Source organism: Microchirus variegatus (genome assembly GCF_963457635.1).
Source record: "Microchirus variegatus genome assembly, chromosome: 23".
Classification (NCBI taxonomy): Eukaryota; Metazoa; Chordata; class Actinopteri; order Pleuronectiformes; family Soleidae; genus Microchirus; species Microchirus variegatus.
The window spans coordinates 17,185,200-17,257,288 of record NC_139824.1 but is presented as its reverse complement, the minus strand read 5'-3'; the positions used below and the strand labels follow the sequence as shown (position 1 = coordinate 17,257,288).

Genomic DNA, 72,089 nt, shown 5'->3' with positions numbered 1-72,089 from the left:
AAAAAATTTGGTCCAAAATTTGACAAAAACGACATACTATACTATGTCGTCCAAAATCTGACCATTTTTTTGAAAAACGTTTTTTTGGTCCAAAACTTGACAAAAACGTCATACTATACTATGTAGTACGTTATACTATACTAGTACTCCATAATGTGACCATTTTTGGAGAAAAAAATTTTGGTCCAAATTTGACAAAAACGACATACTATACTATGTCGTCCAAAATCTGACCATTTTTTTGAAAAACGTTTTTTTGGTCCAAAACTTGACAAAAACGTCATACTATACGATGTAGTACGTTATACTATACTAGTACTCCATAATGTGACCATTTTTGGAGAAAAAAATTTTGGTCCAAAATTTGACAAAAACGACATACTATACTATGTCGTCCAAAATCTGACCATTTTTTTGAAAACGTTTTTTTGGTCCAAAACTTGACAAAAAACTTCATACTATACTATGAAGTACGTTATACTATACTAGTACTCCATAATGTGACCATTTTTGGAGAAAAAAATTTGGCACAAAATTTGACAAAAACGACATACTATACTATGTCGTCCAAAATCTGACCATTTTTTGAAAAACGTTTTTTGGTCCAAAACTGACAAAAACGTCATACTATACTATGTAGTTCGTTATACTATACTAGTACTCCATAATGTGACCATTTTTGGAGAAAAAAATTTTGGTCCAAAATTTGACAAAAACGACATACTATACTATGTCGTCCAAAATCTGACCATTTTTTTTGAAAAACGTTTTTTTTGGTCCAAAACTTGACAAAAACGTCACTATACTATGTAGTACGTTATACTATACTAGTACTCCATAATGTGACCATTTTTGGAGAAAAATTTTTGGTCCAAAATTTGACAAAAACGACATACTATACTATGTCGTCCAAAATCTGACCATTTTTTGAAAAACGTTTTTTTGGTCCAAAACTTGACAAAAACGTCATACTATACTATGTAGTACGTTATACTATACTAGTACTCCCTAATGTGACCATTTTTGGAGAAAAAAATTTTGGTCCAAAATTTGACAAAAACGACATACTATACTATGTCGTCCAAAATCTGACCATTTTTTTGAAAAACGTTTTTTTGGTCCAAAACTTGACAAAAACGTCATACTATACTATGTAGTACGTTATACTATACTAGTACTCCATAATGTGACCATTTTTGGAGAAAAAAATTTGGTCCAAAATTTGACAAAAACGACATACTATACTATGTCGTCCAAAATCTGACCATTTTTTTGAAAAACGTTTTTTGGTCCAAAACTTGACAAAAACGTCATACTATACTATGTAGTTCGTTATACTATACTAGTACTCCATAATGTGACCATTTTTGGAGAAAAAATTTTGGCACAAAATTTGACAAAAACGACATACTATACTATGTCGTCCAAAATCTGACCATTTTTTTGAAAAACGTTTTTTTGGTCCAAAACTTGACAAAAACGTCATACTATACTATGTAGTACGTTATACTATACTCGTACTCCATAATGTGACCATTTTTGGAGAAAAAAATTTTGGTCCAAAATTTGACAAAAACGACATACTATACTATGTCGTCCAAAATCTGACCATTTTTTGAAAAACGTTTTTTTGGTCCAAAACTTGACAAAAACGTCATACTATACTATGTAGTACGTTATACTATACTAGTACTCCATAATGTGACCATTTTTGGAGAAAAAAATTTTGGCACAAAATTTGACAAAAACGACATACTATACTATGTCGTCCAAAATCTGACCATTTTTTTGAAAACGTTTTTTTGGTCCAAAACTTGACAAAAACGTCATACTATACTATGTAGTACGTTAAACTATACTAGTACTCCATAATGTGACCATTTTTGGAGAAAAAAATTTTGGTCCAAAATTTGACAAAAACGACATACTATACTATGTCGTCCAAAATCTGACCATTTTTTTGAAAAACGTTTTTTTGGTCCAAAACTTGACAAAAACGTCATACTATACTATGTAGTACGTTATACTATACTAGTACTCCATAATGTGACCATTTTTGGAGAAAAAAATTTTGGTCCAAAATTTGACAAAAACGACATACTATACTATGTCGTCCAAAATCTGACCATTTTTTTGAAAAACTTTTTTTGGTCCAAAACTTGACAAAAACGTCATACTATACTATGTAGTACGTTATACTATACTAGTACTCCATAATGTGACCATTTTTGGAGAAAAAAATCTGGTCCAAAATTTGACAAAAACGACATACTATACTATGTCGTCTAAAATCTGACCATTTTTTTGAAAAACGTTTTTTTGGAGAAAAAAATTTGGCACAAAACTTGACAAAAACGTCATACTATACCATGTAGTACGTTATACTATAGTATGTCTCCATAATGTGACCATTTTTGGAGAAAAAAATTTTGGTCCAAAATTTGACAAAAACGACATACTATACTATGTCGTCCAAAATCTGACCATTTTTTTGAAAAACGTTTTTTGGTCCAAAACTTGACAAAAACGTCATACTATACGATGTAGTACGTTATACTATACTAGTACTCCATAATGTGACCATTTTTGGAGAAAAAAATTTTGGTCCAAAATTTGACAAAAACGACATACTATACTATGTCGTCCAAAATCTGACCATTTTTTTGAAAAACGTTTTTTTGGTCCAAAACTTGACAAAAACTTCATACTATACTATGAAGTACGTTATACTATACTAGTACTCCATAATGTGACCATTTTTGGAGAAAAAAAATTTGGCACAAAATTTGACAAAAACGACATACTATACTATGTCGTCCAAAATCTGACCATTTTTTTGAAAAACGTTTTTTGGTCCAAAACTTGACAAAAACGTCATACTATACTATGTAGTTCGTTATACTATACTAGTACTCCATAATGTGACCATTTTTGGAGAAAAAAATTTTGGTCCAAAATTTGACAAAAACGACATACTATACTATGTCGTCCAAAATCTGACCATTTTTTTGAAAAACGTTTTTTTGGTCCAAAACTTGACAAAAACGTCATACTATACTATGTAGTACGTTATACTATACTAGTACTCCCTAATGTGACCATTTTTGGAGAAAAAATTTTTGGTCCAAAATTTGACAAAAACGACATACTATACTATGTCGTCCAAAATCTGACCATTTTTTTGAAAAACGTTTTTTTGGTCCAAAACTTGACAAAAACGTCATACTATACTATGTAGTACGTTATACTATACTAGTACTCCCTAATGTGACCATTTTTGAGAAAAAAACTTTTGGTCCAAAATTTGACAAAAACGACATACTATACTATGTCGTCCAAAATCTGACCATTTTTTGAAAAACGTTTTTTGGTCCAAAACTTGACAAAAACGTCATACTATACTATGTAGTTCGTTATACTATACTAGTACTCCATAATGTGACCATTTTTGGAGAAAAAAATTTGGTCCAAAATTTGACAAAAACGACATACTATACTATGTCGTCCAAAATCTGACCATTTTTTTGAAAAACGTTTTTTTGGTCCAAAACTTGACAAAAACGTCATACTATACTATGTAGTTCGTTATACTATACTAGTACTCCATAATGTGACCATTTTTGGAGAAAAAATTTTTGGCACAAAATTTGACAAAAACGACATACTATACTATGTCGTCCAAAATCTGACCATTTTTTTGAAAAACGTTTTTTTGGTCCAAAACTTGACAAAAACGTCATACTATACTATGTAGTACGTTATACTATACTAGTACTCCATAATGTGACCATTTTTGGAGAAAAAAATGTTGGTCCAAAATTTGACAAAAACGACATACTATACTATGTCGTCCAAAGTCTGACCATTTTTTGAAAAACTTTTTTTGGTCCAAAACTTGACAAAAACGTCATACTATACTATGTAGTACGTTATACTATACTAGTACTCCATAATGTGACCATTTTTGGAGAAAAAAATTTGGTCCAAAATTTGACAAAAACGACATACTATACTATGTCGTCCAAAATCTGACCATTTTTTTGAAAAACGTTTTTTGGTCCAAAACTTGACAAAAACGTCATACTATACTATGTAGTTCGTTATACTATACTAGTACTCCATAATGTGACCATTTTTGGAGAAAAAAATTTTGGCACAAAATTTGACAAAAACGACATACTATACTATGTCGTCCAAAATCTGACCATTTTTTTGAAAAACGTTTTTTTGGTCCAAAACTTGACAAAAACGTCATACTATACTATGTAGTACGTTATACTATACTCGTACTCCATAATGTGACCATTTTTGGAGAAAAAAATTTTGGTCCAAAATTTGACAAAAACGACATACTATACTATGTCGTCCAAAATCTGACCATTTTTTTGAAAAACGTTTTTTTGGTCCAAAACTTGACAAAAACGTCATACTATACTATGTAGTACGTTATACTATACTAGTACTCCATAATGTGACCATTTTTGGAGAAAAAAATTTTGGCACAAAATTTGACAAAAACGACATACTATACTATGTCGTCCAAAATCTGACCATTTTTTGAAAAACGTTTTTTTGGTCCAAAACTTGACAAAAACGTCATACTATACTATGTAGTTCGTTATACTATACTAGTACTCCATAATGTGACCATTTTTGGAGAAAAAAATTTGGTCCAAAATTTGACAAAAACGACATACTATACTATGTCGTCCAAAATCTGACCATTTTTTTGAAAAACGTTTTTTTGGTCCAAAACTTGACAAAAACGTCATACTATACTATGTAGTACGTTATACTATACTAGTACTCCATAATGTGACCATTTTTGGAGAAAAAAATTTTGGTCCAAAATTTGACAAAAACGACATACTATACTATGTCGTCCAAAATCTGACCATTTTTTTGAAAAACGTTTTTTTGGTCCAAAACTTGACAAAAACGTCATACTATACTATGTAGTACGTTATACTATACTAGTACTCCATAATGTGACCATTTTTGGAGAAAAAAATTTTGGTCCAAAATTTGACAAAAACGACATATTATACTATGTCGTCCAAAATCTGACCATTTTTTTGAAAAACTTTTTTTTGGTCCAAAACTTGACAAAAACGTCATACTATACTATGTAGTACGTTATACTATACTAGTACTCCATAATGTGACCATTTTTGGAGAAAAAAATTTGGTCCAAAATTTGACAAAAACGACATACTATACTATGTCGTCTAAAATCTGACCATTTTTTTGAAAAACGTTTTTTTGGAGAAAAAAATTTGGCACAAAACTTGACAAAAACGTCATACTATACCATGTAGTACGTTATACTATAGTATGTCTCCATAATGTGACCATTTTTGGAGAAAAAAATTTTGGTCCAAAATTTGACAAAAACGACATACTATACTATGTCGTCCAAAATCTGACCATTTTTTGAAAAACGTTTTTTGGTCCAAAACTTGACAAAAACGTCATACTATACGATGTAGTACGTTATACTATACTAGTACTCCATAATGTGACCATTTTTGGAGAAAAAAATTTTGGTCCAAAATTTGACAAAAACGACATACTATACTATGTCGTCCAAAATCTGACCATTTTTTTGAAAAACGTTTTTTTGGTCCAAAACTTGACAAAAACGTCATACTATACTATGTAGTACGTTATACTATACTCGTACTCCATAATGTGACCATTTTTGGAGAAAAAAATTTGGCACAAAATTTGACAAAAACGACATACTATACTATGTCGTCCAAAATCTGACCATTTTTTTGAAAAACGTTTTTTGGTCCAAAACTTGACAAAAACGTCATACTATACTATGTAGTTCGTTATACTATACTAGTACTCCATAATGTGACCATTTTTGGAGAAAAAAATTTTGGTCCAAAATTTGACAAAAACGACATACTATACTATGTCGTCCAAAATCTGACCATTTTTTGAAAAACGTTTTTTTGGTCCAAAACTTGACAAAAACGTCATACTATACTATGTAGTACGTTATACTATACTAGTACTCCATAATGTGACCATTTTTGGAGAAAAAAATTTGGTCCAAAATTTGACAAAAACGACATACTATACTATGTCGTCCAAAATCTGACCATTTTTTTGAAAAACGTTTTTTGGTCCAAAACTTGACAAAAACGTCATACTATACTATGTAGTACGTTATACTATACTAGTACTCCATAATGTGACCATTTTTGGAGAAAAAATTTTGGTCCAAAATTTGACAAAAACGACATACTATACTATGTCGTCCAAAATCTGACCATTTTTTTGAAAAACGTTTTTTTGGTCCAAACTTGACAAAAACGTCATACTATACTATGTAGTACGTTATACTATACTAGTACTCCATAATGTGACCATTTTTGGAGAAAAAAATTTTGGTCCAAAATTTGACAAAAACGACATACTATACTATGTCGTCCAAAATCTGACCATTTTTTTGAAAAACTTTTTTTTGGTCCAAAACTTGACAAAAACGTCATACTATACTATGTAGTACGTTATACTATACTAGTACTCCATAATGTGACCATTTTTGGAGAAAAAAATCTGGTCCAAAATTTGACAAAAACGACATACTATACTATGTCGTCTAAAATCTGACCATTTTTTTGAAAAACGTTTTTTTGGAGAAAAAAATTTGGCACAAAACTTGACAAAAACGTCATACTATACCATGTAGTACGTTATACTATAGTATGTCTCCATAATGTGACCATTTTTGGAGAAAAAAATTTTGGTCCAAAATTTGACAAAAACGACATACTATACTATGTCGTCCAAAATCTGACCATTTTTTTGAAAAACGTTTTTTTGGTCCAAAACTTGACAAAAACGTCATACTATACTATGTAGTACGTTATACTATACTAGTACTCCATAATGTGACCATTTTTGGAGAAAAAAATTTTGGTCCAAAATTTGACAAAAACGACATACTATACTATGTCGTCCAAAATCTGACCATTTTTTTGAAAAACGTTTTTTTTGGTCCAAAACTTGACAAAAACGTCATACTATACGATGTAGTACGTTATACTATACTAGTACTCCATAATGTGACCATTTTTGGAGAAAAAAATTTTGGTCCAAAATTTGACAAAAACGACATACTATACTATGTCGTCCAAAATCTGACCATTTTTTTGAAAAACGTTTTTTTGGTCCAAAACTTGACAAAAACTTCATACTATACTATGAAGTACGTTATACTATACTAGTACTCCATAATGTGACCATTTTTGGAGAAAAAAAATTTGGCACAAAATTTGACAAAAACGACATACTATACTATGTCGTCCAAAATCTGACCATTTTTTTGAAAAACGTTTTTTGGTCCAAAACTTGACAAAAACGTCATACTATACTATGTAGTTCGTTATACTATACTAGTACTCCATAATGTGACCATTTTTGGAGAAAAAAATTTTGGTCCAAAATTTGACAAAAACGACATACTATACTATGTCGTCCAAAATCTGACCATTTTTTTGAAAAACGTTTTTTTGGTCCAAAACTTGACAAAAACGTCATACTATACTATGTAGTACGTTATACTATACTAGTACTCCATAATGTGACCATTTTTGGAGAAAAAATTTTTGGTCCAAAATTTGACAAAAACGACATACTATACTATGTCGTCCAAAATCTGACCATTTTTTTGAAAAACGTTTTTTTGGTCCAAAACTTGACAAAAACGTCATACTATACTATGTAGTACGTTATACTATACTAGTACTCCCTAATGTGACCATTTTTGGAGAAAAAAATTTTGGTCCAAAATTTGACAAAAACGACATACTATACTATGTCGTCCAAAATCTGACCATTTTTTTGAAAAACGTTTTTTTGGTCCAAAACTTGACAAAAACGTCATACTATACTATGTAGTACGTTATACTATACTAGTACTCCATAATGTGACCATTTTTGGAGAAAAAAATTTGGTCCAAAATTTGACAAAAACGACATACTATACTATGTCGTCCAAAATCTGACCATTTTTTTGAAAAACGTTTTTTGGTCCAAAACTTGACAAAAACGTCATACTATACTATGTAGTTCGTTATACTATACTAGTACTCCATAATGTGACCATTTTTGGAGAAAAAAATTTTGGCACAAAATTTGACAAAAACGACATACTATACTATGTCGTCCAAAATCTGACCATTTTTTTGAAAAACGTTTTTTTTGGTCCAAAACTTGACAAAAACGTCATACTATACTATGTAGTACGTTATACTATACTCGTACTCCATAATGTGACCATTTTTGGAGAAAAAAATTTTGGTCCAAAATTTGACAAAAACGACATACTATACTATGTCGTCCAAAATCTGACCATTTTTTGAAAAACGTTTTTTTGGTCCAAAACTTGACAAAAACGTCATACTATACTATGTAGTACGTTATACTATACTAGTACTCCATAATGTGACCATTTTTGGAGAAAAAAATTTTGGCACAAAATTTGACAAAAACGACATACTATACTATGTCGTCCAAAATCTGACCATTTTTTTGAAAAACGTTTTTTTGGTCCAAAACTTGACAAAAACGTCATACTATACTATGTAGTTCGTTATACTATACTAGTACTCCATAATGTGACCATTTTTGGAGAAAAAAATTTGGTCCAAAATTTGACAAAAACGACATACTATACTATGTCGTCCAAAATCTGACCATTTTTTTGAAAAACGTTTTTTTTGGTCCAAAACTTGACAAAAACGTCATACTATACTATGTAGTACGTTAAACTATACTAGTACTCCATAATGTGACCATTTTTGGAGAAAAAAATTTTGGTCCAAAATTTGACAAAAACGACATACTATACTATATCGTCCAAAATCTGACCATTTTTTTGAAAAACGTTTTTTTGGTCCAAAACTTGACAAAAACGTCATACTATACTATGTAGTACGTTATACTATACTAGTACTCCATAATGTGACCATTTTTGGAGAAAAAAATTTTGGTCCAAAATTTGACAAAAACGACATACTATACTATGTCGTCCAAAATCTGACCATTTTTTTGAAAAACTTTTTTTTGGTCCAAAACTTGACAAAAACGTCATACTATACTATGTAGTACGTTATACTATACTAGTACTCCATAATGTGACCATTTTTGGAGAAAAAAATCTGGTCCAAAATTTGACAAAAACGACATACTATACTATGTCGTCTAAAATCTGACCATTTTTTTGAAAAACGTTTTTTTGGAGAAAAAAATTTGGCACAAAACTTGACAAAAACGTCATACTATACCATGTAGTACGTTATACTATAGTATGTCTCCATAATGTGACCATTTTTGGAGAAAAAAATTTTGGTCCAAAATTTGACAAAAACGACATACTATACTATGTCGTCCAAAATCTGACCATTTTTTTGAAAAACGTTTTTTGGTCCAAAACTTGACAAAAACGTCATACTATACGATGTAGTACGTTATACTATACTAGTACTCCATAATGTGACCATTTTTGGAGAAAAAAATTTTGGTCCAAAATTTGACAAAAACGACATACTATACTATGTCGTCCAAAATCTGACCATTTTTTTGAAAAACGTTTTTTTGGTCCAAAACTTGACAAAAACGTCATACTATACTATGTAGTACGTTATACTATACTAGTACTCCATAATGTGACCATTTTTGGAGAAAAAATTTTTGGTCCAAAATTTGACAAAAACGACATACTATACTATGTCGTCCAAAATCTGACCATTTTTTTGAAAAACGTTTTTTTGGTCCAAAACTTGACAAAAACGTCATACTATACTATGTAGTACGTTATACTATACTAGTACTCCCTAATGTGACCATTTTTGGAGAAAAAAATTTTGGTCCAAAATTTGACAAAAACGACATACTATACTATGTCGTCCAAAATCTGACCATTTTTTTGAAAAACGTTTTTTTGGTCCAAAACTTGACAAAAACGTCATACTATACTATGTAGTACGTTATACTATACTAGTACTCCATAATGTGACCATTTTTGGAGAAAAAAATTTTGGCACAAAATTTGACAAAAACGACATACTATACTATGTCGTCCAAAATCTGACCATTTTTTTGAAAAACGTTTTTTTGGTCCAAAACTTGACAAAAACGTCATACTATACTATGTAGTTCGTTATACTATACTAGTACTCCATAATGTGACCATTTTTGGAGAAAAAAATTTGGTCCAAAATTTGACAAAAATGACATACTATACTATGTCGTCCAAAATCTGACCATTTTTTTGAAAAACGTTTTTTTGGTCCAAAACTTGACAAAAACGTCATACTATACTATGTAGTATGTTATACTATATTAGTACTCCATAATGTGACCATTTTTGGAGAAAAAAAATTTGGTCCAAAATTTGACAAAAACGACATACTATACTATGTCGTCCAAAATCTGACCATTTTTTTGAAAAACGTTTTTTTGGTCCAAAACTTGACAAAAACGTCATACTATACTATGTAGTACGTTATACTATACTAGTACTCCATAATGTGACCATTTTTGGAGAAAAATTTTTTGGCACAAAATTTGACAAAAACGACATACTATACTATGTCGTCCAAAATCTGACCATTTTTTTGAAAAACGTTTTTTTGGTCCAAAACTTGACAAAAACATCATACTATACTATGTAGTACGTTATACTATACTAGTACTCCATAATGTGACCATTTTTGGAGAAAAAAATTTTGGCACAAAATTTGACAAAAACGACATACTATACTATGTCGTCCAAAATCTGACCATTTTTTTGAAAAACGTTTTTTTGGTCCAAAACTTGACAAAAACGTCATACTATACTATGTAGTACGTTATACTATACTAGTACTCCATAATGTGACCATTTTTGGAGAAAAAAATTTTGGTCCAAAATTTGACAAAAACGACATACTATACTATGTCGTCCAAAATCTGACCATTTTTTTGAAAAACGTTTTTTTGGTCCAAAACTTGACAAAAACGTCATACTATACTATGTAGTACGTTATACTATACTAGTACTCCCTAATGTGACCATTTTTGGAGAAAAAAATTTTGGTCCAAAATTTGACAAAAACGACATACTATACTATGTCGTCCAAAATCTGACCATTTTTTTGAAAAACGTTTTTTTGGTCCAAAACTTGACAAAAACGTCATACTATACTATGTAGTACGTTATACTATACTAGTACTCCATAATGTGACCATTTTTGGAGAAAAAAACTTTTGGTCCAAAATTTGACAAAAACGACATACTATACTATGTCGTCCAAAATCTGACCATTTTTTTGAAAAACGTTTTTTTGGTCCAAAACTTGACAAAAACGTCATACTATACTATGTAGTACGTTATACTATACTAGTACTCCATAATGTGACCATTTTTGGAGAAAAAAATTTTGGCACAAAATTTGACAAAAACGACATACTATACTATGTCGTCCAAAATCTGACCATTTTTTTGAAAAACGTTTTTTTGGTCCAAAACTTGACAAAGACGTCATACTATACTATGTAGTACGTTATACTATACTAGTACTCCATAATGTGACCATTTTTGGAGAAAAAAATTTTGGTCCAAAATTTGACAAAAACGACATACTATACTATGTCGTCCAAAATCTGACCATTTTTTTGAAAAACGTTTTTTTGGTCCAAAACTTGACAAAAACGTCATACTATACTATGTAGTACGTTATACTATACTAGTACTCCATAATGTGACCATTTTTGGAGAAAAAAATTTTGGCACAAAATTTGACAAAAACGACATACTATATATACTATGTCGTCCAAAATCTGACCATTTTTTTGAAAAACGTTTTTTTGGTCCAAAACTTGACAAAAACGTCATACTATACTATGTAGTACGTTATACTATACTAGTACTCCATAATGTGACCATTTTTGGAGAAAAAAACTTTTGGTCCAAAATTTGACAAAAACGACATACTATACTATGTCGTCCAAAATCTGACCATTTTTTTGAAAAACGTTTTTTTGGTCCAAAACTTGACAAAAACGTCATACTATACTATGTAGTACGTTATACTATACTAGTACTCCATAATGTGACCATTTTTGGAGAAAAAAATTTTGGTCCAAAATTGGACAAAAACGACATACTATACTATGTCGTCCAAAATCTGACCATTTTTTTGAAAAACGTTTTTTTGGTCCAAAACTTGACAAAAACGTCATACTATACTATGTCGTCTAAAATCTGACCATTTTTTTGAAAAACGTTTTTTGGAGAAAAAAATTTGGCACAAAACTTGACAAAAACGTCATACTATACCATGTAGTACGTTATACTATAGTATGTCTCCATAATGTGACCATTTTTGGAGAAAAAAATTTTGGTCCAAAATTTGACAAAAACGACATACTATACTATGTCGTCCAAAATCTGACCATTTTTTTGAAAAACGTTTTTTGGTCCAAAACTTGACAAAAACGTCATACTATACGATGTAGTACGTTATACTATACTAGTACTCCATAATGTGACCATTTTTGGAGAAAAAAATTTTGGTCCAAAATTTGACAAAAACGACATACTATACTATGTCGTCCAAAATCTGACCATTTTTTTGAAAAACGTTTTTTTGGTCCAAAACTTGACAAAAACTTCATACTATACTATGAAGTACGTTATACTATACTAGTACTCCATAATGTGACCATTTTTGGAGAAAAAAAATTTGGCACAAAATTTGACAAAAACGACATACTATACTATGTCGTCCAAAATCTGACCATTTTTTTGAAAAACGTTTTTTGGTCCAAAACTTGACAAAAACGTCATACTATACTATGTAGTTCGTTATACTATACTAGTACTCCATAATGTGACCATTTTTGGAGAAAAAAATTTTGGTCCAAAATTTGACAAAAACGACATACTATACTATGTCGTCCAAAATCTGACCATTTTTTCGAAAAACGTTTTTTTGGTCCAAAACTTGACAAAAACGTCATACTATACTATGTCGTCTAAAATCTGACCATTTTTTTGAAAAACGTTTTTTGGAGAAAAAAATTTGGCACAAAACTTGACAAAAACGTCATACTATACCATGTAGTACGTTATACTATAGTATGTCTCCATAATGTGACCATTTTTGGAGAAAAAAATTTTGGTCCAAAATTTGACAAAAACGACATACTATACTATGTCGTCCAAAATCTGACCATTTTTTTGAAAAACGTTTTTTGGTCCAAAACTTGACAAAAACGTCATACTATACGATGTAGTACGTTATACTATACTAGTACTCCATAATGTGACCATTTTTGGAGAAAAAAATTTTGGTCCAAAATTTGACAAAAACGACATACTATACTATGTCGTCCAAAATCTGACCATTTTTTTGAAAAACGTTTTTTTGGTCCAAAACTTGACAAAAACTTCATACTATACTATGAAGTACGTTATACTATACTAGTACTCCATAATGTGACCATTTTTGGAGAAAAAAAATTTGGCACAAAATTTGACAAAAACGACATACTATACTATGTCGTCCAAAATCTGACCATTTTTTTGAAAAACGTTTTTTTGGTCCAAAACTTGACAAAAACGTCATACTATACTATGTAGTACGTTATACTATACTAGTACTCCATAATGTGACCATTTTTGGAGAAAAAATTTTTGGTCCAAAATTTGACAAAAACGACATACTATACTATGTCGTCCAAAATCTGACCATTTTTTTGAAAAACGTTTTTTTGGTCCAAAACTTGACAAAAACGTCATACTATACTATGTAGTACGTTATACTATACTAGTACTCCCTAATGTGACCATTTTTGGAGAAAAAAATTTTGGTCCAAAATTTGACAAAAACGACATACTATACTATGTCGTCCAAAATCTGACCATTTTTTTGAAAAACGTTTTTTTGGTCCAAAACTTGACAAAAACGTCATACTATACTATGTAGTACGTTATACTATACTAGTACTCCATAATGTGACCATTTTTGGAGAAAAAAATTTTGGCACAAAATTTGACAAAAACGACATACTATACTATGTCGTCCAAAATCTGACCATTTTTTTGAAAAACGTTTTTTTGGTCCAAAACTTGACAAAAACGTCATACTATACTATGTAGTTCGTTATACTATACTAGTACTCCATAATGTGACCATTTTTGGAGAAAAAAATTTGGTCCAAAATTTGACAAAAATGACATACTATGTCGTCCAAAATCTGACCATTTTTTTGAAAAACGTTTTTTTGGTCCAAAACTTGACAAAAACGTCATACTATACTATGTAGTATGTTATACTATACTAGTACTCCATAATGTGACCATTTTTGGAGAAAAAAATTTTGGTCCAAAATTTGACAAAAACGACATACTATACTATGTCGTCCAAAATCTGACCATTTTTTTGAAAAACGTTTTTTTGGTCCAAAACTTGACAAAAACGTCATACTATACTATGTAGTACGTTATACTATACTAGTACTCCATAATGTGACCATTTTTGGAGAAAAAATTTTTGGCACAAAATTTGACAAAAACGACATACTATACTATGTCGTCCAAAATCTGACCATTTTTTTGAAAAACGTTTTTTTGCTCCAAAACTTGACAAAAACATCATACTATACTATGTAGTACGTTATACTATACTAGTACTCCATAATGTGACCATTTTTGGAGAAAAAAATTTTGGCACAAAATTTGACAAAAACGACATACTATACTATGTCGTCCAAAATCTGACCATTTTTTTGAAAAACGTTTTTTTGGTCCAAAACTTGACAAAACGTCATACTATACTATGTAGTACGTTATACTATACTAGTACTCCATAATGTGACCATTTTTGGAGAAAAAAATTTTGGTCCAAAATTTGACAAAAACGACATACTATACTATGTCGTCCAAAATCTGACCATTTTTTTGAAAAACGTTTTTTTGGTCCAAAACTTGACAAAAACGTCATACTATACTATGTAGTACGTTATACTATACTAGTACTCCCTAATGTGACCATTTTTGGAGAAAAAAATTTTGGTCCAAAATTTGACAAAAACGACATACTATACTATGTCGTCCAAAATCTGACCATTTTTTTGAAAAACGTTTTTTTGGTCCAAAACTTGACAAAAACGTCATACTATACTATGTAGTACGTTATACTATACTAGTACTCCATAATGTGACCATTTTTGGAGAAAAAAACTTTTGGTCCAAAATTTGACAAAAACGACATACTATACTATGTCGTCCAAAATCTGACCATTTTTTTGAAAAACGTTTTTTTGGTCCAAAACTTGACAAAAACGTCATACTATACTATGTAGTACGTTATACTATACTAGTACTCCATAATGTGACCATTTTTGGAGAAAAAAATTTTGGCACAAAATTTGACAAAAACGACATACTATACTATGTCGTCCAAAATCTGACCATTTTTTTGAAAAACGTTTTTTTGGTCCAAAACTTGACAAAGACGTCATACTATACTATGTAGTACGTTATACTATACTAGTACTCCATAATGTGACCATTTTTGGAGAAAAAAATTTTGGTCCAAAATTTGACAAAAACGACATACTATACTATGTCGTCCAAAATCTGACCATTTTTTTGAAAAACGTTTTTTTGGTCCAAAACTTGACAAAAACGTCATACTATACTATGTAGTACGTTATACTATACTAGTACTCCATAATGTGACCATTTTTGGAGAAAAAAATTTTGGCACAAAATTTGACAAAAACGACATACTATATATACTATGTCGTCCAAAATCTGACCATTTTTTTGAAAAACGTTTTTTTGGTCCAAAACTTGACAAAAACGTCATACTAAACTATGTAGTACGTTATACTACACTAGTACTCCATAATGTGACCATTTTTGGAGAAAAAAACTTTTGGTCCAAAATTTGACAAAAACGACATACTATACTATGTCGTCCAAAATCTGACCATTTTTTTGAAAAACGTTTTTTTGGTCCAAAACTTGACAAAAACGTCATACTATACTATGTAGTACGTTATACTATACTAGTACTCCATAATGTGACCATTTTTGGAGAAAAAAATTTTGGTCCAAAATTGGACAAAAACGACATACTATACTATGTCGTCCAAAATCTGACCATTTTTTTGAAAAACGTTTTTTTGGTCCAAAACTTGACAAAAACGTCATACTATACTATGTAGTTCGTTATACTATACTAGTACTCCATAATGTGACCATTTTTGGAGAAAAAAATTTGGTCCAAAATTTGACAAAAACGACATACTATACTATGTCGTCCAAAATCTGACCATTTTTTTGAAAAACGTTTTTTTGGTCCAAAACTTGACAAAAACGTCATACTATACTATGTAGTTCGTTATACTATACTAGTACTCCATAATGTGACCATTTTTGGAGAAAAAATTTTTGGCACAAAATTTGACAAAAACGACATACTATACTATGTCGTCCAAAATCTGACCATTTTTTTGAAAAACGTTTTTTTGGTCCAAAACTTGACAAAAACGTCATACTATACTATGTAGTACGTTATACTATACTAGTACTCCATAATGTGACCATTTTTGGAGAAAAAAATGTTGGTCCAAAATTTGACAAAAACGACATACTATACTATGTCGTCCAAAGTCTGACCATTTTTTTGAAAAACGTTTTTTTGGTCCAAAACTTGACAAAAACGTCATACTATACTATGTAGTACGTTATACTATACTAGTACTCCATAATGTGACCATTTTTGGAGAAAAAAATTTGGTCCAAAATTTGACAAAAACGACATACTATACTATGTCGTCCAAAATCTGACCATTTTTTTGAAAAACGTTTTTTGGTCCAAAACTTGACAAAAACGTCATACTATACTATGTAGTTCGTTATACTATACTAGTACTCCATAATGTGACCATTTTTGGAGAAAAAAATTTTGGCACAAAATTTGACAAAAACGACATACTATACTATGTCGTCCAAAATCTGACCATTTTTTTGAAAAACGTTTTTTTGGTCCAAAACTTGACAAAAACGTCATACTATACTATGTAGTACGTTATACTATACTCGTACTCCATAATGTGACCATTTTTGGAGAAAAAAATTTTGGTCCAAAATTTGACAAAAACGACATACTATACTATGTCGTCCAAAATCTGACCATTTTTTTGAAAAACGTTTTTTTGGTCCAAAACTTGACAAAAACGTCATACTATACTATGTAGTACGTTATACTATACTAGTACTCCATAATGTGACCATTTTTGGAGAAAAAAATTTTGGCACAAAATTTGACAAAAACGACATACTATACTATGTCGTCCAAAATCTGACCATTTTTTTGAAAAACGTTTTTTTGGTCCAAAACTTGACAAAAACGTCATACTATACTATGTAGTACGTTATACTATACTAGTACTCCATAATGTGACCATTTTTGGAGAAAAAAATTTTGGTCCAAAATTTGACAAAAACGACATACTATACTATGTCGTCCAAAATCTGACCATTTTTTTGAAAAACGTTTTTTTGGTCCAAAACTTGACAAAAACGTCATACTATACTATGTAGTACGTTATACTATACTAGTACTCCATAATGTGACCATTTTTGGAGAAAAAAATTTGGTCCAAAATTTGACAAAAACGACATACTATACTATGTCGTCTAAAATCTGACCATTTTTTTGAAAAACGTTTTTTTGGAGAAAAAAATTTGGCACAAAACTTGACAAAAACGTCATACTATACCATGTAGTACGTTATACTATAGTATGTCTCCATAATGTGACCATTTTTGGAGAAAAAAATTTTGGTCCAAAATTTGACAAAAACGACATACTATACTATGTCGTCCAAAATCTGACCATTTTTTTGAAAAACGTTTTTTGGTCCAAAACTTGACAAAAACATCATACTATACGATGTAGTACGTTATACTATACTAGTACTCCATAATGTGACCATTTTTGGAGAAAAAAATTTGGCACAAAATTTGACAAAAACGACATACTATACTATGTTGCCTTTCTATCATCTCGCACCAGTCTGGCAGTTCTCCTCTGACAATCATAACGACAATGTAGCCATTCAGCAATAATCCCCTCATTTGTGTAACAGTAAATCAAGCGGTGGTTCAGACAAAATAAGACAAAACGAGACAACAAGTAACAGCCAAGAAAATGTTGTAATTTATTAATATCGTCAGAAAGAAGCTCCAAATCAATGGAAACATTTTTGTTTCCTGGTGCATGTCCTTAACAATCACATTCTATGAGGAGGAGAAAAAAAAAAAGAAAAACATTAAAAGCCACAACTTTGTATTTCAGTTACAGACATTTTTCCTTGATGTTTTTGTTTTCAAAGTAAAGAAAAAGGCAAAAGGCAAAGAACCCTCGATTCCTCCCTCCCTTAAAAAACAGACAGCCTTAAAAGTCATGGGCTTTTTTTCTTGTTTGTTTGTTTTTTTTCTCAGTACGACCCACAGTGCTTTAGCAGAAGGATAAGCGCTCATTGGTTAAGGATTACACAGCATGACGATGCAATGTAAAGGTTTTGCTAAAACATTAGATGAGGACAACGATACGGGGGAAATCTGAGCAAGAGGAAAAAAATGAGAATGTAAAAGGAGAACCCTGAACCCTAGAGTCCGAGTCGGACAAACGTCAGCGTTACAGGCGACGACGTTTGGACTCTTTCCTCCCAACTTGTGCATAGATCATGATCCTTTTTAACAACCAACTTTGTTTTTTGTTTTTTTAATTCCTCCACATCAACATCTGAAATGCGTCCCCGATACATGAGGAGATCTCTCGGGACGGGAGAGACCATTCAGAAACAAAACTTCTTTGCACAATGCTCGTGGACGATGAGTCGAAAAAAGCATCGAAAAAAACAACAAATCTTCATCAAAACATTGATCACTGTTTGTTTTTAAATGTAAAGCAATTTCTACATAGATTTCACACGTAAAGCACTGATTCTCAGTCTTATTTGGTAAATATGTCACTTGCTACGGATGGTTTTTCTATATTCTGTTAAACTTAGAACCTTCAGTGCTTTTCTTGGAGTTTAACTGTTTTTCAGTTGCGTTCAGTTTTTTTTTTTTTGTCTTTTTTTTGTCTTTTTCCATACAAACATTAAAATGATGGAGTTGGTATCTGGAACCCTGGCCTTCCTGAGACAAAAATCCACATCTTTTAAGAGTGTGCAAGATGGTGAGCGAAACGGCGTCGCTCACAGAAAACGAGTCAATAACACGGAGATAGAGATCGTCTGTCCACACTGAGGAGAGAGAACGTAAAAACTCAAGTATGACACAACACTGATCAATCCCAGAGTTCTGAAAAGTAGCATAAATCTTCATTTTTGCAAAGATTTTCATGTCCATATTTGATGGAAGATGATTTTTTTTTTTTTTTTTTTTTTTACCTTTTTACACAACATTCCCGTCATAAACTAAATAAAGTGTTTTTCTTCTTCTTCTTCTTGAACTTCAGACAAACGAAACGCTTGTAAACGACGAGTGGCTTTTTTTATTTTTGCAAAAAACGAGAACAGAAAAGTTAGGCACCTCTGAAATGAGTCCTGTAACAAACTCACCTCCCAAACTTTATCCCTTTTCCATTTCCCTCGTCATCGTTAACACGGGAATCACTAACTCCTTCTACATCTATCTATGGCAACAGTTCTTTCTTTGTTTTTTTACTCCATTTTTGTAGTTTTTTTTGTTGTTTTTCTTTTATTATAATTTTTTTTTTTTACTATTTTCTTTTTTTCTATAAGTGGAAACAAAAATGGTGCAATACTCAACAATAATCCTTGTATTTGGATTATTCCACAATAAAAGCCACTATAAGGTAGATAAACTTTTTACAGATAGAATAATAACAATAATAATCATCATAATAAAAACAAATCCATTAAGTCCTTGAGTAAACATGTACACGTGAATTGTCACCATCTCCCCTCCCGTACTTAGACCGGGTTCCGTCTGCGATTGGCTGAGCGAGGGGTCGAAAGACACTCAGTGCAACGTTAGAAGAGAATAATAAACGTCTGCGAGATTCGTTTTTTTGGACAGAAAAACAAACAAAAAACAACAAAAACATAGTGAGCGGAACTGAACATGGACAGCAGGACGTGTGCCCCCGCACGCACACGTTCACACAAACATCCGACTCGACGTCATCTACGATGACTTTTTTTGTAACTTAATGCGATAATATTTTTTTTTTTTTTTTAGTTATCCTCTAAAAGCCCCTCGGGTGTACCTGTCAGATGGAGAGAACAAAAAAAAAAAGGACTTCACATTACGTTATTGGCGCTCCATGATTCAAGTATTTGCGTTCAATATTTTTTTGTTTTGTTTTTGATATGTTTGATTTTTTCATCAACTGGGTAAAAATGTGCATCAAACCAGGTGATTCAGGTTAGAGGGCGGGGGGGGGGGGGCTTTTAGACAACAGGGTCATTTTTAAACAACACAAATACACATATATACAGTACGAGCACTTCAAAAGTACTGCAATATGTCATCGAAAAAACCAGAACGTGCATATCCAGCTCCATATAACGACGATGCAGCTTTCAATCAAATCAAGTATCAGTTTACACCCGACCCCAATTCTCTCCTTTCTATCACTTATTTGCGGGGAAAATACATATTGCTCTTTTTTTTTTTAAACTTTTTTTTTTTTCAGTTGTATTAAAATAAGACGTTACAAAAAAAAACGACGACGACGACAAAAAAAAAAAAATTCAGAGGTTATGATCCAAGAAGTCAGAAATGTTTTTTTTTCAACGACACAGCGTTAACTCACAGTATACACGTATATGTACTGGTATATACATACATTATATACCGTTCTCTGGAACAAGAGCTGTAGAGAGGAGAGCCTCTCGATGCTGGTGCAGCACGGGAAAACCCACGTCACTGTCAGGGTTCTCCAGTTAGTACAGGATGCTGGGAGGTCCTCGGGCTATTGGGTCTGTCTGAGCTTGGATCAAAAGGCAGTTACAGAAACAGGCAATAGTGATTTTTGCTTGTGTGCTGCAGGACTGCGCGTCCTGAAAAGGTAGCCTTTTTCCTGTTTTTTTTTATTCCATTTTTAAACGTTTTTCTTTTAAAAATGCTCCTTAAGACTTTTTGTACCTCTTGAAATGCACCCCCCCCCCCCGCCCGCCCGCCCTCCACCTCTTGCTGATGCAGAGTGAGGGGAGTGAGGCTGATACAGTGAGCCCAAAGCCATCTGGGTCTGTGGAAATGTACAGTTCAGCTGAGTCCTGCTTTGAGCGAGGAACACAAACGTAAAGAAAAACAACAAACAACAAAAAAAAACATGAGATAAATACAGCATCCACAAAAAAAGGCACCCCGGCCACCGAGCGGTCTACGTCCTTTAGATGGTGGTCGTAGAAGCTGATGACCGGAGACGTTTCAGCTATAAGTGCAGAGCTTTAACATATACATCTTTTTTTTTTTTTTTTATCACTTAGATTTTTTTTACGCATTTTTTAAAAGATTTTTATGTCAAACTTCATAAAAATGACGTTAAAATGCAATTTTCATTTTTGGTTTTTAAAAAAATATGTACCCGGGATTACCCATCAGCAACTGTGCACTGTAGCAAACTGGAACCCCCGCACAACTGAGTCGATTTTTTCGGCCTTAGCGTGGCGGGGGTCGTTTCCCCATAAAAGCATAACAAAAAAAAGAATCTCAGTCATTTTTTCAGGGTGAGGATGCTGCTGCCGCCCCACGTGTTTGATCCCTCCTGTCCTCCCCCCCCCCCCCCGACGCTGCCACCTCCGCAAAGGTCATCGAATCTCCTCCGAACAGGGAAACGCGAGCGCAGCGCGACTCGCCCCCAAATCTTTGTTGGCACGCGACATTGGCGTCGTTTTAAAACACATCGTCGCATCGAGGCCACGTTTGCGAGAAAAGGAATCGAATGCGCAGCCTTTTCAATTGAGGATTAAAGACTTTGCTCTCACAGTAGAAAGGGACGGATACGGAGAGCTGCATTCTCATACTTGGTATCATCGACTCCCCTACCCTGAGATCAAGCTGGACACAAAGTGTCTTCAGCGCAGAGAGAAAAAAGGCCGAGCCTTTGACGAAAGTTTGCAGGACTTTCGTAAGAACGGCCGAGCTTTTACGGATACGGCGGCCGCTGCGAAGTGCTGACGGAGAGCGTCAGGGTTTGCTGAAAGGCCCTTTCAAGCCTCTAGTCTTTTTTTGCATAGAAACAGATACGAGGGCCTGTTGGTGCCTGGTTAGTGCCCGTGCTACTGGGTCTGGTTGAGGTGCAGGAGGAGGAGGAGGAGGAGGAGGTTATAGCGTAGCAGCTAGGCAAAGGGAAACGGTGGTGGGGGGGTGGGGACAGCCTGGCGGGGCAGGCGGAGCAGCTTGGAGCGACACACGCACCCACACCCTAGTTTTTTTTACACATCTCAAGATACTAACCTGGAAGTACTACAGAATACTGTCAAACGCTGTAATGATCAGTAAAAAAAAAAAAAACAATAAAAAAATAAGACAATCAATAACTGGTCTGCGAGCGTCGATCCTCGTTTTAGGAATTCGACGGCGCACAGGGTGAACATACAGAGGCACCTCTGACCAAAGTGTTTCTGCATATGAACAGTGAAGGGCTAAGTTCAGCAGCCAGGATTTCTGTAGACCACTGCATGTAATACAACAACAACAACAACAATAACAATAACAACAACAATGAAAATAAAAAAAACACACTGGCAAAAAATTCCAGAAACATGACTAGTACATCTTCCAGCTAATGTGATCTTTGTGTCAAAGAACTCAGAGATGGAGGAGGAGTGGGGGGGGGGGGGTATGACGGCAGGGTTTGAGTGGAGGCGGGGCCCCCCGGTTAGAGACGCCGCCTGTGGGAGAGAGAGCCATGATAGGCCAGTCCTGGGAGGAGCCACTGATCCACCGAACTGAGGGAGGGGGTCAAGTGGAGCAGCCCAAGGAGGAGAACGGTGGGGGGGGGGGTGGGGGGCTGCCGCTCGACACCCAGAGGACCACGACATTACAGAGGCACTCAGTGGACACTCCACCCCCCACCCCCCACTCTGACTCATCGAGTCTGGAGCCTCCAAACGGAACAAGGCGAAACATTTGGAGTAACAGTGATACTTACTTTCTTAAAGTTCAAAGAAGGTGTGTGTTTGTCTGTAAGTGTGTGTGTGTGTGTGTGGGTTGGAGGGGGGGAAATATCACACTGCAGTTTCCCCCCCCCCTCCCCCCCCCCCTTCGCCCAAAAGTCAAAAAGGTACATTTGAGTTTTCTCTTCATCCTGCTACACACACGTGTCCAAGAAACGGGATACAGTACTTTTAACGTCGTTTTGTTGTCGTCCGTGTTTTTTGCCGCTCCTGTCTTTGATTTAGTGGATTGCAGTCGAAGCGGTTTCGCTCTTCGTAAGTGCTTTGATAAAAACCCTTTGAACGTATAAAAGTCTCTTCTGTCGATACAGTACCAAAATGCGAGGGACGCTCGTTAGGGGTCTACTGCATGAAGGAGAAAACACCCCCCGCCTCTTATTTGGTATCGTGCCAGAATACCCAGAAGCCTCCGATCCCACTGTGGAGTCGGTCTCTGTTGGGTGTGGCTGTGGCACGCAGAGAGGAAGTTGTTGCATTATTTGTTCCGTACCCAGTTTCACTCTTTAGTACAGCTTGCCGCATGCATCGTGTTCAAAAGTCGCTTCTTCTTCCTCTTTGCAGAGTTTTCCCAACAGTTTCAGGGTGGTGTGGGGGGGGGGGGGGGGGGACTGGCAGCGAATGGAGGGAATCCAAGTTATGAAAAGTTTTTTTGTTCCAAAGTCTTTTTGCTGAGAAGAGAAACCAGCTCCAACGGACGTCGAGTGTGGACGGAAGAAGAAGAAGAGTCTATGGGGGGGGTATATATTGCACAATGAACCGTCACGCGCGGGTGAAATTGTGTTCGGTTTTTTCTCCCCCCCGATCGTACGGACTTGCCGGGCTTCGTAACAAAAGTTAAAAGGACGTTAGAAAATTCAACAGAAGGAGGATCTGGGCTTTGCAGACGCAGAATGATTGGGTGCCGACGGACACGCAAAGAGTCACGTACGGAAACAAAACCGAACGACGGGTCGACGAATAATCTTCTCTCAGCTTATAGGTTGCGACGGACGTATAAAAATTGCGCTTGGATCTACACCTACGAGGAAAATAACAACAAGGTTTAATTTAACGGCTGAGCAATCCCTTTTGAGAAGACAAATTAAATCATTAAGCTGATGATTGGTAGGTAGGGCCAGTCACATTCTGGGCCAGGCCTTCTAACCGCCCAGTGACGAGAGTTGGTCTCCAATCGCGTCCTGTTACCATTTGCTGGCTCAGAGGTGAAACTGTGCAAGATTTCAGCCATTTCTTCACTTACAAAATCAACTTTTAAAAAATAAAAAGATAAAAGAAAAAGGCGACATGGGAAGGACCTGGGCCAGAGAGCACTTAAGGCTTATATCAGTGCTGAGGAAAACAACGTTAAACATAACGAGTAAAGGTCATTGGCCATGGACATGCTGGGAATGGTCGTTTTTTTTTTTTTTAAAGTCTTATTCTGGGGTGATTTTATTTCATTATTATTATTATTATTATTATTGTTATTATTTGGAGGGAAAGGGAAAGTCTCAGATGGCAGCTTTGATTGCTTCTCTTCTCCTAAACACACTTCACACACACAACGTCATGTATACTTATATGGATAAAAAAAAAAAAAAAACGTAAAAAATACTTGAAAGGTTTTCTTTGTGTTGTTGTGTCTCATTTCAGTTTGTTGTTTTTGACAAAAATACTAAAAACGGAAAGAATTTTTTTTTTTTTTTCCATTTTTAAAAAAAAACGAAGGTAAAACAGAAGGAGCGGAGGCTGAAGTCTGTGTTGTAGGGACCCTCCTTTCCTTCTGAATCACAATTCACAGTTCAAAACAGTTGAAATTGATACTGATTATCGCCACATGATTTGCTTGGGTTTTGCTCCTGTTGTTTTTTTTTTTTGTTTGTTTGTTTTGTATTTTCTTTTCTCCGATTCCACCCACCGATGGCTTACATGAACCCGGCGCTTGTTAGTGTAACGTGGCGTCGTCCTACATGGACTCCCCACTCAGTAGATCTCCAGGCAGCAGGGTGTTGATGGGGGTCGGGCTCCCGATCACGCGGGCGTCCTCTCCGTTGGGCGGTCCCCACAGGCTGGAGTACTGGGGCACGCCGCCCCACAGCAGGTCGCCGCCGCTGGGCTTTCCTCCACCACCTCCGCCGCCGCCGCTGCTGCTGCTGCTCCACTGGCCAAGTGAATGGGAGTGGGAGTGTGCTACCCCTCCCATTCGATTCTGATTGGTTCCTGGGTTGGCCTGCCAACTAGTGGTGTTTGCCCCTAGCGACTGACCTTGTGCAAAGAAGCGGTTCACCTCGTCCTCTCCGGCAAACTCCGCCAGGATAGTGGTGTTTCCAAGCACACACCTAGAATAGGACAGAAGAGGAAATCAATCGTCGTACGGTGGTGAAATAAACCCCCACCCGAGCAAAAAATAAGGAACTGAAACTGTGTGTAAACATGGGCCAGAATACACCTGACAGACGTTTTTGAACTGATTTCACTCTTCTTTTTGAGTTCGAAAACACCCTAGAGCTGAAACGATAATCGGTTTGAAGCTTTTTTACATGATTAAAACCAGATTTCTGATTGTTTCAGCTTCTTAAATGTGAATATTTCCTTTGTTTCTTCGCTCCACATAAACAAAGAAATCATTAAAACTGAATCATTTTGGTTTGTGGACAAAACAAGATCGTCATTTCCAGCTTTGACGAACACTGATCAACGTTTTTTGACATTTTTGACGTTTTCTGAACCAAACGATTAATCGATTAATCGAGGAAATAATCGACAGATTAATCGATTACGAAAGTAATCGTTAGTTGCAGCTCTAAAACACCCCGAGGACAATTCCTGCAGCTGCTCGTGAAAAACGAAAGGTCACTCATTGTTGTATTTTTGCTTCCTGAACAACTACGGCCAACCATGACCTCAACCAAATCTGAGGGAAATCCAACCACCGTTTACAAGAAGAAGCTTAGTTTCCTTTTTACTTTCTTTGCTTGGTGAAAAAAAAAAAAAGAGGAATTCTAAAATCTCAGCTCCCTTTTCTCGAGTCTTACATGTGCAGAGACTTCTGGGCCTTGGCGGCCTCGTCCTTGGAGCTGTAGCGCACCACGGCGTTCCCCTGCGTCAGGTTGAGGTGGAATGTGATCAGGGGGCCGTGCTGCATGCACAGGGTCCGCAGAGTTGAACCGTCAATCTGAAGCACAGAAGAGGATAACGGTTGCGGTTATTGCTCGTGTCGCAGTTTGTTCATCTCGGGGTCTCTGCAGGTTTCAACAAGTCAAATTTAAGACTTTTTAAGACCATAAAGAGTACAATTTAAGACCCATTTCAAATCCATACTGGCAAAAAAGTACAAAAGACATCAAGGAAAATTGGAGCCACAAATTGTTGAACTTGCAATTGGGCTTTGCTGTGTCTCCGCTGCTATGCTAAGCTGTAACACACCGCGGCGCGCGCTTAGCACGCTAGCTAGTGGTGTTGGGTATATTCTAACCGGGCAGCACAGGTGGCCTAACTTTAGTTCCGTGTTCTAGTTATGTTATCGCATCCTCAAAAATAGAAACATTTCAAAGCGAGACCATAAAAGTATTAAGACATTTTAAGGCCTTAAATTCAAATTATTGGATTTAAGACTTTTTAAGACCCCGCGGACTGAACGTCATCTACGTTCAGTCATAATTCATTTCCCTCTTATATCACACTAACGCTTGCTTATCCTACACGTACGTTATTAGATTAATCGACAGATAAACTGATTCATGAGCTGATTTCTATCTTCCACAGTTCCTCATATCTGCTGCTTCTTCTTATGATAATATGAGCAACATACTTGTGGAGTGAGGTTTCTCAGCACCAGCCAGCTGCTGGTCCTCGCGGAGCTGTCGGTGCTCCAGGTGGTCCCCTCTGTAAGCAAAACAAAGACGCGGTTAAAGACCATGCAACTCAGAATATAACATGTTTTATTAGAAGGCTGTTGTCTGTGTGGAACATTTGTTAAAGCGTCAGGAGCTTGAGGTTAGATAGTATGAATGGAAGGCCAAAACAATATTTTCTACTGACACGCGTTTTTTGTTGTTGTTTTTTTGCCTTTTCCTCTTTGATGTGCTTGTCATGTCAGAATAAGGTCACATACACAAAGGTGCTCTCTCTTTTGACAGAGCCGGTAAACCTCAGGATGTCAGTTTAAAACCCAGCCCTGTTTGGTGAACGCTGACAGCTGCATGCTCTGCCACACCTATACATCTAAACATCCGAGAGAATGACATTTTGCACCTTTAGATATTGCGAAAGCACGGTCGCGAACGCCTTCCATTCAAGATCTGCATCAAGTTTACACCTTTGCTGTAAACCGCTTTAGTGCGGCAGGTTCAACAGTTAGTTCTTTCATACTTCTATTGTAAATAAAACATATTTTAACAAGATTCTGTCCATGTAAAGAGAGAAAAAACCCTGAAACCAGAAATGTGGACACTTTATGTTTATTATTATGTTTTAAAATAGGCTCACCAGAGGAGTACGAGCCACTCCAGCCTTGGGCCAGACCCAGCGAGTTGCCGCCCCAAGTGGAGGAGGGCTTGGGGTTGGAGAGGCCTGGTGGGGGTCGAGAGGGAGCGATGGAGCTGCGTGGCCCCTGGGGGACTTTCCACAGCTCATGCGACAGAGAGGCCTGGCTCTGGGAGATTGGACCTTGGGACCATGTGGACTTCATGTCGGACATTTTACCTTTAGAGAGAGAGGAGGATGCGGAGATACGAGAATAGTTAGTCGCAGAATTTAGAGATGGAACTAATTTTCATTATTATGCAGAATTGGACAATGTTGTATTCAGAAATGTCCGTTATGAGCCACTTATATCCTACTGTTAATTTAAATTTACCCTGAACTGCAACAAGTAACATAATGTTCCTATCAATCGAGGATTTATTTGAATTAAATCATAACTGTGCATCCACCTGACACAAATTTAGTTGAAAAAATGGAAAGACGACAGAAACACTTTATATATTTAACAGTCAAAAAAACAAATAACATCACAAAAGCGCTTTGGCAGGAACAAACTAAATGCTCGAGGACTTCCTTTACCGTTTCCTTTAAAGCACATACACTACACATTCTCGGGTTTGAGCGAAAGAGGTACAGATAGCAGGAGGTCACATTTAGGTGAGATTGCTGTCAAACGGCTAAAGGTGTCGACTTGTTGACTGTCGGAGCAAGTTTAGGTGTGAATTTGAGTGTCAGAATCACAGAAAAAAATGAAAGTAACACCAGCGCAAGAAAGTGAATCTAAAGCCCGTGTCAGAGAACCGTTACAGAAAGGAAACAATGAGGTCTTGGTCTTAGTATTAACGTACATCAGATTCATTCATGCAAAACACGGCTTTAGCGAGGGGGTTAGCGGCGGTTTAAAAAAAAATGAGTTTAACGGCCTTACTTCTGTTCATACCTCCAGTCCGGTCCCTCAGAAGGTATCGGTTGACATCGTGGATGTTTGTGTTAATGGTGGGGCCGCTCGGGACACTGCCGGGGGTCATGTTGGGGTCATTCTCAGGGTCGATGTTCTGGAGGCCCTTCCATGGCACGCCTGGGCAGAATTCTGAGGGTAGAAACGAGAGTTAAAACACACAGTCACATCCCCAACCCAGTTTAAACTATTTCTAAAACCAAATAGAGAATAAAAGCAGTCATGACTTAGTTCTTCTTACCTGGGGGCCAATTGATGTTGGTGCCATTGGAGATCTTTTCATTGGGGCTTTTGCCCTGTCCCCAACTGTCTGGCGGTACCAGCGGGCTGGTCGGGGAGTCAGAGCTGGATATCAGATTGTAAGGGCTGTACGAGTCCTCGAGCTGGGGGGGCTTCCCTGGCGGGCCCAGGTTAGAGGCAGCAGATATGGCACCTAGAAGAAGCAAAGAGAAATTAAACTAAATCTAATTCAAAAATACAGTACAGTAAAAAAAAAAAGGCACTTGTGCACAGCTTGCACACGTTATTGATCTGCAACTGACCGTGCTTATTAAGGTTGTTCTCCATGTTTGAGGTGTTGCCAGAGTCCATGGAGTTGGAGTGTGTCCACTGGGACAGGCGGGATTGGGGCTGAGGGGGTTCCTTCAGGGACATGCCCCCAACCTCCATGCAGTTTACATTCATGTTTGGATTCAGTCCAGCTGTGCACACACACACACAGACACACAAAAAAATAAAACACCTCATTTTATTTTATTCATAACACGAGAGGCATAATGTGCAAATATGACACTTTCCCCCCGTCCTGTACTCACAGAGGGTGTAGGCGCTGTATGTGTTGGGCGAAGACGGCGGCTCTTTGGTGTGCAGTGTGTCGACGAGGCCCGGAGCGTGGTGCGGGCCCGTGAACGGGTCCAGGGTTGATTTGCCGGAGCCAGGGCCTCCGGCAGAGGGATGCAGGCCGGAGGAGGAGGAGGACGAGGAGGAGGAGGAGGAGGAGGAGGAATGAGAGGGAAGTTGCTGCTGCTTCATCAGCAGCGCCTGGTACAGCTGACGCTGGTGCTGCTGGATCTGCTGCTGCATGTTGGTGATTGTACGTGCGACCTGGAAGACGAGGAGGAGGAGTGATCGGTTAATATGGTGGCAAATGTATGCTGGATGGCAAAATATGGAGGGAATGAATGGAAATATTGGAGCTTATAAGAAACTAAGAGGAACAAAAAGAGAGAACCAACTCTTTCTCTTTCTCACAAAAGAGAAGAAGTTATTGACTGAGCATATCCTTTGCAAACTATCTACAACGGTCGCAGCATCATGTGAGACTCCCAGTGTCTGTTGGAGCTCACATGCAATCACACACAAAAAGGAATGACCTCGGCGATCGCACTTGTGATGATGATGTTGACGCATTTGCGGTTGACTCACTTGCTGCTCTTGTTGTCTGATGGGCCCGGAAACATTGCGCTGCGCCTGCATCATCTGCTGCTGGATTTGTAAACGCTGGTACGCCTGAGGAACGAAGGGAACAACAAAGGACAGATAAAGATTACGTCATGATCTATTCAACCAAAGTTCTCAGTAAATGGAAATGACGTTTAACTCACAATTTGCAGTTGTTGAAGTTGGTACAACAGGGTCATTTGTTGAGGGTTTATTGGTGAGGTTAAAAGTGCAGGGTTCAGACCTATGTTTTTTGCTGCAAACTGCAAGAGCTGTGCTTGGACCTGGAAGGAAGGTGAGAATGGGGGAGGCAGAAAAGGGGAGACAACAAAGTTTGTCATTGCAAATTGTCACTAGGACTTGTACTAATTGGCCTGTAATGTGATGTAGCGTAATGTGCGTCTACCTGAGGGGAGAGAAACTGAGGCACTTGAGCACGTAGACTAGGCTGGGAGGAGCTGAGAGGTGGCACAGGTGGCTGCGGAGGAGGCTGCTGCATGGCCCGGGTTTGTGCTGCTCCACTGCTGCCAAACATTCCACTGGATAACTGTGACTGGAAGAGGTCATAAAAAGGCACAATGCATCTTCAAAAAATGTAACCACGGCAACAACACACAGCAGCGAACAGAGTAAGGTCAAGAATTGACCGTCCAACTATTAAGTCTGAAGGAATTTGCTGGGGTTCGTTCAAAACACTTTAATCATAAAGCAAAATCAAAAGTCTGAATATGCAAAGGTAGTTTTTACTTGAAAATTTTGTCCACACAGAAACAGCATTTTGGAAAACCTGAAGTGGTATTTTTCGAAAACCTCAAAACACCACCCTTGCATTTTCATGTACAAGCTACTTTGTGAAACTGTGTGATTGCATACATTATAATGTGAAGAACGTCTTCTGTTTTTGGTGTGGCGTAACAGCACCACTTAAAGGCCTGGCCTACGCACTACAGCGTTTCCTGAAATGATGCCGAAACTTGATTTAGTTCCATTCCTGTGTGAACACGGCCTTTCACGTTGTAAATACACCTTATACACAACAACACATACTAAGAGCAGCCATGTAAGATCAAAAAAACTAAATAATGATTTATATTTGGCTCGAAACACTTAGCATGTCGAGGCTTTAACCTCGTTTCTGATCCAGTGTTGCTGGAGGAGACTCTTCAGTGATTTTCAAACAAAACAAAAGCCTGAACACAGTGTCTTTGTTTGGACTTCAAGGACATTAGTAGTGCTGTTTTTCTGGGCCACGACCGCCTCTGGGGCTAATAGTTGATAGAGCACAACTAACCCATTTCAATTAACACTTCAGGCAAGGTCATACACACACATTACACACACGAGTGAGTGATAGAAAAGATTTGGGAGGTGGGCATTAGAAATGACATTTTTGTGTTATTGCCAAATCCTGCAAAGCCAATAGTTTCAGATTTTTTTTTTGCACTGATGCTGTGTTGTGTTGTACCTGTCTGTTGTTCAAGTTTTGCATGGCCAGCCCCTGGTTGCCCTGTCCCAAACCCTGCCCAGGAAGGCTACTGTTGGCCAGGGGGAGCTTCAGGCTGGGGGAAGGCAGAAACGGTGATGGGGGAGCATCGTCTGACAGAATGCCGTCCTGGAACGGAGCAAACGAAAGCGAAACAACTGTTACTTCCACACATTACAAATATAAATACACATATGTCGATGTAAAACACACAAAATAAATAGTTGCTCGTTTTACGTACCTTGTCGAGAAAGGCATTGCGGTCAGAGTGGTCTTTGGAGAGTGCTGAGGGCCGACACATCAAGGGCTTATTCATGCCATTGCTGTAATCAGACATACCCATGCCGCGCTTGTCCAGGTCGGTCTTCTTCTCCAGCAGAGCGCCTGGAAGCAGAAAAGGGGATTTCAAAGGACGCATTGCATGAAACAACATTTTTAAACATGTTTTTAATCAACGCAAACGCTAGATTTAGAGCTAAATCGTGGCGATGAACTTACTCATGGCCTGGTCAAGGTTCATGTTGTTGCTCTTTAAAGCCTCCTCAGCAGGGTCTCTCTGTAACACATGGATAAAAAGCACTTATTACCTATAGACATCTTTATCAACACAGTAGTTGTAAGGTCTCAGCCTTCCTAGGTACAGTGCCTTGAGATAATGTAGGTTAAGAGATGGATTTATTGATTATTTGATGGTGATAGAGATACAGAGAGTGCTATATTCAAGTAAAAATCCTAAATGAACACTTGTCATCTTATGCATGAGTGCATCTTTTTTTAATCATTTCTAAATACATACCGGAAAGCCCATGTCAGTGAGCTGTTTAATGAGACGATTCATGATCCAGGTCTCATCTGGCTTGTTGCCCATCTTCGGCTGGAAAAAAAACCCAATCACAACAGTGATTAAAAAAAAAACCCAAAAACAAATCAACAACAATTCCACACAACAATAGCTGCCAGCGTTTGTATGACTTCAAGTCAGGCGTGGTCTCTGACCTTGCTCGGGGGGCCTTTCTTGGGCCCGTTGCCCCACGAGTTGCATGAGGAGTTGTTCTCCTGGGAGATGGGGCTGTTCCACATGTCTCCATCCTCCGTATCCCATTGGCTGGTCGACATGCTGATCTCCTCTCCTCCATTCCCCCAGCTATCTTGCATAGGTTTGGGGCCTGAAATATTGATAAATAAAAAGGTATTAATTTGACGACCTTTGTAAAGCAGAAGAGCGGAGGACGATTCCTAACCTGACCACTTGGTGTCACTGTTGCCATTTGACATATTTCCCCAACATGTTACTGTACCCCTTTCGAACTAACAGCACAAAAAAAAAAGAACCAAGAACTACCGAGGCGTGGAATTGCTTTAATCCAAGCAACACACTCGCGCTATCACAGAGCTCGACAATTGGCACAAATGGTTCAGGTCTGAAGACAATTCCTGTTTTGTTCCATTAAATGAAGGGTATTAGTGTGTACGCAGCATACTGGGAGTAATCATCAATCGGTCTTTTACAAAGGTTGCTTTAACACTGGACACAAACGTTACCCGGTGCCTACAGTAACTATCATGGTGTACTAGTCTTCAAAATGCCTATATTACTCTATCAACATCAGTTTTTAATCATCAATGGGGGTTTTTACCTGGCTTGCAGGGTGCAGAACCCGGGGGCACGTTGGCTCTACCATAGGGCACAGAAGACTCATGGCCGCCGTCTCCCCAGCTTCCTACTCCCCCTCGGTGTTTGCCCCAGGCAGAGGTACCATTGTCCACAGCTGATGTCGGAGCTGCTGGCTCTCCCCAAGCAGGTTCTGATTTGGGCTGAACACTGGGAAGCTCTCCCCAACCTGGAGAGTAAGAGTTCAAATTTAGAAGACATTTTTAAAGTGACTATGCTTCTATGAGACTTTTTTTTCTTAACAGCTTACTCGTACAGTTTCAGTTCACATGGCAAACACCAGAGGGCAGTGGTCTTATTCACAATAAGGACAGGAAAGTGTTGGGTGCTGATGACTTTTGTCATAAGAAGACTTATCTGAACCGTAACACTGTAACACTTCAAACACTTCACACAGTGATGAGTGAAACTAATCTGCATATTTAATTCAATCGTTTATTCAAATGGTCTCAAAAGTCATTAACACCATTTAATTAAAACATGTTACGAGGAAATAATAGACTTTTTGGAATGCATGGTGCACACTTTCTAAATGATATCAAGCATTTCTGATTTTCTCAACAATTTTCAAACAACCACTATGTTCCATTTTTCATATACAGGTTTTGCAGTAAAAAAAATAAATACATTTTTTTTGTATAGTTTTTCTGCTGTGTTCTGTTTTTGTCACAATTTACACTGATTCACACTACAAAAATAAGTATAATAGCTTACCTGGGTTGGCAAGGGGGGCTCTACCCTGGGGGCCAGCACCTGCATGTAAGCCTGCATTGTTGGGTGATCCATTGTTGTTTCCGTGATGTTGGAGGTGAGTTGGGGGCTGGCTGTGATGGGGATGGTGGTGCACGTTGTGGGTGTGATGGTGATTGTTGTTACCAGGACCAATAGAGTGATTGTTGTTGTTATTGTTGGGCATAATCATTCCGCCGTTCTTACTGGGGGGTGGGCCACTACTGCCTGGGTTATTGTTGGGATTTTTACGATCCCACGTGTTGACAGCCTGACTGTTGCTATTGGGATTGCCCCAGGTGGATGTCCCGTCGTCAATCTCCATCTTCCTGCGGAGGGAGGGAGGGGAGGGCTCTTCCCAGCCAGAGGGCTCCATCCCTTGGTCCTGTTGTTTGGGGGGGACACTGCCCCAGCCAGGGGCGTTCTGTTTTACAGATCCAGGACCACCCCAAGAACCAATGCTGCCACCTCCTCCACTGCCAGTACTGCTGCTGCTGCTGCTTTCCTGGGGCTTGGAAGATCCCCAGCCTCCTTGCACTGGGCCATTGGAACGTGAATTTTCTCCCCAGGTACCATTACTAACAGGAGGGGGAGGTTTACTCCAGCCTCCGCCTGTATTTCCTCCCCTGGGGCTTTCTTTCCATCCACCATTTCCTGCATTGCCTCCTTCTCCTTCCCACATGCTACTAGAGGAACCATTATTCTTGACCTCTCCTTCTCCCCATTCCCCTGTATTGGAACCATTGGAGCCTCCATTACTGCTGCGCCAACCATGGGTGTTTTTAGGGCCTTCTCCCCAGCTAGTGGGCTGGCTTTTCATTGCATCATCATCCCAGCTAGGTGACTTATCCTCAGACCCCCAGGATTGTGTGCCCCCATTTTTAGGACCATTGGTAGGCAACGGTTCTCCCCAGCTACTTGTAGTGCCGTTCGAGGTTTTGCTGTGCGGCTGCTGAGTTTCTCCCCATCCTGATCCAGTCTTGATTGGCTGAGGTGGAGGGGCTCCCCAACCAGTGGATGGTGATTCAACAGTGTCACGTTTTCCCCCAGAGCCGGGCCTCTGGTTGGACCCAGGTCTCTGACTGGACCCAGTGTTAGAGTTGATGGTACCTCCATTGGTAGATGGTTGCATGCCATTAGAGCTGGAGCCTCCCATGGTGTCTGAGCTGCTGTTGCTCTTTCCATCATCAGAACTGGTTTCTTCCATCTCCCATACAGTGTGCTGTCTGATGGGGGTCTGTCCCCAACCAGTGTTGCTCAGCACTCGAGGGTCAAGGTCCTGCCGGGGTAGCACAGGGGTATAATCCATGCTGGATGAGCGGTCTCTGTGGTGAGACTGACTTTCACTGCTGTCCCCACTACCTTCACTTGCAGGGGCTGTTCCAGGCTGCTGGCCCCATGAAGTGGGTTGCTGCTCTTGGCTGGGACCTGAACTACCAGCATCTGCAGAGTCCCAGCCTTTTGATGCATCTCCAGGCCCAGAGGATTTTCCCCAGTCACCCCAGCCACCACCTCCACTACCCCCACCACCACTGCCTTGCCGACCCCAAGCAGAATGGCCTCCAGAAGGAGCCGAGTCCCAGCCTGAGTCCTTGGATGAGTCAGTTGTCTTTGTTTCTCCACCGCCCCATAAAGAGCTGCTTTTTGTGTCCCCATTGAGCTGGGATGATTCAGTGGGCGATTGGCCTCCCCAGCCAGTTATTCCATGGATAGGGCTCATAGGCTCCTGAGCTTGCTTAGTGCGTTTTGGTCCATCAGAGTTAAGGTCAGCACATTCCATACTGAAGGACAAGCTTGTGCTGCTTGAAGGGTGTTGATCATTTTCGTTGGGACTTCTCATACTGCCCCAACCTCCACCACTATTATCTGTACTTCCTAGGCTCCCGTTTCCCATGTTTCCATTGCCATTAATACCTGGTGGGAGAGACGGAGAGCTGGACACTGGGCCAACACCCCCTCCACCACCCTCGTGGCCGAGAACTGGCCAGGCAGATGGGTTGGCATTGGGATTGAGGTTTAAGTTGAAATTGGGAGAGCCCCAGTTATTGGGTGCTCCTCGACCGCCATTCATACCATCTTGTTTCCCATCGGAGCCCCAGCCTCTATTACCAAGTGTGTTGGCTGACGGTCCTGTCATCATGTTATTGTTAACTTTGAGAGAAGGGTAGTGGGCCTGCTGGCCAGTGGCACCTGTGGCCATACTCAGAAAACTACTACTACTACTGGTGGTAGTGACAGTACTGGTGTCTGGGTTGGAGCTAGCTGAGCCCAAGGGGCATTCTGTTTCTTTAGAGTGGCTGAGGTCACTATTGCAGTTGATGGACGGCCAGGCTTCCGTGTCACTTTCGTCGATGATCACTTTGTCCCAACTGTTGGCATTGAACGGGCTGTCAACAGGCAAAGAGGCTCCCCAGTGAGAGGTCTCATACTGGGCACCAGGGCCACTCTGGGAGGATATGTCTAAAAAGGAGAGAGAAAACAATAGAAGATGAGACAAAGGAAGCAGAAAAAACAACACAGGTGATGGTTTGAAAGACACAATTTTAAAAAAACAAGAAATACAGTAACAGATGAAATTGGTAAATAGGGTGGAAATGGGAAATGAGGGGGATATTCAGTTTAGACTTGACAAGATTGTGCAATAAAGCCCAATTAAAGCTGCCATAATTATTAAACTATTTTAACCAAAGGAGTGATTACAATTCCGTCAAAAAATAACACATCTGGGGTCCTAAGCATGCACAAAACTCACACATAGTTGCACATCCATAAAGCCTGTTCTACGTTATGTGACCCACGACCCAATCTAGACAGTAGTACAGCCATTTTGGCATATGCAACATATTTTGCGTATGTTATGTCACAGGATTGTGCATGGCAAAATAATTTAAAATCAACAGTCTCTGTAACTGATTTTACCGACACATGAACAGCAAGCGTCTATCAGGATGACCTCTACAAAAAAAAACAATCTTGGATGGTCTTGCCATCGCTGCTCGCAGCCATATTCCACTACTATTATTATTATTATTATTATTATTACCACCTGCGCCCTCCCCCATCTCTCCTTCTCTGCCCCCACCCATTACCTCACCCATTAATTCCTCTCCCTGGCCACTAACACCCAGCAGTGAGAGGCTCATCCGTCTCTATCGTGGCTGTGCTGACTGGGGCTGTGAAGGGAAGCCCAAGTGGAACGCCGCTCGTTTATTGGAATGAAACCAGGATGGCTTCCCATCCATCTACCCCCCCTACGCTCCGCCAGGCATACTCCCCTCCTTCAACTGCACTGCACTATGAAACCACAGAAGAATTCCTTAAGGCTTGTGTGAATATGCATCTACGTCTACTGGCTTCTCTCTGCAAGCACAATGTACAGCTTTTATTTCAATCCAGCGACTTGTACTACAGACTAAGCATGATTGACAAATTCAGATTGATGCTACAAAAAAAACTGTATTTTTCAAACAATTATCTAATCAGCATTGTATCGCACACACGCAATTTCATTAAGCACAAAAGCATCCCATCAGAGGGGGAACTAATAATAGACCGAGTCGATGCTGCAAAGGGGTATTCAATCAGAGGGAGGCAGCTAATCAATAATCTTATTAATGGTAGTGGCTGAGAGCAGGGTGGGTATCGATCCAGCATGCAAACATCCTAACCACTCAGCCAGCCTCGTATAATGGACCCGAAAAACCAATGGCCAGCGCACAGGCCAACTGAGCACGTGAAGGAAGAAATTTATCAACTTGCTTTAGGAGAGGGAAATTAATGTGTGTTAAGTAGCCGCAGTGCATACACGGAAGCTGGATATTTATCCGACTTTAGTGGCAAACGCAAATTCAGCAAAAGTTGAAGATGGTAGGCAAAAGTGCTCAGTAATCTTGTTTTTAAGGTGGCTAGTGTGCATTAAATATGGAGCATATATATGTATATATATACAAATAAAAATATCAAGCAGAGTTGGTAAAATACTCGCCTGGTTTGGTCATTGAGGCCGCCATACCATACATACATACATATTTTCCGTAACTCCGATAATAGCTATAAGCTGTCCATTGTGTGACAAACGCCCAGTGGTCAAAAGCCAGACTCCATTTGTTTCAGGTTTGTGGACACGCTCGCAAATACTGGCAGACACGGAGCTTTAAAATACTGCGCAACATGCCACCGAACGGCTGTGAATGCAATTTTCACCTCAGAACACTTATCTCCACTCCCCAGGCAGCTTTTATCACCCAGGGTTGTCAGAATGATGGTCTGCACATTCAGGCACGAGTCTGCAGTTCATTTGCAATCGGTTGCACACAAAGAAAAACTATATATACACGTACATGCTAGTTCTATCACATAAAGTGTCTGTTGCATGTAATTTTTCTGTTAGCTTCACGGCCAGATTGTAAACACAAAAATAAACAAACCCCTAGCAGATGATCTCATTAGTTACCAAGACAAGCTCTCAGTGGCTTATATTTAAATGCAGAGAGAAGACTAGGAATATACTCTGCCTGTTTTGACCTAGCTCTGACAAATATAATGCTACGAGCAGATAGGTGAGCCATTTTATCAGACCACGAAGCTACGAATTAAAACCAAATTATTGAGTCTCATTTGCACGTTGTTTCCTCAAGAGTGTAAAAGTAGGTTACATGGTGAGTCTGGAAAGCACTAGAAAGCACCACTTTTTTAAAAGACAATGCTATAAAAAAATCATATATCAACCAAAAAATGAAAACACATAAAAGGGAAAGACGAGTGTGCACAGTTTGTCTGCAGGAAGGCACCTGGCCAAACCACAAGCTCTTTTAGCGAGTGTAGCTATTTGTGTAATTGTGTTCAAACGCTAATGTAAATAGCAAAAGTTGATATCTGTCTGAACACTTGGGAGCATGTAACGTAAGACGTTTGTGCTGTATTTCATAGGCAATAAGCCTATTGTGTCTTCCCTGGCAAATGTCAACATAAAGAAGTTGTGGACTAACGCGGAGCAGATTTTTTTTCCGTTCACCTCAACACGCCTCAAGTGCTCCACTTTCAACAGCCCATACAGACATTCCAACAGAGAGGTCTCGCTGATTCTTGGCAAAGCGGCGATTTGGCAGAGGAGGCAGACGAGAGCAGAGCAGAGCAGGCCGAACATGAAAAACAAAGAAAGGGGAAGCAGAATTTCCATCCACTTGCTCGCAGTCATGTGTCAGTAATGTGATGCTGCTTTCATTCTGGTAGCAATTAGAGGGCCAGCGTCTGATAATGCTCGGTGTATAAAAAAGGTCAAAAAAATAAAACAAAGAGGCCCTCGGTGCTTCCTATAGGAAGATGTTTCCTTCACAGATCCTGTACTACAAACACCAAATATGTCCTAATGATAAATACACTAAAAGTGTCTACGCGATGAAAAAGTTAAATTTAACAGCAGTAACTACAGACTGAAGCTGCGTGAATCCATCTTGCCAGAGCAAATGCAGAAACAAGCAGGAGATGAGTCAATAATGAGGCAAGCTGCCATCATAGAAACTGGCAACTAGCCAAGAATTAAATATCCTCCTTTTGCATAAAATGAAAGGCATGGACAATGAATAAGAGGAGGACAGGGCGGTAAGGGTGGGTGGGGGAGATGCAGGAAAGTCTTGGGGGAGGGACAGGCACTTGACGGTGGGAAAGAAACGTGAACAGATTCTTTAGTCTGATTCTGAGCCACAGCCTAATCTTGTTTTCTCAGAGCCAAATGTGGGATGACATAATTACCAGGACCAGAGGCAGGAGGGGACATTTAGTAGTCCTTTGTCACCAAATAGTCTCTTTCCATACCTCTTTAAGCGGAGCTTTACGCCCACTTACATCAAGAAGGCATGTACTTGTTTTCCATGGAAGCGATGACTAAAAAAAATAAAAAAATAAATAAAAGAGAGAGAGACTGAAGGAATGGTCACAGGAGGGTTTACAAAGCTCATCACTCATGCCTGTTTACCTCTGCAAAGGTAAAACAGGAGCGCGAGACCATGGTGACTTCTCTAGTTTCTCTGACAGAGCCAAGATTAATGAAGCCACTGGGGGGGGGGGGTGATTCTCGCTCACAAACCTCTGCACCAGAGTGTCACAGCCTGAGCACACGGGGCAATCAATACCTTCCTAGTAGTATGGGGGTCATTACTGCAGCAAAAGTATAAAATCTGTGTGTATTCAGATCCACAAATGTGTAAGATAATACATGCCGTGCAGCTCCATACCACCAGTGGGCGCTAGTACCAACGATATTGGACATTGCTACCTTTTCTCTCCGTCAGGGCACGTATTTTTTTTAATGAGATCTTATATTGAATAACGAGAAAATATCTTGTAATTATTAGATAATTATAAACAACTGGAAAAGCGCCACATCCACTGTTCTTCCGCTACAGGGCGCTGGCTAACTGACGTAGCTTCTACGGTTTCGAGTTTCTACTTAACTAAGCACCGCCTCCATCCTGGCTAACAAGCTACCACTTATTACAAATATCTTGATCGCTAAAGGAGACAGAGGAGTAACTAAACATGAGGCGGGAGCAGGAGAAGGAGAGGGATAAGCCATTGCTGCTAAGCTAACTAACTTGTTACGCTAGCAAAAACACCGTACGTGAAATATAGTTTAAGCAAAAATATGGGTGGAATTATTAACCAATTTAACAATTTTTTTTTACGAGATAATATCTCATAAAAAAATATGCGCACCGTCAGGGTTAAAACGGTAGCTGTGGCCAATATAGTTAGTGCTTGCGCCCACTGGTGGTATGGAGCTGAACAGCTACGGAGGCTCGACGCGCATTTGTACATTTATTTTACACATTTGTGGATCTGAATACACACACAGACTTTGTTTTTTTTCAATAATGACCCCATGTAGTAGTCTTAGGAATATCTGATGGAATATTTGACAACCTACCACCATAGTTTCTGCTCAACTATAAGATCAACTTTCTCATAGAAAGCCACACACACGCGTGATAATATATACTCAAAAAAACCCAACTGATTTACCTGCTCATCAAAAGGCCTTCGATGAAAGAGCTAAGTGTTTCACAGCGCCCAGCAGAGTGCCTTCTGGTTACACGCTCTGTCTGAGTGACTGGCAAACAGCTGTTGGGCTGCAGTTCCCACAGTCTTGAGAGACCCCCACTCCAGCACCTGCTACTCGGAAGCCTGTCTGGACGGCTGCTGGCTGCTCTGGACAACTTAATGGTCCCCAGTCAGCTGGAGAGATGGGGATGGTGGGTGCGACGGAGGGGCGGGGGGGGGGGGGGGAGGAGAGAAAAGACGGGGGTCTCTGTCTGGTGTTTGGGACAATTAAACGGGGTTGGGCAGAGTGAAGGTTGTGCAGGAGTGTCGTGAATGGCCTTGAAACTGGAGGGCCTTGTCTTTCAGACAGTGGGGGTGGGGCGGTGAGTGCGACTAGCCTTTTGGGGATGTTATTATTAATACAACGCACAATAAAATACACACACTTGCACAAACGTTACTTGTACTCTGAGCCGAATGTGTGCAAATGTACGTCAGACATCCTCCAAATCATACTGCAGCACTTCTGGCTTATAAACATGTACTGTCTGTTTTTCCGTGTGTGTGTGTGTGTGTGTGTTTGCATGCAAAGTGAGCCAGCTGGCCTGCAAGGCACATAGATCTGAGAGGACACAACTAGGTCAGTGTTCTTACTGCTTCCCAACCACTTCGTCTTTACAATACGTACACGTGGTTGTGTTTGCACATGCAGATGAATCGATTAATCGAGTACTTGTTAGGTCGGTAAAATATTATAGAAAATTCAGTTTTAATGGTTTCTTTGATGTATGGCGCAAAGAAACGAGGAAACAGTCATGTTTCGGAAGATGTAAATCAGAAAATTGTGGGGAAAAAAAACACTCGAATCGATAATGAAAATTTTTGACAGAATCATTCAGGGCCATTTGGCTTCAGGCTATTAGCTGAGCACGCAGGAAAGAACTAGCTGTAGATGGGAGGCCCTGAGGACAACAAAACAATGAGAGGAGGTGGAAACCAAGCCAATGGCTGTTTTGCCACAGGTCGTGTTGTACTCAGCGGCCCCTGGGAAAACCAGTGTGAAGCAAAGGCCAAACATGACAACAACTGCTGAACAAGGACAAGAATAAGGACAAAACAGACCAATTATACTCAACTTTAGATATCTCTTTAGGAAATCTGTCCAATTCATTATTATGGCCCAGAATAATAATTTCTCATGGTGCACTACAGGACGTTCACCCATTTCTGTCCAATCATAATAAAAGATCAAAGAATTTTAAAAGTAAAAGCTAACGTCAATCCCTGCATAGTAAATACACTAGAAACACCTTAAAAACCACCAAACTGTTCTAATAATGAAGTAACTTGCCAAAAAACAACAGCTTTGGTTTGACACAGAGTCTTGACGCAGCATGTAAGGACCAGTTGCCTCTTTGCTGACTGGCTAGCCGTGCACCACAGCTGCTGCTACCCATTTGTTTACCAAGAGCACGGCGTTCTCCGAGCAAATGTTGAGTCAGTAATGAAAGGCAGCGCAGAGAAGCAAAGGAGCATTAAGAAGAAGCAAGTAAGAAAAGAGACAAGGGTGCAGCAAGCAGATGGCCACGCTAGCTCCGGCTCAAAGCATGAAATATGAAAAACAGAAAGAATCCTTTTGCATCTTTGCTTTCGAAGAAGCGGCGTGTTGTGTGTTAGAAGATGTGAAGTGACACCATCTTTGTGTCCGTGTAAATCATTCAGCAGATGCTTATACCGAATGAAAACCAGGGAAAATAAGTGTACATAAAGACAAAGCTGGCGTACAGCAGTAGTAGTAAGGATATAAATACCCCCGTGACCATACTTGCATGCAAATACACAAAAAGGCAGTGCACAATGTGCACCTTGAGGCATATTCTATATCAGTGATAGTGGAGGCCACTGATGGGTTCATTAAAATACAACCACAGGCTACAGAGGGCTTAGTGTTTGTGCATGTAAAGAAAACGAGGGAATGGTATTTTGAGATCAAATAATGTGCACACAGCCACCACCAAGAAGGACTGGTCCAAAATAATAATAACAAAAATGTCTGCACTTAGACAAACCTGGGTTTGGATTAGTGCTGCTGGTACTTGTAGAAGAAGAAGGAGAAGAGGAGTAAGACGAGGACGAGGAGAGGGTCAGAGCACTGAGGGCTCCTGCAGGCAGTGGCTGGCCTCTCTTCAGTAGCTGCTTATGCTCCTGCTGGCGGAAGCGTGGAGGCACCTCTCTGGGTGGGTAGCGAGCACTGGCAGAAGACAACTGGCACTGCTGCTGCTGCTGCTGCTGCTGCTGCTGAGGGGGAGTCTGAGTCGGGAGCTGGCTACTGGAGAAGGCGCGGTTGCCATTGCCAGAAAAAGAGGACGAGGAGGAGGAGTGGGGCAGCGTGGGGCTGGCAGGGCGGAGGTGTTGAGGTGGGCCGGGGCTGGGCTTAGTGGGAGCAGTCTCTGGCACTGGATGGATACAATACACAGGCACACAAGCACACACAAAGACACATGCAGGCAGCAAGGTATTAATGTCTTGGTTAACTCACGGTGAGCAAATACTGCACATAACAGAAGAACAGTAGTACAGCAGTCCTGATGTTGAAATATCAGCTTCTATACAGCGATTAAGACTGTTAAAAAACATCCTTTGTGAACTAAATACAGTTTAATATTATAAAATTACGATGAGCAGCAAATGTGGTGATCGTAAAAAAATGTTAGTGCTGGGCTCTAGGTTAACGTACGTTGACGTCTGACCGAAAAAGACGCGTGTGGCGTCATGTTTACGTGCCGCGACACCGGAGTCCAGGCACCGTTTACCAGTTAGCTCCGTTAGCTCGTTTAGCTCCGTTAGCGCGCCTACAGTCAAACTGGAGCGATCTGTTTATTAAAGGAAAAGAGCAGCGCTACAAATAACCGGCGTACCTGTGTACTGCGTATGTTTGCGTCTGTTTTTAAAGTTAAGCGTTACTTTAGAGACTCATTTTAACAATCCGAATTCACATGACCTCACGCGTCTTTTTCCGGTCAGTCGTCATGGAAACGGCATTAATGTGTTACACTATACAAAGTCCTTCAAAACATGACATGCTCCAGTCTTTGTTAATATATTTGTTTGTGTATTCAGCAGGTATTTATTAAAAAAACAAAAAAAAAAAAAAAAAAAAACAGCATTTAATTCAAACCGTTTATCTCTCTGCACTGCAATATATTCAGGACTATCCCTTTAAGCAGACCGCCTGGAGCAGCCTGTTGTTGAACATATGTTAGTGCCACAGACACGCAGTATGAAAAGGTCATATTCTTTTCTGCTGACTGAACACAGACACACTAACGCACGAAGAAGCTACTTTCCTCTTCCTTACCCTCTTCTCACACACACACACACACTCACACATAATTTACACAAAGGACATTACAGCGACTTGGCCTTTCCTTCCTCCCCCAACATTGCAGACAAAGCCATCCCCCCCTTAATTCCAAAAGTAAACCTACACAAGCGATCGATGCAGTAACTCGCACACCTTTCTCTGCTGGTTTGACCTTTTCCCCTGTGGCTGCACTGACCAGTTACCAGTTAGTTTTAAATGAGTGTTGGCCTGATAGGTGTTGTTATTAGCAAACAAAAAGTGCAGCAATAGTGAGACTAATAGTCACATGTAAAAGGGACGAAGGAGGTCTTTTGCTTTGTCGTTTTGAAAAACTTTTCGTTTCAGGAAACGTCTCCATCCACACAAAACCCTCAACGACTCAAAAAATGCTGTAGTACCTATGCAAGGCCTGTTAGGGGCGCTGTAATGTGTACAATCACAGAAACAGAGATGGAATGAACCAAGCCAGGGGAAAAGAAGGGCAATTTAAAGAAGAAAATGAACGTTATCATAACACAAACAACAGTGTTGCCAATTTCGTGACTTTGTTGCTATATTTAGCGACTTTTCAGAGTCCCAAAAAGGGACAAGTTTTGTGCCTTTCTGGCATAAACCAAAACGGAAATAAGTCAATTTCTGCCGAACAATTCTGAAAGAAGGAAAGAAAGACATTTCAGACTGACATTAGTTACTTTTCATTGAATGTAGCTGCCAAACAATCTCCAAAAACACAGAGAGAGAGAGAGAATGATGAAAACATCATTTTTGAAAATACTGCTATGAGAGAAAAGAGGGAAAGGAAATAAATTGGATGGAAATAAGGTTAATTAAAGCCTCCGTCTGTCCGGACAGAGTCAGAAGTACACATCGTATGTTAGTCCTGCACTGCAGTGCTGCCAATTACCCACTAAGTGACATACACTGGCAAATGCTGCCCCACTGGAGGTTTAAAGTCAATTCAGAGCAGAGCAGTGCAGAGCTTTTCACTTTTGCCTGCCAAGAGGCCTCTCTCTGAAAAGCTCGGGCTAAAAACAGAGCCCTTCTCAACGCCAGTCCAGATGGCCGACACACAGAAACAGCAGAGACGAGCAGGAAACGAAGTGAAATTGCATCAACAGAGAGGAATTCAAAACACAACACTGTGCAGCAGGAGAACGACATGTGCTTTCCCTGCCCTCTGTCACATACATGCACACTGCAGATCCACTCCGCTTTTTAGCCACTGAAGAGAATGTGGTCAAATACACGAAGGGAGAAGGAGCTCGGCAGAGAGAAATCTACACTACACCCCCCCCCCCCCCCCCAGCATTATCTGATGGGCTTGGAACTGCAGCTGGTGACGCACATCTCTGATTAAATTCGGCTCAGCCCGCCTGACTCAGCCTCAACCAATCAGACGCCAGGGAGGTAAATACACTCCGTCCCCCCCCTCCTCCCGTCTTCTGCCCGCCCATGTGAGCTTCTCCTCAACCCCCTCTTTCCCCTCAGTGGGTTGCTCTATAATATCAGTTTCTTCACGGATGTTCTCTGCTATATTACGCTGCCTTTAAACACGTTGATCTTTCCTTTTCATCTCCCAGTTCCTAATCCTGCATCACTTCACTCCAATTTATTTTTGACAACTTTCATCTAGTTTAACTCCAGCAACTTTTTTTTCTTTCTGCACCACACGATCTTTCGCTTGCCCCTCTGCTGCAAGACGGTAAAAGATTGAATTGCGTAACCAACTACGATCAAGCGAGTATTGTTCAATGACCAAGGGACGACCGGGACGCAGTTTGCACCTTTGGACGCGTCTCGCTGCGAGCACCGACACCCGACGGCGAGGAACATCTGCGTAACAGAATTCACTCGTATTACATGCACATACTTGTTGCGAGCAAAGGAAATTTAATTGTAGGCTTTTCAAATCTAATAAAGCCGAGTACAAACAGAGCTGAATGTGCTCTTTTTACGACTATTTATGTTGGCGCGGTTGTGTGTACATAATCCTGACAAAATCACAATCGCTGCAAAACAATTTGCCGTCTCAAACAAACGCATTTCCCTCTAAAATATAAAAACCGACTGTTTTGTAGTCCAAGTGCATTCATGCTACACACCCCTTATGCATGTGCATACGTCTAATTTCCTCCTAAAGCCATATTGTCAAAAAAACATGACCAAATCGCATTATTCTGTGTTTGGAAAACTGGTAAAATGATCTTTAATTTGTCAGCGCGAAGTGCTGTTTTAGCAGCAGGGTAACGTGCAGCCATTTCTCATGTAATCTCAATTTAACATGTAATGTGAATGAATGCTCCTTTGAGAGGGAAAGGTACAAGTATGTGTGCATGGAGGAAAGGTAAACGACCCAAAAACAAACAAAAACTGAGAATTAATCCATGATAGATGACCGATTGAACGGTGGTGGTAAAGTAGGATTGAATAATGGGCAAAATATCAATATATATTGCAATATATACCATTTATAAATGAAGTTCTTTACAGTAACAGGGAGAAATGAGATACCATCAAAAATACTAACTACGACTCCACTAAAACTTAATGGTATGACTCGCTCCTAACATTTATGTATTGCATTTTCTTTTCAAAATTCAAAAATAAAACAATTAAATTGCCTTTTTGATGCCTTGTTTATTGCTCTTTTTGAAAATTGCGTGCCGTTTCCTGGTGAAGAAATCCACAGCAATAAGTTGCAAGTTATTAATTTTGAATTCTTTATTGCTGGTCTAGTTCATTTTGACAAGTACTGTCATATTTCTTCCTTAAATCCTTGACGGTGTTCAACTTCAAACTCTGTAGAAAAAGACGGATATTGCAAAAAATTTAACAGAATACTGACAATGATCTCTCTGCTACCTTGGCAGCGTTAAACATCTTCGCATTTAAAAGTCAAAGCAGTTCAAGTGACAGTCGCGTAGCAGGACTTTTTTTTACGTGGGCGCGACCTTGGTGCCTCTCACTGCAGTTGAAAAGGACAAGCCAATTACAGAGGCATTTATACCGAGTGTGCACTGTAAATTTGATTAAACCCTCCAGCTGAGGCACACACTCTGCAACCTTGCAAACTTTTAATTACAGCCCTTCCTCGCACTAAATGGTTAATTACACACAATGTGCGCGAGCCAAAGAAAGAGCAAGAGCTTAAGAATAGAGAACAAGCGAGTACTGATGAAGTAGGGGGAACAAAAAAAAAAAGGAAAAAGCAGGGAGAGCTGCATAAAGGAATCAGATATACAGAGTTTAAAGCCCACGAACACGGGTGAGAGGCGAGGTCTTTTCGTGTCATTGTGAAGAGCAAATGCGACTGGTTCTCTGAGCCTAGTGCCAGGGTTCCATCATCTCTTCTGTCCATTGTGTGCAGTGTCACTTTATCACGCAGCCATGTTTACGGCAACAGGAGCCAAGGCCACGACACAGAGGCCTATAGACAAAACACTGAATGGTGCAGTGGTTTTTAAAGCTAAGAGCGTGGGGGGCTTCTTCAGTTCTGAAATATAGTGCATGATTTAAAGCGAATCTATATCCGTTTGCAACAACTTTATGCGTAATTTTACAGAAAAATAACATGCAGACATTACTGATAAACAAGTTGCCTGGCTGTTTTTGGCATGGTAACCGAGAGGCGACCAACATGCATGTGTTTATACACAAAAGGGAGGGTCAAGTGGGCGTGTCTCCGTGAGGTCCCATCTGTCAGTATTCACGGAGAAGCAGAAACCTCCCTCGCACACTCACACACAACATGAAAGGCGAGATTTGTTACCCCTCACCCTTTCCTATAAGGGAATGTTTCTATAGAGAATGGCAGTTGCTTAACACACCTCCGTTTGTGACCTCCTCCCAAACCCCTTCTCTTAAACCTTCTCTAATTTACTGCTCTCACGCCCCCTCTCCATGCCAGTTTCTCCCCCTTTTCTCTTTTTCACTCTCAGTTGCTTATCTTTGCTGTGCCATACCGGCCTGCTTGGATTATGACAGAAGTGTCCTGAAAATCCCATTTGGCTTTTTTTTTTAGCTATAATGTGGCTAATTCAGTCTGAATAAAGCACTTTAAATACATACAACCGTGATGCGAGGTCAGAGCCTGAGGAAGGACATCCGTCTGTAGAAATGCACCTTTTGAAATTAGCATCGCAAAAGGTTTATCTAAGTTTTGGAGGATTACGACCAGATGAGAAATACTGACCTAAAGGCCACATTATACTTCTACAACTGCGTAACCACGGAGACCCCTCGAGCCCTCATCGTTCGCCGTCGCGGTGCCGGATACGCGCTGCAATTTCCCGCCCGATCAGTAGGGGTCACTACACAAGGTTGTTGTGTTCTGGCTACAGTGAGCAATGGCGTCCGAGAGAGAAATGACTGTCATTGTTGTCGCAGCTGAATAACATTGAAACACAGATACTTTTGATACCAAAATGGAGACGCGAAAGACTGAGGAGACGAGTCCGGAGGTGGTCTGTACGTCCGCTAAATGTACCGTGACTGATGGCCATTGGACCGACGAGGGACATGGAAGAAGAAACCCACTTCAGGTACTTCCGAATGTCGGCTGGCATATTTGATGAACATCTACGCCGTGTGCTCCCACCGCATGTCCGTTGATGCCACCCAGAGACTGGCCGAGGACCAATCACAGCCCTTGACGTCTCCGTTGTCCCTTGACGGACACTTCAAAAATATTTCATGCAGTCGGAGACGACGGAGAGGGCTCTCCATAGCCGACGTAGAGGGCACTCCGTAACCGACGTATAGGGCTCTCCGTAACCAACGTATATGGCTCTCCGTAGAGGGCTCTACGTAACCGACGTAGAGGGCTCTCCGTAACCGACGTAGAGGACTCTCCGTAACGACGTAGAGGGCTCTACGTAACCGACGTCGAGGGCTCTCCGTAACCGACGTCGAGGGCTCTACGTAACCGACGTCGAGGGCTCTCCGTAAACCGACGTAGAGGGCTCTCCGTAACCGACGTAGAGGGCTCTCCGTAACCGACGTAGAGGGCTCTACGTAACCGACGTAGAGGGCTCTCCGTAACCGACGTAGAGGGCTCTCCGTAACCGACGTACAGGGCTCTCCGTAAACGACGTAGAGGGCTCTCCGTAACCGACGTAGAGGGCTCTCCGTAACCGACGTAGAGGGCTCTACGTTACGTAGAGGGCTCTACGTTACGTAGAGGGCTCTACATTACCGACGTAGAGGGCTCTACGTTACCGACGTAGAGGACTTTACGCAGGGGTATAAATTGGGCTTAACACTTTAATAAACCTGACTGAGGATCATTAAAATATAGGACGCCAAATAAGCAAATCTTCTCATTTGTGGTCCTAATGTGGATTTCCCAGATTTACGTCTAACATTTCTAACTTATGACACACAAACGTTGCATTAAAATCTGTTCGTAAAACAAAAACAGCACACGGAATTATCTCTTCTTTGTGGCAACTGAACACCTTTCCATGGTAACTGGAAAAATGGACACGTATCGCAGTCATACGGATTATGAAACTACGAACACATGCTGCATATGAGACCGTGCTGGCCCCTCGGATCACAGGCTGAACCTGTCATTCATATCACTGGAGCTACATCCTGTTAATCGGCCTGATATTTGACACACGGCAGCTCACTGCTGGGAGATGAGATGGGGGGGGGGGGGAGGGGCAAAGAGGCACCAAACGCTCTCTTGTCAGCAGCGTATGAGCGATCACACAACACACAGAGAAAGGCATTGTTTAAGTTTCCTTTCTCTCTCTCTCTCCTCCCTCTCTTAACATGCTTGCAGGCTGAGCACACAGGGAAGAAAAAAAAAAACAATTATGCTTCGCAGTCATAAATCCACAGGACATAACTCACGAGCTATTCACTATTATTTCGCCGAGTGTTTGTAAATGTGGTTAACGTCAGTGAAAAGCGGCACTAATGCTCGAGTAAATTAGCTTCTAATTACGCCGCGATTCAACGCAATTCCCTTTTAAGAGCGTCGACGCAATTAATAACGTGAACATTTTTCGAACGAATCGAAACACGCTCGCGTCTGAGCGCGTCTCCCGCCACTCTGGGTTAAATATAAAGCCGTGTGTAAACGTAGTGTATTTCAAAACATATTGAGAGTCGAATAAAAACAAAGCAGAAGAAACAGCGCAGGTGCGGAGGGACAAGGTAGCGACGGGGATTATCGTTTCCAATTTTCCAGCAGTGAAAAGTTGCGTAGGCGGCAAAAAAAACGGAGGCTGCGTATTTTTTTCGGATTATCGTGGTGTGAGAATGATGCGCGGTGTTAGTGTATCCTGTGTGTAGCCACCTCTCATAACTCTAAAAATACACGTACACGTCAGTGTGTGTTTACACTGGCATATGCTTACAGACACACAGAGTGTATCACAGCCTCGGTCGTTTAGCATCACCTCAGTGAAAGCACTTGATTCACCGAGAATAGACTGAAAGGTAACTGGAGTGTGCATATATTTTAATACGATCGTGTCATTTAGGAACAGTACTTTTTATGCACTCCTGTTATTTTTTTTATTCTAACGCTAGCTGGTAGGGATGTGTAGCAGTCAAGCCCACTGATTACGATTGCAGTGATTGTGATGAAGCGGCGTGTGTGCTGGCAGTGAATAATCAGCATCCCTCTGAGGTAATAGGGACTAGGAGGGAGGCTTCTGTATCACAAGTCCAGTCTGTATGTGTGTGTGTGTGATGGGTTAGGGCAGTGGGACACCCTACTTTTGGTGGCGCTCCATACGCCTAATGGGGGGGCAGAGGAGTTAATTCCACTGCACCAAAGCTTTATCTCATTTTCATACATATGAATGCGCCAGGCCCAGATCAATTACCACAAACAAATTGAAATGCCTGGGACCAAGGAGGCCCACAGAGAGAGAGAGAGAGAGAGAAGCAGAAGACGGTGTTGAGTGAGTGAGTGAGTGTGGGGGGAGGTGGTGTGTGCACGCATATGTCTATGAATTTCTGAGAGTGTACGAGGAAGGTAGAATTCACTGATATGGATGGAGAGACACAAAATCACTACTGCATACTGATTTCCTCCACTCCCTGCACACACACACACACACACACACACACACACACAGCTCCATTATTGAGTGAGTGTCACGCATGAAAACTCCACTCCTTCCAGTTCACGCCACGTTCCTTTTCAAAGATATCGCAGATGGGACGTCGTGAGCAAACAGAGGACCTGATGACTCGCAGAGCGATTAGTCCTCAAATGGGACTCGCTCGTCTTCCACTGTCTTTATCATTCTGGCCGTACGAGTTCTCGCTACATACACACAATAAGTTTCTCGTTCCGTGCGCCCCTTTTCTCTTTATCTTCCATTAAACATGGCGTAAAATAAACGTCCCTGTCATTAGACCTCGTCTGTGCAAGCACCGTCATCAACTGCCAATGGTCATTTTTGGCACTTAAGTGTTCATTGCTTCATTACTTTCTTTCCTTCTGTTATTCTAGCTATTCTATCTGGCCTCACGTTTCCCAGGTTCCTCTGCACTTTGCTACTCCTTATACTTACTTAGGGTTTGGCTTTAATCCTGCACGTTGATTTCATATTAAACGATCGTGAATTCAATACAACACTATAAAAATGACATATCACAGCAACGAGAAAGGCAAGCGGAGGAACGCTCTACACTGAGCCAAGTCAGTCACATGACCTCGATCCAAAAAAACTCTCTCTCTAAAAAAGCTTTGTCACAGCATTACAGCAAAGATGTGGTGGTGTCTTTAAAGCATTGGTTCTCAAAGTGCGGCCCGGGGGCCAACGTCGGCCCGTAGAAACATTTCTGGCGGCCCTACAATGAATTACAGTTGATAGTTTTAATCCAGGAGCTACTAAGCTTGTTAAATGTTTATTGGACATTACTGGATACAGACCAATAAGTGTAAACAAAAATACTGGGTATTTACCTGGTTTCTATATGGTGAATTTTAATGTATTATTGTGTTATAAGCTGGTAATAAGCAGGTAGCTACAGCCCCCAATTACTAGCCATTTGCCCAGTAAATATATGGTAACAGAAATGTGTTACTTGGTATTAACCTGTAATTAGAAGGTAAGAACAATGGACAAAATACTGGGTAATTACCCAGTAAATTATAAAGCGTTATCATATTAATGCTTAAATTACATTATATTACTTAACGCTAAACTGTAGAACTGCAATCTGGTCATTAAAATGATTACAAATGGGATTTATTTCTGTTTTTTTTTTTCCTTTGGCGGCCCTCAGTCCAATGTTGGGTTCCTAAATTGGCCCTCAGGTATCAAAACTTTGAGAACCCCTGCTTTACAGGGTTATCCACATCCAAAGAGCCTAAATTAAAGATGGACAGAGCCAAAACAAGAACAATATGTCACAGTCCAAATACTGTGGCTGCACCATAGTTGCAGGTGAATTCTCAAATATATTATGTAAAAAATACAGCAACACATACAGAAAGAGATAGAGAACTCATAGATATGTAAATAATACCACTGCTGCACACCATAAAATCTGTTTCTTCAACCTAATTCAATTGAAGAATGGATGAGTTTGAAGGTATTTCCATCGCCCATCAGAAACTGCAATAGAGATAGTTCAAGCTCAGGGATGTGGCAGTGAAACACAGGGAGGGTAGTTCACTGCAGGCTGATGTGGATGGGCAAGAGGATTTTGCGACAGCCAATCAGCAGGTAGCTGTTATTAAATAGGAAACGCGGTAGCAGGGCTATCAGAGGAAGAAAGTCCCAGTCCCATGACGAACACACACCTTCTCAGCCCTGATCGTATGTCTGTATCTTACTCGCTGAAGCTCAAATTAAAGCACAGGGTCGGACAATCGGACAGCTGAGACCAGCAGATGTTAATTTCTCACAATGAAAAGCAAACCGATTTTTTTTTTCCCCTCGCAATGTGCACAGAAAATCAATTTCTGCTTCTAAAAAAGAGCAACCAAGGGCACGCGAGGACACGTTTTTTTTTTTGTTTCGGCCCCATTCTCTGGAGTTCAGATGGACTCCACGCCCCTCTTTTATTCCATTTATTCTCCCCCCATCCTCCCATCCTCCCATCCTCCCATCCCCCTGCTACCACCACACACTCGAGGTGCTGTCTGGCTGCCCTCATGCTTCACTGCCTGGTGCTGCAGGCGTACTGGGCGTCACTCCACATCATTATCACACTCTGGATTTGCATTGCTGTGTGTGTGTGTGTGTGTGTGTGTCTTGGACATTTTGCCCGACATAATCGTGCATGCATGTGCAAACTGTACGTGTGCGTCCGTCCATCTGTGTACAAGAATGCAAAAAATGTTGTGCGCGTGTATAAACGCATGAATAAAATGTGCGTTTGTGTTAATCGGAGCTGATTAATGTGAATCCGTTTTTTTTAGAAGAGGAGGTAGATGAAAAGGTTGCAGGGATTTTGAACATGACTCACCTTTGGGTTTCTGATCGGCAGCCTACACGGGGAGGGAAAGAGAGAAACGTGTGTTAGCACTGATAACAGAAAGGACGACGTTGAACTAACATGGTTTAAATCAGTAAATAGATGAAAAGAGCTTCATGGCGCCATCAAGTACACTTATTCAATCTTGTCAGAAACAGTGAGTGTTAATGAGTATTTGTTTACTAAAAACGTGCATGCTAGGTTCCAGATCAGCCACAGATATTTATTATATCAAATAAAAATGTCATGATTAGGAAAGACGATTTACCTTTTTCTGAGCAATGTCTTTCTTGGTCTTTTCTTCTTGTTTTTTCTTTTTCTTTTCTTCCATCAAATGGTTCTCTTTCGTCCGTCGCTAGCTTCTCTCAGCTGTCGAGCAAAAAAAAAAGGGGAGAGCGTAATGAGTGAGACGTGAAGGAAAAGGGCAACGACAGATTAAACTCGCGGACGAACGTGCATAAAGTCGGTAAACGCACATTTCCGAACGTCTTCCCTGTGACTCGCAAGTGAAACGAATGTGGAAAAAACCTTTTCGTTCACAATCATCACTTCTGAGGAGCATTTTCCCCTCATCTTAGAAACGACCGAAAAACTGAAGGCTGGTTCAAAGATAGAGAATGTGAAGAAAAGAAAATAGCGAGGGATTAAACAATAATACACTGAAGGCTAAAAGACTGACAAAATAAGGTACAAGGCATTTTCTTTTTCCAAGGACTTGTTTTCAGTGGGTCAAACCAAATATCTAGCCTGAGGAAATGGAGAGGGCCAGAGTAACTCAGTGTTTCCTTTGGCTCAGCCTTGGCGATATCTCCTAGAAACAAGCAAAGGGACTGAATGTGTGTTTAGTCCCTACTAAGTGCAACGGATGCTAATATATAATACGACACAACTCCACGACGAATCAATAATACAACATGTCTTAAATCATCATCTCCATATCAGTTGAAAAAAGTGGCCTTTTCTGATGAGAACATACCATGTACAATAAGCCATTGTGCTTTAGCCTTATGAACTATAAGGACACTGTTATACACTACTCACAAAAAGTTAGGGATGTTTGTGGCTTTTGGATTCAATTACAGAATGCACTATAACCATTACAGGTGAACTTAGGTTAACCTTCTCTAAACCTTTGAATGCACATGTCCAATTGTTCAGTGGTAGAATATCACTGTAGCATGAACTTTTCATACAGATATTGTCGAATATCCCCAGCTCTTTGTGAGTAGCGTATTTCTAAGACTGTAGGACATGGACAGTCTTAGTTTTAAGAGCTAATTTAAGACTCGTATGAAAATAGAAAATTGAGAGAGATCAAATAATAACAGAAATAACCTTTTGTTCTATACATACATATGAATCCGAACTTAAATGCATGAATGAATCATAATTCTCAGGCAAGAGGTTTAACGGAAGGCTTTGCTCCAACTGCCACTGCCCACTAAACAGGAGGAGGTGGCTGTCAATCAAAGTGACAGGAGAGGCCTCAAACAGACTGCATGATGGTGGGGCAGCGAGCGAGAGGAAGAAAGAGATTCGGCAGACGAGGGCTGGACGTACGTAAACAGGGACGGACGGAGATACGGAAGAGACAATGGACGAGTATCGAGCAAAAGCCTGGGAAAGACTGAAAAGGTGATATTCCTCGATTACCGTTTTCTTTTGCGTTGCCTTTTTATCTTCCTCTCCATATGCCTCTAATAGTCACACAAACAATCCTATTTTTTTTTCCACACTGCAGCCCCGGGGGCAGAAAGCCCTCAGGTACCGTCAACAACTCCGAGCGTGCCATCAAATATTCCAACAACGAGAAGACAGATGCTTTACCAAAGAGGAAATTGTGCCACTAAAATGAGTCGAGAACAGTTTTCTTTCCCCATCAGTTGCTTTAACGACAGATATTGCAGCTGACTGTGGTTGTGCCCCATCTGGTTACTACTTCTACTGTCACACACACACACACACAGGAAATGAGGGTTGGGGAAATTGGGTCAAGAGGTACACACAAACACAACGTACGCCACACCTGCAAAATAATAGGGACTGAATATCCCTCTGCATCAATTATAAAAGGAGTGCTTTGTACTGCATTGATTTACTCTATGAAGAAAACGGTTGCTGTGTGAAAGAGGAGATGGCCGACAGAGCTGACGCAGACATTGCTAAAGTTAGATTCCCTTATGTCCTCCGTTGCCCCCACATACGTCTTTACCTGCCTCTGTTCTATCCTGTCTGTCTGTATGCAGTGCTGACACCAGCACCTTCTCCACCACTGACCCTGGGGTGTCTCCAAGCATCAGATTTACTCTCGTTGACAGTACGACACTGCGGTTAGGAAAAATCTGTCATGTTTTGGAGTCCGTCTTGTTTTAACGTCGGCATTAAGAGAAGATAAATACGATATATTAAAAGAGATTTGCTTATTTATGTTCCTGCTAGCTGGCGAGCAGTTTACTGACGCATCCAAGAGTTGTCTTTAACGTTTTATATCTATATATATATATAAAAAAAAAACACAGCTTTGGGTTATTGGAAATGTCCACTAGCTATTGTACGAGCAGAAACAAGCATGTGATTCAGCTCCCCTTGTACTGAATGAATGCAGAGTCTCTGGGGCCGCAAGGGAAAATGTGAATAATTTGCATGGCAGCGGAGGCAGGATCCTCTCATCCTCTGCTGCAAAAGACAGCCCCGTGTCCTTGGACCGTAGAGCTGCTAAGCAATAGAGAAGGAGGCTTGACAACAGGAACACTCTGTACAGGAATGAAGAAGCTCACTTGCTCACTCACACACACATCGCCTCGTATAAAAACACACAGACACACACGTGGGGGGGGGGGTTTTGATGTACACAGGCGGGAGGTAGTCTGTCAGAAGCCTGTCTTTTTTCCTGCCAGGCATTGCGGAGGAGAGGGGAGGTGGGAAGAGGATAAGGCGAGATGAGGGTGGGGGTAGAAAGCAGATGCAGAGCAACACCAATTAAGAACGACAGCCGCCGTCAGAGAACCAGACGGAGAGCAAAGGAGAAAGAGAGAAGGAACCCTCAGTGAAAGTGAGAGGAAAAACTGAACAAAGCTATATCGGTGCAGAGAGCTGGTGGGGGGATTTTCGGGGGGTGGGGCGTGACACCGAAATATCCGCGCAGCCTGATTATTTGTACCCAGAGACGCGTGCAGAAATATGAAGGAAAAAAAACATGCACAAGTGAAAGAAAGTGCTGCTTCACTTGTGTTAAGAAGAGAGAGAACTTCAAGGGCTGCAAGAGGAAAAACGTGTAACTCCATGTGTTCTGAAAGCCTATCAGAAACAACCGCAGGCGAGAGCAAATCACAAAGGACGAGGAAGAAAAACGGAAGAAGAGGGACCTTCCTCTCTAGGAAGAAACAGAAGTAATAGGTCGTAGCCGCAGAGTGTGGCGAATCCACTCCCAACCTCTATTACCTTTCAGCCAGCCAGCCCATTCCTGTGGCATTAGGAGAAGCCACGGGGACTCTGCTGAGCCTTATTACATGGAACATTATCATGGACAGCCCTGGGGGAATTATTCTTCAATACCTGCTAGAGACCGCAAACTACTGCCCCCGTAAATGTGTGTTTATTTAACCTGAAGAGCTTTGGTGGGGGAAAAACAAGCCTTGTAAATTCCACACAGTTGAGAAGCAGTAATAACAGAGCGGTGTCGTCGTCGGTGGTGGTGTGTGTTTCCATCCCTCCATCGCACAAACAGTCTCGCTGCGTGGTTTGTAAAGCATTCCGTTCATAGCGGCTTCACTTTCAGCAGGTGGAGAGAAGTGGTGAAAACACACGAGACACTTTGGTGCTTCTAGACTGCGGTGAAATAATAATAATAATAATCTTGGTCGGGGTGTCGTGGCTGAGAGAGAGAAAGGATGTGTGGAGGTGGAGGTGGAGGTGGAGGTGGTGGGGGGGAGGCATGATGGAGTAAGAAAGTTAAAGCGTCAGATAGCGAGAGAAAGTCGAGGCTGTGCTATAAATAAATAAAAGCTTTGAGGTTTGCCTCCAGAAAATTAGCTCTCAGCGTCTTTGGCTGCTTCCTCCGCCAAGTCGATATGAGAAACTTCAACAGTGGCAGCTCATTAAACGGGGGAAAACAGCACAATGCACGAGACCAAACAGGCCTTCTCTCTGCCAGCACCAAAGCTAGAGCTTATTGAATTCAAGGGGAAGCTGTCGTGTACTGGTGTGTACGTGTGCTTTGCCTCATGATTGCTTTGTAGTTGGTGTGAATGTGAGGTTGTGCGTGCACTGCATATTTTTTTTGCAGTGTAATATCAAATGTCCGATTTTTGAAGTTAAAAATAAGTAGATAAATAAATGAAAATTGCAAAATCATTGCTCAGCCCATACTGGACTATAGACAACTGAGACTTGTTATCCGCAATTCTTGCTATAAATAACTTACTTTCTAATGCAGACATATTTAAGATTGTAAAACATAAATCAGTAAAAGTAGCATTTAAAATTATACAAAATTCGACAGTTTTATAATTAAACATTAGCAAAGAAAAGATAACACTGATAGTTTTTGCTTATTAGGCCAAATTGTTATTGTCTTCTATAATTAACGTCTTATTTAATTTAAATTGGGCTACACCAAACTCTTACGTCACAAGAAATGTTTCATTGACCTAATTCTAGTTCTGATAGTTATGATGAATCACAGAAAGCTCTAAAGAACGTGCTGTAACAGTCAAATACAGTAAAGGTAAAGATATTAGGTCCAATGTAAGGACAGAAAGCACATGCTAGTGCAAGTCACGCAGCCTTTACTGTGATATTTGGAAGTCCTGTTACATAATGGGTAAGGTCTAGTGATGGTTCGGAGCAGGAAAAGGGGAACATTGGACGTCGGATGTCCCGCAGATTTTCTGTCAGCCACCATGTGATGCCTCGCTCCTTTTCTACCAGGTCTCTCCAATTAGCCGACATGGAGCTGAGAGGGAGAGGCGAGGGAGGGAGGCCCCCGCCAGACCTCGGCACATTGAGCATTCCTCTGGACCCCTGCCAAGACTCACAGGCAGGACCTCACCGATTCCAGCTTTGCCTGCCCCATCCCCAACCCCCCCCCCCCCCCCCCCGCTTCCATCACGACCTGGCTTACCCCTGGTGTGGCCCCTAAACCCCCCCCCCCCCACAAGCAGCAGCAAACCTGAATGAAATATCTAAAACCCCTTTAACACAAAAGCTCTGTATGACATAACGATACGAGATGTGAACATGAGTTTAACCAATGTTCTACAGGTCAAAAACAATTATCTGGTCACTGCCCCTCACACTGAAAGACTGAAACTATACTTTATATTCTCCACTTATAACATATGCATTTGACAATTTCATTAGCTTGCACACATCCAACCAGGCAGAAGCGAGTTTGTGGCCGACCGTACAAGACGATAAGATTTTCAGTATCACAACATGATCTCGGTCATCTCTTACCAAAGCAGATCAGTGTCAGAGCTAAAGAGTCGACAAAAAAAGTGCAGTAGCAACCATCGCTGATCTAAACAAAGTCGAACCCAACAGCCTGGCAAGTCTTTATCCTTCTCCCCTTTTTCTCCAAAACAGCATCCATAGAGCAGAGCAAAAGGGTAATGGCTTTTAGTGGCATTACACTGAATCAAGCCGATTCCACTGTCTGAACCCCCCACACCCCCACACCCCCCTTATGGGAAACAGCACCCTGTGGTGGGGTTAAGCGTATTATCTATCACGGCTGTGCCAGTTGTTTGAAATGCCTCATAATCACAGGCTCAGTAGCTACTGTGGTCAGGCTTGGGTTGAGGTCAACGACAGGGGAAAAGGCACCGACAACACGAGCGACTAAGCAGCATGTGTCAGGGTCAACACAACAATGACGCCGAACAAGTTGCAAACCACTGTACAAAAATCATAATATAGGGTAAGAGTGGCAGAAGAAGAAGGAACATCCAAGATACAAAGACCGGAGTAATGGAAGCAATCTGAGGATTGAGCTATTGTTGATGTTCTGTCTCTACAGGGTTAGACAAGAGGAAGTAAGCTTTTTAAAAACGTACGATCCTGCTCATTGATAAGAGGCTACAGACAAAGTTACTGCCAGGGTTTGTGCTCGTGGCTTTGTTGCATTACACTCTAATCAAAACAGTGTCTGGATGCCAACAGCCCCAGAGCCTGGTTGCATCCACAGCCAACATGGGTGAAGGGTTTCCTGCTAGCACGCTGCCAAAATGCATGCTGAAAAAGATGTATTATTATTATTATTCATTGAGCCCAGGCCGCCAGTGTGAGACTGAATTTCTCACCTTGTGATGGGAAAGAATCAATATTACACTTTTAGATGTGGACGCCGTGAAGTCGATGGTGTTGGTATAGATTGATAGACTTCATGTCCACGTTCTTCCAAGATTATTAGTTTTATAGTATTTGCTCCTAACCGCATATTTACCCGAGTGCCCCAAAGATGAGCTACCTGTTGTGGCTACACCGTTCTAATCGGGGGGCAACTATTTGGTATGGCAGAATTCCATGTCTTATTTTTCCTTCGCCTATTCATAAGTTTTGCACACACCAAAGGTACCATGCAAGATATGTTCACAGACACCCTCTTATTGCTTACTTGTCAGCCTTTGGGAAAGGGAATATGGAACAAGGCTGTTTGTGCGTGTGTGTCTGTAAGCCAGCTGGGTGTCTTGGGCGTGCAGGGGGGGGGGCAGTTCACAACCTGATTAACAATCGCAGGACATTAACGCTGAGCGCCCGAGCTGTGAACTCGACACAAAACAGTGACACAATCTCCCGTGGCGCAAATCAACAGGCATTTACATGTTGTGTTAGCCACACAAGCACGTAGACAACAACACGCTTCCATTCCAAGACACGGCAAAAGCAGACATGCAAAAATGCACATAAATAATGTGTGTATGTGTGTGTCACTGATTTTCATTTCACCACCTCACTGGTGTGTGACGATAGAGATTAGACAGTGATGACAGAGATGTCAGAGAGGAGGTGGGGGGTGGGAAGGAAAAGAGGTTCGAAATTGAACAGGAAATTATGTACTTCAATTAAGACGTGCGGAGGAGATATTAAAAGCTATACCCCAGTGCCTGGGGACAGGACCGAGGAAGGACGGGAGGCGGGGGGGGGGGGTATGCGATGGAAGGTGACAGTTAAATCAGAATCCCTGGGTTTCTCACTGAGCCGGAGGGTGGAAAAGAGACAGGACAGCAATTTTAAATAAGGTACTAGGACTCGGCGTAGCGAAATGCACGGTAGCGTGCAAAGATACATGATGTGATAGACTATCGTTTTTTGGTAGATGTTATCAGATAGTCGCAAAAAGAAAAACCACTGCGACTACAATATGCAAGACAATGCAAAATTATACTTTGTCAGCAACTGTGCAATCGGGCGAACGATTCCTTTGCAATACATGAGCACAATCTCACAATTTCTGTGACTACAGAGACTTAGTGCTGGGCAGACAGTGCAAATAAAATCCATCCACATGTGCACACAGAGTGTTCTGGTCCACTCAGCCAATCGGGAAAGAGCGATGATATAACACACAAGTTCCCAACATTTTTCACATCGAACATCATGCATACGCAGGAAGGAGAATCCCCACCAACATCCATCCAACATCACATATATCCCCAAAATACTCTTAAACCCTTAAATAGCACTGTTAAAGGCTTTTCAATGTGATATTAAACACAGTTTTATTTTATAATTTGGTTTGATTTGCAACAATATTAATCATTGGTAGACTATGAGTGAGTTGCACACCATACATTAATTATTATATATATTTTTTCTTGTTTTATTTACATTGCATCACATAGATGTCACGTCTGTGCACCATATGATCTCCATTCAGGGGACCACTCCGCTTGCTCATCCCTCCCAACATGATAAGAAAAGCCATTGATTTTGAAACTTACCTCGCTTTTAACCACAGCTTTCAGTCGAGAGCAGGTGCATGGCAGAAAAAAGGATGCAAGAAAATCATTCTCCGGTGTCTCTCTCTCACAAAAAAAAAAGTTACCCGTAAGGAGATGGAGCAGACTTCACAGATGAGCCGTCTGCTGCTGGAGAAGATACCGAGGTAAACAGGGGGCTACCCGAGCCCGATATGACGTTGCACACAGCGGGTACACACGGCAACGTATGCATTAAAAACAAGATTTAAAATAATAAAAGAAGAAATATCACCGAGAAATTACAATGTTTGTTAAAAACGTCACGATATAAGGGGGCGGGGGAGGAACCGGAGCACCACTAACAACAATAACACAATAAAATCGCGAATAAAAACGACTTTAAATTGTAAGCTAATGTTAGCTAGTAGTAGTAGTAGCTGAAAAATCATTCAGGCAGCTTTCGTGGAAAAAATTTGCCGATGACTTCTCGCAAGCCCACGGTCGCCGTCAGTCAGTCAGTCAGTCAGTCAACTTGTCTTAAAGTGCAAAAAAAAAGAAAAGGAAAACGTTTTGTTTTTGTTTAGGTCGCCAGCTGCACGCAAAAAAACCAAGCGCTGGCTATCGCGAACGCAACGTGAGAAACGACTCCGGGGAAATACATTCTGCGCGGATCCAGACGGCGGAGCGGACGGTCATGGCAGGCGGTTCAGTGGGCTCCCGTTGACAGTGCTCTCGCAGCCATTTTGTTCAAACTAACAACACTGCAGTCTCTCTCTCTCTCTCCCTCTCCTCCTCCTCCTCCTGCCTCCTCCTCCCAGAGAGCGGACACACCCGGAAGTGGCTCGACGTACGTCACTCCCGACCAACCGCAACGCCAGACGCCGACTCCGCCCACCGGCTCCGCGGCCCCGCCCCATTGCTGTTCTCTCCAATCCTCTCCATGGACACGGAGGGTGGATGTGACAGTGTGGCAGCTCACATTTCCACAGGAACTGCTGAAGCATGCAGCAAAAACACTGTACTGGGAGGTTTATAATATGATATAATATTAATATATTACATATTAATCGCATAATTTAAATGTTTCAGAGGCGAGCAATAACACAAACGTGAGGATGAATTCCAATTCCTTTGCTTAATCCTCAATCTTAACCCTCAATCTCAAAAATGTGCTGTCCCGATTCTCAGAAAAATTAAGTTGAGGGCCAAGTTTAAGGGCTGTATCGCCCTCAATATTGAGATTTTTTTACGAGACCACACTTGGGAGCAAGGGCTACCCAGAATGCATTGCGTGTTTTCACGTAACAAAGATGGCGTCGAAAGCAGCGAAGCGAGCGCGATACAAATGAAGTGTTTTCTTTGTTAATAGAGATATAAAAATGATGTATTATCTTAGTTTAGGCCCATATTATGGATAACTGACGTCATTGTTGCGTAAACATTTATTTTCATTTTACGATCTTTTGTCAATAGTCGGCCTGGCGCGCACGCGCGATGGTTTGCTATTGTTGAATATGTCCGTGGTTGTGGTATTTGTATGAGTATCATCTAATAACTAACTGACAACCTAATAACTTGACTGACAAACGGATGGTAATAAATAATCCTGACGTAAATGTGTTCTTCTACTTCTTTTTTTTTGACAGACTGGATGCAGCGTTCGCGTTATTCTGCCCCCTACAGTCTGAAGACGTATGTGCATTTAAGGGGTGTCCCATTTCTAAGTGACATAAAATAACCCTCAACACTTTGTTTCGAGGGGCAGTTAAGATTGAGGGTTGAGCTCGAGGGTTAAGATAGGAATTGGAATTGGACCTAGTATGTTGTGCAAAACAAATGCACACAAAAAGTGTGGGAAAATACTTCTCACACTCTTTCAATGGGGCGGCGTTAACTTTGCATGGATCGGCTGCAGAAGCAGCACAAGCACGTGTCATTCCAAGCATGTAACTCAAATATTCCAGCCCAGGTGGAAGCAATTAAATTCACATTTTTAAGCTCAGACTGCTTAGAGTGCACATAACAACGGCAGACAATCACTTATGCAACATTAGCAACTCTACAAAGTCTAATACGTGGTAGCATATTGCTCAAGAATCTTGTCGTGTTCTCTTGAAAATAAGCAAATTCACGTTTTGGTTACTCCTCCCTTTCCCCCAGCGTTATAAGCTGCGTCTTCATTCAGCAGACAAAACAAAACGAGTCTCTCTCTACAGGGAATAATCCTATTTATGTCTGGAGTCGGCTATTTTGAGGACTCCAAAATAAATGCTACGGTTGTTTTTAAAACACTCCTAATTGTATAAATGAACTTGAGTAGCCTACTTTTTTTTTACTACCGGGTGAGTGACATGGTATGATATGACATAATACAGTCAAGAAATATAACACCATACGTCATGTGGCTCATAATGTGAATAGAGTACAGAAATAGAGACACACGTGAACGTCTGCAAGCAATTTGGACCTAAAATTGCATTACGGACTTTATTTAGCGGACCCGAACGTCTCTTAAAGGGCTCGCCCCCGAGTGTCTCTACCCCCGGATGACCTTTGTCGAGATTCTCTTGATCGCACGATGTCCAGAAACACAGGGGAGGGGGGGGGGGGTTAATACTTCCAGGGTATTCACGACATGATGGATGAGGTCACCCTCGTTGCCCTGAACCGCGTCTGCAGCCGCCTCAGAGAGAGAGGAAAACGTGGCCCCGGTCCATTCTCTTCACTGCTTTCTCATGGAAATGAACGCTCCGTGCACACACACACACGCACACACACACTCACACACTGTGCAGTGCAGTGGGAACAGGTCAAGGCTGCAGTCCACAAAGGGGTAATACTGACCAGTAAGAACTCTTTCAGGGAAAGCTCTCGGCTTCTATACGTTACTCGGAGAGACTGCTAATGAGAAAGCCAGGGGGGCCCCCGGCCAAAATTGTTTTTTTTTTCCCCCTCCCTCTTTTTCAAGGCAAGATGCCCAGAGCTATTAAAACAGCCAGCTCCATCTGAATGAAAAAAGCAGATGTTCCGTACTCGAGGTTAAGAGAGGTGAGAGCGGAGGGGGAACGCCTTCAGAAAATCCTTAAAAGAACACGTCGTGTGATTACACGCTAAAATACTTACGTAATATGTAGGAATTTGCTGCTCGTTCATTCATTCACACCTAAATATCAAGTCAAATGTGCTCAGGAGACGCATCCGTTCAGTTATTTATCAGTGATTCAGTGAAGTACCCACATTACGATGGAAATCGTGAAAGGACAAGTGAAATTTAGAAATAACAACTATCGCGGTTTGACGTATTAGCCGTCAAAGGTGAGAATTACTCTTTTTTGCGTGCGTCATGTTATGTGTACTGTATGAACACGGGCACATCCTTCTAATTGCTTTCACATTTCTAACAGTATAGCAAAGCCAATGGGAAATGTTTGCCTGACATTCTGATAAGCAGCAGCTCAGACGCGAGCTGTAGGACTGCAGCAGCGGAGGTAATCGCTCATTCCTTCCCCTCTCAGACAATACTCTACTCTACTCTACTCCTGCTGCTGCTGCACTCACCTATCTCTTCTCCTCATCCTCCACCTCTTCATCATGCTCCTCTGCCTTTTGCTTTAATTCAAAGTCCGATCACCAGATACAGTACGTTTCCGCATAAGGTTTTAATTTCAAGCCTGCCACCGAGTCTGCCAGATTTACACACACAAATGCACGCATGCACAAATTCATACGAGAATACATGGGGATTCACCAAACCACAGATTCTTTCACACATACCAAACACACACATTCAATTAATGCACACGAGTGCTTTCAAATGGTAACGCGTCAGCGGCGTTTAGCGGCGCCAACGCTAACGCACAACGACTGACCGGAAAAAGACGCGCGTGACGTCATGTTTGCGTGACTCCGGATCGTTAAAATGAGTCTGTAAAGTAACGCTAAACTCTAAAAACTGCTCTTTTCGTTTCATAAACAGACCTTTCCAGTTAGACACTAGTGCTTTCAAACGCTAACGCGTCAATGGCGTTTAATGGCGCCAACGCTAACGCACAATGACTGACCGGAAAAAGACGCGCATGACGTCATGTTTACGTGACTCCGGATCGTTAAAATTAGTCTGTGAAGTAACGCTCAACTCTCAACACTTTTCGTTTCATAAAGAGACCGTTCCAGTTAGACACTTGTGTTATCTAACGCTAACGTGTCAATGGTCATTTAATGGCGCCAACGCTAACGCACAACGACTGACCGGAAAAAGACGCGCATGACTACATGTTTACACGACTCCCAGATTGTTAAAATGAGTCTGTAAAGTAACGCTAAACTCTAAAAACTGCTCTTTTCGCTTCATAAACAGACCGTTCCAGTTAGACACTAGTGCTTTCAAACGCTAACGCGTCAATGGCGTTTAATGGCGCCAACGCTAACTCACGGCGAGTTTCCATGACGACTGACCGGAAAAAGACACGTGTGACGTCATGTTTACGTGACTCCGCGATTGTTAAAATGAGTCTGTAAAGTAACGCTAAACTCTAAAAACTGCTCTTTTCGCTTCATAAACAGACCGTTCCAGTTAGACACTAGTGCTTTCAAACGCTAACGCGTCATTGGCGTCTAACGGCGCCAACGCTAACGCTCGTTAACGCACGCCGCGTTTCCATGACGACTGACCGGAAAAAGACGCGCGTGACGTCATGTTTGCGTGACTCCCCAATTGTTAAAATGAGTCTCTAAAGTAACGCTAAACTTCAAAAAGGGCTCTTTTCGTTTCATAAACAGACCGCTCCGGTTCAACTGTAGGCGCGCTAACGGCGCTATAAAGGAGCTAATGCAGCTAACAGAGCTAACTGGTAAACGGTGCCTGGACTCCAGTGTTTGCGGCACGCAAACATGACGTCATGCGCGTCTTTTTCCAGTCAGTCGTCACGGAAACGCGTCGTGAGTTAACCTTTTGCACACACTTCAGTGTAATGTGCCCGTTACAGAGGTGGGTAGTAACGCACTACATTTACTCCGTTACAAATACTTGAGTAACTTTTTGGATAAATTGTAATTTTGGGAGTAGTTTTATTGCAACATATTTTTACTTTTATATATTTGAAGAAGGAACGGTACTTTTACGCTGTTCCGTTTACGAAGTGACGGTCACTTATTCCTTTTTTTATGACATGCAATCTATTTCTCTCTCCTGAGTGACGTCTTCAGGCAACATTTCAATAACGCGGCTATTTTAACCAATACAAACATAACGTTGACTATGTCTTGCACACCAAATGCAGCCCTTGCAGCACATCAAATGCAGCCCTTTTTCTTGAGAACATTTTTTGGCTACTCTACCCACCTCTGGCATGTTTTATGAGACATATTACAAAAAAATAATCCCAAATGGCTAAATCTTTGCAGGTCAAAATATATAAACATAACTTATGACAGTAATGTAGTCATTTTCCAAAAATATAAAGCCCATTCCAAATGCATCAACCTATGATTTCATGGAATTAACCAAAAAAAAACATGATTTAATGAAAGCAAAAATAATCCAAAAGCAGATCTTCACTCTCTGGACACTGCATTAAAGAGGAAGAGACATTTACGGTGTTTCTGTGTGATGCAGAATGACTAATGAGTTTGGGGGGGGGGGGGGGGGGTCACTGTTGTGGTATTGATTACGAATACACAATTCTCCTCCACGGTCTTGACTTTAAATGCATGCGAGTAATCAAAATGCAGACAGGACGCTGCTGCTGCTGCTGCTGCTTCACTCAAAGTGATATTTCCAAAGGCATGACTTGACATATGCAAAAAAAAAAAAAAAGGACCATCGTGGTGATAATTCTGTCAGCGGTAAAGGAAAATGAAACCATCTCCCAACTGCACATAAAAGAAGAACGCCGCACACAGAGAGGCGACCCGATCCAGCTGCTGCTGAAACGTCCATCGCGAGAGATATTTTCACTCTGATTAACCGTTCAATAACAGCGCAGGGTGGTAAAAGCCACGCCGCTCGTCCATTGTGCCGCGGTCTGCAAACGCTGCAACGAAAAGATAAGGAATCGTGGGCACGGTAGTCCATAAAGAGAGGACTATCATTAACTTTCCATTAGCTTTCATTAAGAATAAGGAATGAATTACCCTGAGCAGAGGCTCCCCCAAATCCCAACACATAAAAAAATATGTGTTAATGCATCGTCTACTACATCTACTCCAACGACAAAAAAACGCTTTTCAAAAAAATGGTCAGATTTTGGACGACATAGTATAGTATGTCGTTTTTGTCAAATTTTGGACCAAATTTTTTTTTCAAAAAATTGTCACATTTTGGAGACATAGTATAGTGTGACGTACTACATAGTATAGTATGACGTTTTTGTCAAGTTTTGGACCAAAAAAACGTTTTTCAAAAAAACGGTCAGATTTTGGACGACATAGTATAGTATGTCGTTTTTGTCAAATTTGGTGCCAAATTTTTTTTCTCCAAAAATTGTCACATTTTAGAGACATAGTATAGTATAACGTACTACATCGTATAGTATGACGTTTTTGTCAAGTTTTGGACCAAAAAAATGTTTTTCAAAAAAACGGTCAGATTTTGGACGACATAGTATATAGTATGTCGTTTTTGTCAAATTTTGGGCCAAATTTTTTTTCTCCAAAAATGGTCACATTTTGGAGACATAGTATAGTATGACGTGCTACATAGTATAGTATGACGTTTTTGTCAAGTTTTGGACACAATTTTTTTCTCCAAAAATGGTCACATTTTGGAGACATAGTATAGTATGTCGTTTTTGTCAAATTTTGGACCAAATTTTTTTTCTCCAAAAATGGTCACATTTTGGACATAGTATAGTATGACGTACTACATAGTATAGGATGACATTTTTGTCAAGTTTTGGACCAAAAAAATGTTTTTCAAAAAAATGGTCAGATTTTGACGACATAGTATAGTATGTCGTTTTTGTCAAGTTTTGGACCAAAAAAACGTTTTTCAAAAAATTGGTCAGTTTTTAGACGACATAGTATAGTATGTCGTTTTTGTCAAATTTTGGACCAAATTTTTTTTCTCCAAAAATTGTCACATTTTGGAGACATAGTATAGTATGACGTTTTTTTTCAAGTTCTGGACCAAATTTTTTTTTCAAAAAAACGGTCAGGTTTTGGACGACATAGTATAGTATGTCGTTTTTGTCAAATTTTGGACCAAATTTTTTTTCTCCAAAAATGATCACATTTCGGAGACATAGTATAGTATGACTTACTACATAGTATAGTATGACGTTTTTGTCAAGTTTTGGACCAAAAATGTACATATATGAACACATGTACAGTTATTGTCACCGACGCAGTTCACAAAAGCACACAACATTAGTCTATTTCCTTAGACTAAGATTATCCTCCAAATCCTGTGTCTGTATGGACGATAACGTATTGTGAGGGAAGCACAATAGCAAGAAGAGAGTGAATGCAATGGGTGGGGAAGAGGTTTATGCACACTGTGTGTGTTTGTGTGTGTGTGTGTGCAAGGTTGTTGTGTGTGAGGGGGCATGTGGAATGTATATGTGCATTTGCATGCGTCCATAAGTGTGTGCCGTATATGGAAGGTGGTGGTGGTGGAGAGACGGAGCAGAGCTGAATGTTGCAGTGCAGTAGGACAGTGTGTTTCCGAGCTGTGGTAATTTCCCCCGAGACGAGCAAGCAGGTAAAGGCCAGCGAGAAAGAGGGAGGCAGGAATGGATAGAAGGAGGGAGGGATGGAGGGATGGAGGGAGGGAGCAATTGTGTCAGAGAATAATGGGAAATGATACAGCGGTGGCAGAGGAGAGGCCAGCACTGCATTAACAACATCCAACGCTCAAACACAGCCGCTCGCACCGACTGTCAACACATTAACGCTTCTGTCTCCACTTCAAACGTCTTATCTTGTTAACGAGTGTTTTTGAACCGACTCGTTGTTTTCGTTTTTTTTAATGAATTCGTCTATTAATTACAACTCCGCCTTTTTCCTGATGACCTTGCTTTTATTCACTTACCGGCGGCGGCGGCGGCGGCAGACCTTAATATTAGCATACATTAAGCCCTGCTTATCTGCCGTCCACAATAGCTAATACATCAAATTATCACCTGAAAAAAAAAAAAAAACCCCACGTCAGCCACATTATTGGTTTGTATACCGTAATTTGTGTTTGTGTGTGTGTTTATGAGTGAGCGCCCTCTCTTATTAGCCCCCCCCCCCCTCCCTTCTCACAAACTCATTACCAGGGTATAAGACCTGCGTGGATTTGATGGTGTTTTGGGAACTGACTGGTTAATCAGATTTATCGCACACTTAAGCTTAATTGATTGCCTTTATGGATTCAAATGAATAATTAAGCGCTAACAAGCCGAGTGTCTGTTCCAGCGTTCTGAGATGATGATAATGACCCGCGGAGAGACGATGGTTGCACTCGTGTGTCAATCGAGAAACAAACGCTTTTTTGGCCCTTTTGTAGTCAAACCTGATTACAGTTGTGCCGTGTGTGCATAATTCCACCTGCCTGTCACTCAAAACACCAACGGAAGGGCGGGTTTATATTTCGCCGACTGCAGCTTTGCTCTTTTACGGAGTCGCTCTCTCTCTTTCTGTGATATTTGACGCTGCTATTAGAAGTGAAGAAGTGTTTAGCCGTTATAGAGCAGCTCTGCAGGTCACAGAGGAGGACAGTGTATTAAGATCAAACACGGCGCAAACGTACACAAACACAACCTGACCTTCACATGATCTTCACCGGATCAATACTATCATCGCTGAAAGACGAAGAGTCACAGATTAAGTCGGCCTCTTTCACCAAACACACACACACACACATTAAACGACACACTCAATCTCAAAAATGTGCTCTCCCTCTAGTCCAAGTGCTGTCCCGATTCTCAGAAAAATTAAGTTGAGGGGCCAAGTTTAAGGGCTGCATCGCCCTCAATATTGAGATTTTTTACGAGACCACCCTTCGAAGCAAGGGCTACCCAGAATGCATTGCGTGTTTTGGCATAACAAAAAGATGGCGCCGAAAGCAGTGAAACGAGTATACGCTACAAATTAAAGGGACACTGTGTCGTATTTATGGGTTTATATGACCCAAAATCCACTTTTTTATACATATTATGTGCTCCTGCATTGTCTAGTCGCTGTATAATAGTTTTTGTTTCATTTTCGTAGTGTTTCAAAAAAGTCATGTAAAATAACATGGTCGCGGGCCGCGGTTGCATAGCCACTGTTAGCAGCGAGACGCCATGTTTCTACCGGAGCCTGTAAGGACAAACGCGAGATAACAAATCAAGCGTCTCTTTACTTGTAGCAGGAAGTCCCGCCTCCTCTCTCTCCACTTCGTCTGCTACGGCCGCGGTAGCTCCGCCCTCTCCCTCGCCTCACGAACCTCATCTGCCGACACGGAGAAAGACGAAGAGGACGACATTTGACCCTCTGAGGATACTGTAGCGCTCGGGGAAGGGAGGGGGGTGAGCGGAGGAGCAGTTCTTTGTTGTAAATTTCAGCCTCTCCTCTAGATGGCACTATAAACTACTTACTTCACCTTTAATGTAACATTTAATAACAAATATTTTGGAACACTGTGATCAGATTTGAACATAAATAAATAAATAAATAACCAGATTTCTCTCTTTTGTAAATGATCAATCGGACTGCGATTTGTCCCCAAAGCATGCTGGGAAGTGTAGTTTCTTCACGAGAAATAACTTGTTTTGATAAACAGCAAAGGTAAGACGACATTTCCGCTTGTATTTCTTGAAAGTCAGTTGTTGTTTTTGCTCTTATTTTGGGGCTGTTAGTGTTAAAAATGGTACCGTTAGAATCTGTGAATTCCGCTGACGCTCCGGTGCCGCTTTTAAACGTGTGTGCTGGAACGTTTTTTTGTTTCCGCTCATGTGGGTTTGATCCGTCGGTGTTTTAACTGTGTTTGGTGAACATGAGAATGGTTTATATGAGCTTTTAGCTGAGTTTCTGACCTTTCTGTGGGTATGCAGCACGTCTGTGTTTGTTAAAGTTAGACGTGGTTTTATGACGCTTTTGTCGCCGCGTCTGACGCTGCCTCCGGTAAAGAAGAGATTAACGCGATTAAAAAACACACACCCTAATAAAAACAATAGTAATTTGAAAAGTTTGGTAGCACTAACAGCTCATATCATGGGGCTGACTGGATAAATAACTGAGAGTTAGAAAAGGGCGTTTCGCGATTCTGTTTCCTCACGCCACGAGGACAGGTTCGTGGCTCCGAGTGTCGCGATTTTCGATTATTTCGATACGCGTATCGTCACAGCCCTAACACACACACACTG

The 72,089-nt window shown here is 40.7% G+C and overlaps 1 protein-coding gene across 1 annotated transcript; it reads right to left on the bottom strand.

The window, feature by feature from the left end:
* Positions 1–25,183: 25,183 nt before the first annotated feature.
* tnrc6c2 (trinucleotide repeat containing adaptor 6C2) lies at positions 25,184–61,796 on the bottom strand (the record flags this gene model as incomplete). Its single annotated transcript, XM_083909234.1, has 22 exons — positions 61,783–61,796; positions 54,108–54,208; positions 53,831–53,852; positions 43,092–43,478; positions 33,970–36,444; positions 33,221–33,424; positions 32,580–32,749; positions 32,380–32,457; positions 32,082–32,139; positions 31,825–31,967; positions 31,566–31,712; positions 30,507–30,647; positions 30,265–30,384; positions 30,086–30,169; positions 29,476–29,764; positions 29,203–29,361; positions 28,902–29,093; positions 28,643–28,792; positions 27,706–27,921; positions 27,029–27,102; positions 26,253–26,392; positions 25,184–25,556 (listed from the first exon to the last, which is right to left on the bottom strand). Exons 2-22 carry the CDS (start codon positions 54,168–54,170, stop codon positions 25,184–25,186), a joined length of 5,685 nt encoding a protein of 1,894 aa, XP_083765360.1. The 5' UTR covers positions 54,171–54,208; positions 61,783–61,796.
* Between the last annotated feature and the right edge of the window lie 10,293 nt (positions 61,797–72,089).